This window comes from Copadichromis virginalis, linkage group LG4, assembly GCF_057382275.1.
Source record: "Copadichromis virginalis isolate Kocher_CV1m ecotype Utaka linkage group LG4, C_Virginalis_male_GT1.1, whole genome shotgun sequence".
NCBI classification, from domain to species: Eukaryota; Metazoa; Chordata; class Actinopteri; order Cichliformes; family Cichlidae; genus Copadichromis; species Copadichromis virginalis.
The window spans coordinates 5,345,146-5,417,234 of NC_140621.1; the positions used below are offsets into that span (position 1 = coordinate 5,345,146).

Below are 72,089 nucleotides of genomic sequence, written 5' to 3' on the forward strand. Positions count from 1 at the left end.
AATGCTTTGAAAAAGTCTTTCACCACTTGTCATTGTCAGCTAATCTTTGGTAATCCAGTAGATATTTATTTAACAAATGAAGTAATAATATGTTACAGTTCTTCAGTCAGGAAGAAACGCAGGAAGGTAAATTTACCATGTAGAGTGCAGATGGGCAGTATAAATAGTATGTTTTAATCTGGTCCTATTTATTTTGAACTGATAAATCATGGAGGAAGCTGTTTTGTTGACGCTGTGTGTGTATGAGTTTATGGGGTGATGGCATCTCTGCTTGTCTTTCTGTAAAAGTCATTTGGACCTGTATTATTTTGGATTTTACAGTCTACTGGTGCTTTTTGATAGTCTCTTTTTAGAACTCTTTTTACAGTGCAACAAGGGGAAGTCTGTGGTGCAGGTAGGCTGTACATTACACCTTAGCACCGAGGGTATTTGATAGAGGTGTGCAGGCAGGTAGGAAAGACACTCCCCCAAGGGGTTTGTCGTCTGTCTTCAAACAAGTGTTGCTCGACATTTAACATGTTTGGATTTGCTTTTCCCCATACATGATTGAAATTACCTTTGGTCAGGCTTGGAGAATCAAACACGAAGCCACACCCTGCTGCCATTGGGAAAGGTCTGTATTAATTCTGTATCTTTCACAAGGCGGAAGTTTGTCATAGTGGAGAACCGTGTTCACGCTTTAACTATAAAGGCTATTTGACTGAGGTGCGCATGCAGGTGGCAACAGGACTCCCCTCAGGCTCTGTCTTAAAATAAGTATTAGTGGATATTTGACATATCTGGATTTTGTTTTTTGAAAGACAAACGCTGCTGCTTTTCAGGAAAGCTGTGTATTATAAGCCAACTTTTACTTTACTGGGAAGAAATTGGTGCTAAAGTTTATCTCCGCAATCACATTACCTCATCGTAGTGGCTGAACATGAGCTACTCTCGTAAGTCTTGTTGTGACAAGCACAAACACATTGTTTTCAATGTTTCTCAGGTTTCTGTTCCTCCATAACAGGCATTTTGTGAGTGAGAGAAGAGGCAGCTGCTAGTATGCATATTCTGATTTCGTGAAAAACATTCCTAATCTGTATATGATGAAACAAGAATAGTTTTATGTGTATTGACCTTGTAGTCAGAAATGGAAATAGTATTTGTTGACTGCTATTTTTTAGACAGTACCTCAACATGAGGCTTTGAGATTACGTTACATTGTCCGTCCCCAGTGGAGAGGAATATGTTTGTTTGTCAATGTCTCATCATTGTTTTTAAATGAATTGTGTTGAATTCAATATTATATGATTTTTATATATCAGATTTTACATCCACACAATTAGCAGAATTTGAAAATTCTTATGTTCACGTGTTCTTCACCCTTATTTTGGGTTTCTCTGAGGAGCCAGGCAGAGGAGCTTTCTCTGTCTTTCTCACTGATTGTCCTTCCTGTTTATAAAAGGAGGGGATGCCTTACACTATAGACAAAAGCAGGCACATCTTAAACCAGTTTTTCTGGCTTTAACTGGAACCCATTACAATCGCTTCTGTTCCTGATATTGTTGCAAGTTGACAGAATTTTTAGTGTAGTTTATTTACACTCATGGCTAAGTAATGTAATAAGTACTTATTCTAAGTCAGATGTACCCTTTACTTAGAAAAGACTCATTTGAATTAGAGGTAGAGGATTCTGCCAAGGAGCAATCAAATACTGCACTAAAAGAAAGCTACTGCACTGAAAGCATGTGCTTTGAGTCCAATATAATAATAATAATAATAATAATAATAATAATAATAATAATAATAATAATAATAATAATAATAATAATAATACATTTTATTTACTTTTTATAGGCACTTTTCAAAACATTCAAGGAAAACTTACAACTAAATAGTAAAATAGTAAAATATTACTAAAATAACAAGTATGCATAACTTGACAGTTGAAGGCATCATATTATTAAAATCAAGCAGAATAGGCAAGCTTCAGTTCACTTCAGTTTTATTCATACAGCGCCAAATCACAACAAAAATCGCCTCAAGGTGCTTTACCTTGTAAGGTAGACCCTACAATAATACATACAGAGAAAAACCCAACAATCATATGACCCCCTATGAGCAAGCACTTTGGCGACAGTGGGAAGGAAAAACTCCCTTTTAACAGGAAGAAATCTGCAACAGAACCAGGCTCAGGGCTCTGTTAACTTTCTATAACATTAGTGCTTTTGCGTATGTCTGTCTCCACAGATGTTTTTCAACAGATTTCAGCTGCTTTTTGCTGTTTGCCTGATGATCCTGATGGCGTTCTATTTCATAGATTTTAGTAAATATCGTGGAGAGCCACCCAACATCACTCCCACTACACCAGAACGAAGGTATAACAAACTCTCTGTCTTGATGCATGCTCAATCATCCAGGTAACTAAACTGCAGGTTTCCCCAACCTGCAGTCAGCTGAGACTGAAGAAGTCACTTGGATGAGTGACAAAATGTTTCTCCCACAAAACGCTACGTCCAGATGAACAGAATCAACTTTTGGAAACCAACTCTCTGTGTGTGGATATGAATTCTGCCTGCTTCTAATTTATTCTATGTAACATTTGATATTTTTTAGCAGTATTTCTAAAATAAATTGTTTAGAATGATCAAAGAAATACCATCCTTTTTCATATTCATATTAGTAGTTTCAACAATAATGAAAGCAATGACAGGCAGGCACAGGTAGTCAATATCAATACCATGAAACACACTTTTTATAACCTGCTTTGTCTTGCATGTCCATTCAAATATACCTGCAAACTATATCAAGTGCCTCAAAAAGTATTTGGATGGTTGATGATGGAGAATTATATAGGAGGTCAATCTGTCAAAGAGTTGCACTGTGTCTTTTATGATGTGAAAGAAAACATGATAGGATGCTGAGAGAGAAAGTTTTGTATTTAATGAGGACAGAGAAGCATGTGTATGAAGACAGTGGGACACCTGTGAGGTGTGCGGTTGGAGTGACTGAAGCGTTCAATGTGGGGATAGGAATATATCAGGGATGAGCTCTGAGCTCCTTCCACTGTTTGCAATGGTGATGGATAGTCTGATGGATGAGGCCTGCCAGGAGTTTACATGGATTTGGATGATTGCAGATGACATTATGATTTGGAGTTAGAGAAGAGATCAAGTTGAACTTCCCTAGGTTGGATCTTTAGAAACTGAACAGCAAACTAATCAAACACTGAATGTATTAAAGAATGGAGTGCTAACCATACAGGACTTCTATATAACAGCCATTCTTCAGCATCTTTATCCTACAGCCATGTTTCCAGGTCATCTGTGACCAGACCTCTACCTGGTTCCTGCACCTGTCCTCAAGACTCATATATCCTAAAAGATCACCTCCCTAAGGAGCAAAGTGAGGAGCTAAAGCAGCGACGAGCTAGGGAGTTTCAGCTGAACAAAAACAGGTACCAGCTCCATGGATAGAATGCTGGAAAATTTTATTTTCCAAAGCATCAGCATGTCATGAATTGAACAGCAGTATAAAACTTGTGGGTTTTGACCATTTAATCGTCTACTGTGTGTGTGTGTGTGTGTGTGTGTGTGTGTGTGTGTGTGTGTGTGTCAAATATAAATGACAGAAATTGAACAATTGTATTTCATGTTATAAGTCAAGAAGGTAATCTGTCTTTTCCTCTGCTCACACCTCGTCTCTTCAACAGGACAACTTCAGTACTGTCCAGACTGTTGTTTGCCTTGCCTAACTCTCCTCTGCAGTATCCTATCCAGGGTTACACAGTGCAGCCTTTGACCTCCACTGTCATACCAGGTATACTGGGCTTAATATACAGAGCACTTTGTTACTGTTTACTGTTATTAAATTGAATGAAATGATCGTGGACAAAATAATCCCTGTGTGCACGATCAAACATGGGAAGCTCATGTTTATTGTGCTCCCCCACATATTTATTGCATTTGTGTGGCTGTACTCTGCACACCTCTTCTTCGCCCTGGCAGCTACTGAAATAGCTAGGGAAGGTGTGGTTAGCATGGCTACAACGTCACACCGCCAAATTAATCTCACTTTGATCTGTGGCTTAAGTGATTTCTATATAGAGGATCGTGGGGTTTTCCATGTTCTCCTAGAATGTTCACTGTACCCTGGGCCTGTGTAGGTTTTCTCATGATTTTTTTGGCTCCTTCCCACTGCCCAAAAAAATGCTTATTAGATTACCAGGTGGTTCTTAAGTGAACATGCATGCGAGGTAAAGTGTTTAAACTATAGAGTCTAAAGCACTGTATGAATGTGTGAAACACTTTTTAGAAAACATAAATCTGGATACCCCAAACCATTTGCCTTACCTAATCTACTTGCTTTGCAAAGTTTAGTCTTGTTGTAAACTCTAAATTTGAGTTAATTATGTGTCTTCTCATGAAAGAACTGATTTCATTTCCAGCTTTAGGGCTGCATGCAGAAAAAAGAAAGAGCTACAAGGTTGGTGTGACATCACAGATGAGTTGGGGATTTCTGACACTGATGCCACTATGGAAGCTTATTTCCACCACAAAAAAACAAAAAACGATCATCTATGAGTAAGAATGATGGTCTTAAAGTCAAATTGGTCATCTTAAAATTTTGTGTTATTATCTCAAAATTTCAAGTTAGGCATTTTCATCGTATTAACTTCTGAGAAAAAGTCACAATTCTGAGATAACTCAAAATTGTATCATTTTTGCCAATCAGTTGCCAAAAAGTATCAATTCATTAATACTTTTTTCAGTGGTGGAAACAAGCTTTCATATCTAACTGATGGTAAAGCATAGTAGATGTTTCTTTTCCAAATATTTATTTATAAGTGACTTATGTATGTATGTATGTATATATATATATATATGTATATATTGTACTATTCTTAGTTAGCGTATTGTCTGTCTTGTCTTAATGTTGGTTTAAAATGGAGCACTGTAACAAAAAATAATTTCCCCCAGGGATCAATAAAGTATTCTGATTCTGATTCTGATTCTGATGTTGCCTGGTCTAATCAAGATGGCTGCTGAAAGTGTAAAGTTCACACTTCAAGGGGGATTCTGATGTATTTAACTTTCAAATCCCTAAATGTCATTAAATGCAACGATTGTGATCCTACAGCTGATGCTAGCTTGGATCCTTCTCTTTGTGAAACAAGGACAGAAAAAAATTACATTGATAATTTTGCAAAACTGATTATGGACAAGACACGTGTTTTTTTTTTATATCATTATTATTTTACAGCAGCCATCTTGGTGTTAATCTTGCTAATCTAATATATTAATCTCAGTTTGCCAAGATTGATTTTATGGCATGGACTACATAAAATATTGCATACTATTATTCAAATAACTTGGTAACTTTGTAGCAAATAGATTGGTATACATAATCAGCAAAATCAGAAACAGCTTTCTAAAAAGGCCTGCCCACACCAGGTCTTAAACATGTCATGTGATTTTAGTTCAATCTCAGTGATCATAAAGGATATTTAGCAGTAGTGTCATTTAAAAAAACTAGCATCAGTTTCCATGCTATTTTCCTCATTTTCCTCATATATCAAATTAGTAGATATTCCCATAGGCATTTGTAGTGTTTCTTATATAGCGCCTTCTACTCTTCTAGAGCACTCAAAGTTCTTTATAAAACATGCCTAATCTGCCCATTCACACAAGAACGCTATGCTTTAACGTTCACACTCTGAGAGAGTTGGAGAGCACCTTGGGGTCAGTCTTTTGCCCAAGGATATTTGGCATGCAAACAGGAACAGCCATGGATCAACCGACCAACCTTCCAATTAGCAGATGACCTTCTGTACCTCCATAGCCAAAGGCATTCCATTGTCATCAAATATTTCATAACAAACATGATTTTCATTGAAATGCTTTCTGATTGTGAAACCTGATTGTGAAACCTGTGTTCTGCACTATCTGCACACTGTACCAGTAAGGGTATATAGTTAAGACATAGTTCAATCTGCAATACCTAAGAAAATCAGAGTAACTTAAGCCTGTTTCATATACAGCTTAGTGTAGCTATTATTGTTTAGATGATTGTATAGGTATCAATATTCTGCTTCACATTATTGAGGTCTTTTTGTTGTAGGTGGTCTTAAGTGTGTCTAAAGGCATCCTCACAACTGAAATACAACATCAAGACGTGACAGTTAAAGGTGAGAATTGACTGTCAGGACTAAAGTTTATTTATAAACTGGTGAAAAAATTAAATAGTTTAAATTCTAAGGTGTATGGGGCATTTGATGATGTGTTCTTTTTAGCCCAACTCTCCTGTTTCATGGAAGGGTCAGTAAAAATGTTTCCTTTTCCTAGTGGTCGTCAAGCAAATATGGGTAAAGCTGATCTGGCTAAGCAAACTTTCACACTGCTTTAGACACGTAAAAATTGAGTATCATGTATGATAGTCATACTATGTTATACGATCATTACAACACAAAACGAAGTTGCTTGGCTCTTACACATTAACATATTAACCAAGTTATTGTAAGACTGTTGTGAAATTCTTGATTTTTTTATTAATTCACAGGTTCTGGTGAGAACAAACTGATAATTGAATCCAATAACCTGGTAATCCTCAACAACCTGCTGGCCAAAGTGTCGTATACCAGCACTATCTACCATATAAACACTGGAGACCTTGGTAAGAAATGATAAATGACCTACAATTTCAAATTTTGATATCTGTATGTTCTTTTGTTTATGAGCGTTAATGGCTTTCTCTTTGCTCTGAATGTAAACTTCTAACATCTTTAACATTAAATGCAGGCGGATTCAGGTAACAGTGAAAAGTGTTTTCTTAATTTACTTTTGTTTTCTCCATTTTTTCTATAGCCACATTCCAGTTTGAAAACCATGAAGCGGTGTTCCCCATTGCCATCAAACAGCCTCATATACCAGTCCTGTACGACATAGGGACAGGTAGGAGTGCGCTTTTTACCAAGATTCAGTCATGAAATGCTTATTATTTGTAATTGCAGTTACAGATTCAAATATTGGGGATGGATACAAGAGGAAAAACCACAATAACAACACTGGTCCGGCCGGGTTGAGTCAAACGATGATTTTAATGATCACACGCGTGGGAGATGGACACCGTACGCAGACAGCATCAGATCTCAAAATAGTGGAGCATTGATCAAACTCTTATAGCCTCTAGTGGCCCCCACCTAATCATAAAAGCCTAAACATTCACATGCCTTCTCTCACACAGCGCCTAAGCTACGACCTTGGCTCGCCGTTTATCTGCTCCTGCTGAGATGGGGCAGAAAACTCCTGTATGTTCTGTTCTCTTCTAATCAGACAAATAAGGCGATGACTTTCTGCGAACAGTATTTCTTATAACTCAGCAGTATAATGCATCATATAACAATATCATTCATTCACAATAAATCAGCAGTCTAATGTAATGCAAATCAGTTTAACAAATGCAATAGTTACCACCTTCTTCTAATTCAGGAGAATAATGCAAACTAAAACTACATAATAATTCACAATCTTTAATTAGGGGTCTAACATGGCATAAAATAATATTATAATCTCACACTCCCCCTGATGAGCTCTTTAGAATAAAGAGCTCACCTACACCCTGTAATCCAGTGTTGCCGGGTCATTTCTTCTTACCCCTTAGGTCCTTTGTCCCCCTGTTGGGCGAACCATATGTGAGATGACCTCTGTGTTTGCGCAGTTCAGATGAAAGAAAAACTATTATTCCAACAATAGCAGGTACAGATGACACTCCCCAGTTCTCCCACAGCTTTATTTGGTGCTACCTTATACCCTTCAGACGTACTCAGACTAGAACCTCTGTCCAAGGAGCTTTTAGCCTTTATTTTATTGCTGCAGCCACCAGTGTCGTCCAGTTGGGTGATCCTCTGCTCTTCTTTCTTCAACCTCAGGGGTTAGACAACCCTTCAGTCGTTGCACAGATCAGGGGATTATTCTGCCCCGATTTCAAACAACGATCTGTGTATCCTCGGGTCCTGTGTGTCCTGTGTATCCCCCAGAAAAAGGAACAGGAACGTGTCCCCCTTTTTACCAAGAGCCTCTCGAACCTCGTTGGTCTGGTGTTCCTGGATTTCCACCAACCCCTTCATGGTTATTGCTGTGTTTATGGGATCCATCCTTTTGAGGTGACTAGCTGGAGCCCAAAACGCCATGACACTTGAACCCATTTGGTGTCTCGGCAGTCACTGTGTCTGTCTCTGCTGCGAAGGATCCTCGTATATCTGTGACCTCGTCTGGTGTCTGTTCCTTACTCTGTAAGAGACAGAAAACCAAAACACCTCTCTGCCTAGCTCTAATAATCTAATGTTGTTATCTACTGATCTTCTGGCGATTCAGAATTGGTTTAGAATATTCAGAATGTCCCAGGGACTTATTCTAATCATATCCTATGTGTGTGTAAGCGTGTTTGCATTATGCCCTCTGCACTCAAGGCATTTCCTACACTTTATCAGTCCGGACGAAGCTTATGACCTTCAAAAGACCGAGTGCCAACTCATTATAAGCACATTTGCAAGGTGTGTCTGAAAATTATTAAAACCACTCATTTTAACAAAAGACATCAAAAACAAATTAGCCATTTTTAATTCTAACATTTGACCCCCGTTTTCACAAAAATCATGTGTTTGCTTCCGCCTCCTGTCCCACGGTTTCCTCTCCAGTGTGGTACTCAGCTTCTCGTGAACACAGGCATTTTATCTTCTAAACGCTATTCAGTTCATTTTAATGATTAATGCTTAAACATGGAAATAATGATTTATGCTTCTCCCTGATTCTCTAAAAAAGTCCGGAAACCTCTTGGGTCACTATTAGCTTAAGCTTTACCACACCTAAATTATTAAAACACAAATGAAGTCATAAAAATGTTCATATAACCCTTGTTTGATGTTAAAACTCGACTTCCCCCCTTTTTTGACACATTCCCATGTGTCAAACCAACGGAGCTAGAAAATTAAAAGAAAAGGTTAGTGACTTTATATCTTAGAAAGTATCAGACTTTCTCCTACCCAGTGTCGTTGCTCCAGTCCCGTCATCCTGTGTTAGGGAATGAAATCAATTTAATTGTCATGTTAGATCTGTTCAACTCCTGGCTCCGCCCAGAGCCTGCGTCCGCAGAATTGCCAAGAAACATAACCTGTAATAATATGAACTTCACTTCAATATGAACCTGTTGACTACTTTAGACACAGCAAAGAAACATTCTCTCCTCCTCGAGGACAGGCACTGACTCCCACCTATCTCCTGGAGCCAACTGTCCCTTATTGAGACCCAATATTGCGGCTACAAGGTTTTGCAGATTGTTAAATTGATCTGTGTGTAATGCTCTGAATCAGGTATGTAATATTAAATAAATGTCGTTTAATTAACTGCCACTACTTAAAACTTAGCAAAAGATATAACTGAATAAAAGATCACAAAGAAAAGCATGATATCAGTGTTATGTAAGCGCGTGCGGCCTTCCACGCCCAAAGTCACTCCAGTCCATAGATCAGCCAAACATCGCGCTGACTGTAGTTTTTAACCCTTATTAACTTGAACACAACTCTATAATGAGCAACAAACTGCAATATGTATAAAAATGATCATGGTTACACCTGCAATGAAAGATCATATGATTATCCCGACACCTGTAAATAGAAGATTAACCTGAGGTTATAACAATCACTGGGACACAAATGTTAATGTAATGTCAATAGCTTCAAGAAATGTTTAATGCAATGCTTGTTATATGATTCTGATGTAACAATAATGCTGACGCTGAAATAACAGTAAAACACCCCCTTTTTATCCCGTTTATAAACTTCACACATAAACGTTTATAATTGCCTCTTTTAAATTTTATTTCCCCCTGTTTTCTCCTCACTGACCACAGCAGGGGAATCTTAGTTTTGAATCAGCCATGAATCCAGCTCACCTGATTCATCACTGAGCCCCACCGTCACTGGCGTCTGACGGGGTGACGCTGCATACTCTTCCTTTAATGTCACTATTTTCAATCTGTTAATTAGAGTGCTTAAACATGAAGTAGACTGCGTCCACAACAAGTCAATACAGCTGTAAATGTGGCCAATTATCAATCTATTACCAATCAATAATGAAAAATAGCTTTTATTTTATGCATGCTTTTAGTCAACCACTCACCCAGAGGATCTTCAATCCCAGAAAATTCCTTCTCCTCATTTAATGAGTCCACCCTCCTTCCATGCCCTGGTAACTGGTCCATCCAGAGCCACATGATCTCAAAATATACATACAACAAGCCAAACCACACCTCGGTCACACCAACCCTTTTCCGCCCTGAAGATGTCCAACGCCATCTCAGTCTGGACCAGGGTTTTAATAGTTTTGCAATTTTCATTAGTTTTTATTTTTATTTAGTTTCGACTTCAGACTTTCAATTTTATGTCCGTTGTAATTAGTTTTTACCAATTGTTTGCTAGTTTAGTTTAGTTTCTATTTTTTTTTTTTTTTTTTTTGAAAATCCTTAGTTTCAGTTTAGTTTTGGTTGTGTTTGCAGTAATTAAGTGTAACAAAATCCCAGTTTCATCATATCAGTCATGCTCTTGTGCTTATCCTTGGGTATTGAGACTATTAACTCTTGCAGCACCGGGTGTTCGTAATTTTGGTTCAAGTGAATTGATAAACTTTTTGAAGGCAACTGACTCACACAGTTATGTAGATATCCCCGTCCTGTTGTCTCGGGATGCATCACGCTGCCTTGCATGGGGTTAGCTTCTGTTTTCTGGGGATGAGGGTTGAGTGTGCTCCCTTACCTTCTCAAGGTAAGCTAGGTTAGCCTTCTTGTGTGAGCTTTTCAAGTGCACTTTAAGGTTTGTGGGATTTTTCCCTTTAGAAATGTCCCTCATTTGCCCCTCAATTTGTCTCTTTCCACTACAAGACACTTGCTTTAACCAAAGCACAGTCATACACAAAGTAATCCCAAATTGGACTCTGGCGCTTTCTCCCGACTTTTCCTGACATGATTCTGCGCGTGGACGGAGCAGCGACACAGACGACTCGACTAACGTGCTGCCACCTGCTGGCATAATGAGACAGCAAGAAAAAAATCTGGAAACTAAACTTTATCTTCACCCTTGACTATTGTATGACACGCACACATCAATGAAAACTAAACACATTTTTGCTATAAATTCAGTTAATTTTAGTTAGTTTTGTGAGCACTCATTACAGTTTTAGTTAGTTTTCCTTTTTTGTTTTTCTTTTTATTTCCGTTAATGTTTTTTCACTTCTAGTTTTCGTTATTTCGTTCGTTTTTGTTAACGATAATAACCTTGGTCTGGACTGTCAAAGGTGACTTTAACGCTGACTGTTCCGACAATCCATTTTATAACATTTCCTGGTCAGATTAGCCAATCTCTGCACACTGGAATAAACATAATCAACATGGTCAATATTTTTCCTGCGTGTTATTTCACCATCTTATCGATTCAAATGCTCCATCCTTATGTGGTTTGCGACATTATGTTTATCCACTCTGTCTCTAAATGTTTGAAGAATTTTTCAAGTTTGGGGTCAAATTTTGAGAATTTGACCATAAGTGAAATTTATGGTGTCATCACCCCCTTCGGGGCTTACCTTTCCCAGTTTTGATGATATTCCTCCCTATTCTTTGCAAGTACCCCCTGTTGGTGGCGAGAAACTGTTGGTGTGGTCAAGCGGGTGCTGTAAAAACAAAAGCTCAGGACAGAACAGCTATCAGTCATGTGCTCACACACAAAATTAGCATATATTGAATTTCATATTGATCCTCTGAGTGTAATGGTACATTTTAATTTGAATTTATCAAAGCTAAACACAATAATTTTTCTTCATTTTGCTCTTGTTCTTGTGCAGCACCACCTCCTATCACATGCCCCTGTCGATTATATCTCTACTTTTCTAAATTATTAACTATTTCAATGAAAGGACCTAAAAGACGGGGACCAGTGTTTATCATTACATATCTCCATTTTGAATGTGACAAGCCTAACATTTCCTTGTTATCAGTAGATATTAATAGAGTTTTTTGGCTTTTTTTTTTCCTCTATAAAAGTTAATTGACTCTTAACAGTGGCCCGCTATGGTTAATAATAACATGTTCAGTCATGAGTGAAATCAAACCTTTTCTTCACTTTAGCATTTAACCTTCCCAACAATATAATGTGATATATTAATCGAAACACAGCTACTAAAACACACTTTTCTTAATGCAAACATCAGAAACTCAAAATTAGCAACCAAAGGGTTCAGTCTGCAGTTCACACTCCTGTGAAGCTACAGCCTCCCCCTTTAGTCTCTGTCATCCTTCTGTTCTTGCAAAAACTAAACAAAGCCAGACAAAACCTCCACCCTTCTTTTACAGGCTGGGTGACTTGTTTGTGGACATTTACTAATCCTAAAGTCGGCACCGTTTTTGTCTCAGTATCAAGTCAGTTAAAACTTTTAGTCGTCAGTCCTTCACAGTCCAGTCACATGCATACACACACATTCATACCAGATATTGCTGATAGTGGAGTCTCACGCGCAACCTATTCGAGCCTCCCTCACCAGCAAGATGACGTCATCATTTTAAAAGGAAAACAGTTCCTTGTTTTTTGGACTGGATTGACTCGCTGCAATCCTTTTAGGCTCAGGACTTCTCATGTGATCAATGTCCCATATAAGGGAATTTCTCCCAAGCCCATTATAATCATGGAAAAAAATACTTTGCGACTGTTTTCAGTAAGAATATTTTATAGCGCTTTAAAGTTCAATCTCTCAGGCCTGGATTAAAGAGCTGATTTGTTAAATCAGGAGCTCACAAAATACCAAAATATCACCACCGGTGGATCACACCTCTCAGATGTTCTTATTTCAGTGCACTGTAACAAAAGCACAAACAAACGCAACCAATAAAATACTCATATAATAACAAATACTGGGGCCTATTGCAAACATGTCCAAGCATAAAACCATCTTTCTATTTCTTAGAGAAAGAAAACAATCCAAACCTCACTGATAGAATCAACCTAGTGTCAAGCAAAACCCAAAAATCAACCAAAACTTCACCAGAAAGTTTTTCTCCCTCCCGGGACAATGTTGTGTAGGAATACAGGTACCGTAACTCCTTTTTGCACTGACAAACACATGTTGAATTGACTTAATTCAATAGTGGACACTGGTTGCACACAAATGCTTTGCTTTGGCAGAAACTTAAACAACTGAGTTAAATCAACACAACCTTTTCATATTCAGTAAACCTGTGCATTTTGTGTTCATAAAACACGATTGAAACATGTTCAGATGGAGTAAGTTGAGCTCTTGTAATATTCTAATTCTTCACAATTCTGTCATTTTATTTCAACACTATTCAGTAACTTTTATGCAAATACTACTTGGTCACTTAAATACTACATGTTGTCTTCATATTGCCTACGGTTCAACAAAGTCTAGATCCTGGTTGCCATAAAAATTGAATGGGTCTTCAACAACTACCATCCTCCTATCTTTATCCTGGTTGCACCAGGGCTGAGAAATAACCCTGAAGTGATAGGTTGCCAGGCAGGGTACACCCCGGACAGCTGACCAGTCTATCAGATAGAAACAAACAGCCGTTTACACATTCACGGATAATTTAGAATCATCAAGTAACCTAGCTCTAATAACTGCATGACTTTTCACTGTGGCAGAAAACCAGAATACCCAGAGAGAAACCACTGCAAACTAGCGAGACTGTGGACTTGCACCCAGGAGCTTCTTACTGTCAAGCAACAGCACTAACCAGCATGCCAACAAAGTAGGAAATACAGGAAAGATATGATTTCCTGTATTTGATGCAGAATTCTTTTGTTCTTGCCCTTGACAGGTTAATCCACAATAAATAGCAACAGCATGCATGTGGTGTGTGTGTGTCATTGTCTGCCTCTTATAACTCCAGTGATTTTCCTGTAGTTTGAAATCTTATGCGGTGTTGTGAATTCCATGAGTTCAGCAACTAACCACTCTTATTAGATTGTATCGTGTCATCTCAATGAGAACAAATTGAGTTGTTGGATTTGGTACAGATCTTTAAAGCCTGAGGCAATTGTGTTAAACACACGCGAGATGCTTACGTAAATCCAAGGGCTGGCCCCTTTTTTTTTTCTTTTTTTTTTCAGTGTGTTCCTCCTTCAATTAAATCTCACTCACAACAATGTGGTGCTCCGAAATAAAACTCACACCGTTAATTCATCATTTTCACTCTGTACCACTGCTCCTTATCAGGCTGTGTGAAGCACAGTAAACAATTCAGTGGAGGCCTTAAGCCATAAACAGACGTCAGGCACAGACATTGTTTTCATAACCAAACTGCCTTGGACCTTGTCCCCTAAATCTACACAAATGCCTTCTGGGTGACATGAACTGCATTTAACCAATAAACAATCAATGGCTTCTTGTTGTTGTAACAGATTCTGTATTTGGGGATGTTTGTGTGCAGCATTTGTTAGTAAAGCATTCTTCATTGCATCAGCGTGTGTGTCACTCTTCATTGCACAAGCGTGTGCATGTGTGTGTGTGTGTGGATCACTTCTCAGTGAATTGAATCAGCATTTCGATTTGTGTGCGTGTGTGTGTCATTTCTCACTCAATCAACGAGTGCAGATGTGTTCATATGTGTGTTTCTCTTCATTCTGAGTCAGTGCATGTAGATGTGTGTGTTTGTGTGTTTGTGTTCATCACTTTCCTGTTCTGGTGTTCTGGGTAAACCACGGCCTGAGGTGTGCCCTGGGGTCCTGCCCTCCTCCTTTTCAGTCCGTTTGCATCCGTTGGTGCTGCTGCTCAAAGTTCTATCCATACTGGTTCTGGCCCCAATTGAGGCAGTCCTTTTCTCCAGTGTCCTGCATCTTCTCCTTGTTCCGCTCCTCCTTAACTTGACCCTTTTGCTTCTGTAGCTCCTTCAGGGTTTGCTCCTGCTGTTGGAGCTTCTCGTCAGGTTTGGCGACCTCCTGCTCCAGCAAGCTCCGGCCTGATTTCAAGTCCTGCGTCTGGGACTCCAAGCCTGACTGATGGGTTCGATTAGCAGCCAGCTCCTCCTGAGCCATGCTCAGTTTCTGCTCTGATGCCTTGAGCTCTTACTGAGGGCAGAAACCTCAGAGTCTTTTCCATACACGTCAGATTGAAGTTTATTGATGTTTTCCTTGCTTTGCTCCACAGCCTTCTACAGCTCTGCTGTTCGGCTCTTCTCAGAGGTCAGCTCCTGGCCGAGCCCTGACACCTGTGCCTTCAGCTTATTTTCTTCTGGTGCTTTTGTCCATTCTGAGGTGCCTTCTGACCTCAGTTACTCCTCCTGTCTCTGGCACGCCCTTTTTGCTGCCCGATCATCCGTGTTGGTTCGTCACTGTCCTGCACAGTTTTAATGCAGAGTTGTTAAGGTCAGCATTGTCTTGCTCGGCCTCACTTTTCCTCCGGGCTTAATGGGCGTCTCGTCACAGCTCTGTCAGCTGAAGCTGTCCGGAAATCTCCCCCGTGTAGTGAAACGGGCCTTGGATTTAACGCTCTCCGTCTCCGCTGCATGAGATCGTTTTCCTGCAGCACTGTTGACGTTTTCAGGTTGTTGTTGTGGGTCCAGCTGCTGTAGCATTTGGTCAGGGTCACATCAAAGATGGTAGAGGAGAGAGCAAAGATGGTAGAGGGGGAGAGCAGGAGTCCAGGTCAGCCTCGGCTTTCCGGGCCGACAAAGCAGCCTGTAATCAAGCATAAAGAGAAAAAACAAAACAAAAACAAAACATTTTGTTTCCCAAATTTTGATTTCCCACCTTAAATAACAGCACTCCATGTCTTCAGCCAGGAGTCAGAGCCTGCTTGTGAGATTCAGGGACACATGGTGCCAATAACAATTCAGCCAAAAACTTGCCTGAAAATTTCCAGTGATGGTAACCGATAACTGGAGGAGAAGATGTCCTTTAAGCTTCTTTTACGGGTGGGGACAAAGTGAGGTCAAGCTGTAATTTTGAGCCAAAGCTTGGTCTGTCTGTCGTCCCAATTCTGTTTATGCTTTTGCCGCTGTACTCAGTCAAACTCAAAGTCAAAGTCAACTTTATTTGTCAATTCTACCACATGTACAGGACATACAGAGAATAGAAATTTTGTTACTCTCAAACCCTAGATGAAATAGCAAAAGAACATTTAAATATAAGAGAGTGATTAAAAAATGCAAGTAAAATAATTAAAAAGTAAAAATTTAAATAAATACAATGCGATTATACCAAGAAAGCTATACAATATACAATATTCAAGTAAGGGTAAATGACATTGAGTGTAAACCGAGTAGTGCAAATAGGCAAATAGTGCAAAAGGAGATTTAGTAATGTACGGTAAGAGATAGTGTAACAACAAAGTCTTATGAGGTAATGGCAGTCCAATGCTCCACAAGGTGACTGGTAACTGGTGCAGGCCAGTGAGTGAGTCAGAGAGTGTGTGTGTGTGTGTGTGTGTGTATGTGACAGAGTTCAGTGAGACCATGGAGGAGAAGAGGGGAGAGGGGGCAGAATCGGGAGGGAGTTTAGCTTCCTGACAGCCTGATGGATGAAGCTGTCCTTCAGTCTGCTGATCCTGGCCTGGAGACTCCGCAGTCTCCTCCCTGACGGCAGCAGCTTGAAGAAGCTTTGCATTGGGTGCGTGGGATCAGCCGCTATGCAAAGGGCTTTTTTAGTGAGACGGGTGCTGTAAATGTCCTGGAGGGAGGGGAGAGAGACACCAATGATCCTCTCTGCAGCCCTCACTATGCGTTGGAGGGTTCTATGACAGGACGCATTGCAGGTTCCAAACCACACAGTGATGCAGCTCGACAGGATGCTCTCAATGGTGCCTCTGTAGAAAGTGTGCATGATGGGGGCTGGTGCTCCTGCTCTTCTTAGTTTGCGGAGAAAGAAGAGACGCTGCTGTGATTTCTTGGCCAGTGCTGTGGTGTTGTACGACCAGGAGAGATCCTCTGTGATGTGCACACCCAAGAACTTGGTGCTGTTCACTCTCTCCACAGACGCTCCGTCAATGGTCAGAGGAGCATGTTGGGTGTGCATTCTCCTGAAGTCCACAACAATCTCCTTTGTCTTCTCCACATTCAGAGAGAGATTGTTGTCAGCACACCACGTGGCCAGGCGTCTCACCTCACTTCTGTAGTCGGTCTCATCCCTGTTGCTAATGAGACCCACCACCGTTGTGTCGTCCGCAAACTTGATGAAGAGGTTGGAGCTGTATGATGGAGTGCAGTCATGGGTCAGCAGAGTGAAGAGGAGGGGGCTCAGCACGCATCCCTGCGGGGCCCCCGTGTTTAAAATGATGGTGCTGGATGTATTACTGCCGACCCGTACTGCTTGAGGTCTTCCGGTGGGGAAATCCAACAGCCAGTTGCACAGTGAGGTGTTGAGCCCCAGCTGGACCAGTTTTTGAGTGAGCTGTTGGGGGATTATAGTGTTGAATGCTGAACTGAAATCTATGAACAGCATTCGAACATATGAGTCTTTTTTGTCCAGGTGTGTGAGTGCTGAGTGGAGTGCAGTGGAAATAGCATCATCGGTTGAGCGGTTGGGCCGATACGCAAACCGGAAGGGATCCAGGGAGGGGGGCAGGACAGTCTTGATGTGTTGCATGACTAGTCGTTCGAAGCACTTCATCAGGATGGGAGTAAGTGCAACAGGACGGTAGTCATTAAAGCAGGAGGGAGATGACTTTTTTGGAACCGGAATGATTGTGGTGGCTTTAAAACATGTGGGGACGACAGCCTGGATGAGTGATATGTTGAAGATGTCTGTGAAGACATCAGTGAGTTCCACTGCACAGTCTCTCAGTACACGACCAGGAATGTTGTCAGGACCCGGAGCTTTACGTGCATTGATCCTGCTGAGGGATCTCCTCACGCTGTCTGGGGACAGAGTCATCACCTGATCACCAGGAGGGGGTGGGGTCTTCTGTGCAGTGGTGCTGTTTTGGACTTCAAAGCGAGCAAAGAAAGTGTTCAGCTCGTTCAGCAGGGGGATAGTGCTATCACAGGTCTGTGGTGGGGGCTTGTAGTCTGTGATGGTCTGAATGCCCCGCCACAGGCTCCGTGAGTCTCTGCTGTCTTTGAAGTGATGAGATATTTTCCTGGAGTACTGTCTCTTAGCCTCTCTGATGCCACGGGAAAGGTTGGCCCTAGCTGTCCTCAGGCTCGCCTCGTCTCCATCTCTGAAGGCAACATTCCGAGCTTTCAGCAGCCTGTAGACCTCTCCTGTCATCCATGGTTTTTGATTGGCCCGGACAGTTATGGTTTTCGTGACTGTTACATCCTCAATACACTTGTTGATGTAGGCAGTAACAGTCTCTGCGTACTCCTGGAGGTCAGTGGTGTTGTTATAGGTGGCAGCCTGCTTAAACATGTTCCAGTCTGTGGTGTTGAAGCAGTCCTGTAAAGCCTCTGAAGACCCTTCTGGCCACACTTGTATCCGCTTACGAACCGGTTTGGTGGTTTTAACGAGCGGTCTGTAAGCAGGCATTAGCATGACAGTGATATGGTCTGAGGCGCCGAGGTGGGGGAGGGGAAAAGCTTTGTAAGCTCCTCTCTGGGTGGTGTAAACAAAGTCCAGTGTGTTATTTCCCCTTGTTGGAAAGTCTATGTGTTGTTGTATTTTTGGAAACACGCACTTTAAGTCTGCATGATTGAAATCCCCAGCCAGGATGAGAAAAGCATCAGGATGGGCTGTCTGCTGCTCACTGATGTGCTGGTACAGTTCATTCAGTGCCTCACTCCTGTTGTTGACATTGGAGGAGGGAGGGATATACACAGCGCACAGTAGTATGGCTGTATATTCCCTCGGTAGATAGAATGGCCGGCACTTAATAACCATGAACTCCAGCACTGGTGAGCAGTGTTTGCAGACCGCAACAGCATCGCGGCACCAGGCATCATTGATGCAAACACAAAGTCCTCCCCCGCGGGTCTTACCTCCCGCGACGATGACTCTGTCAGCACGGTAGCATGTTAGCTGGTCGAGCTGAATGGCGCGGTCCGGGACACTGTCGCTGAGCCATGTTTCCGTGAACACAAAAGCACAGCAGTCCTTTACATTCCTTTGAGATGAACGTAGCAGTCGGATGTCGTCCAGTTTATTTTCTAGCGAGCGTACGTTGGCCAGAACGATAGAGGGGATGGCGGGTTTGTGTGGGCTAGCCGCTAGCCTAGCTCGGATGCCACCGCGCTTACCCCTCTTCTGCTTCCTCTCACACCGCTTGAGGCGCATCCATTGTGGGCGAAGTGCAGGAGTGGAGGTCGGTGATTGAGTAGGCCTTCGGAGCAGACCCAGATCTTTCAGCTTCTCGATGTCCACAGAATTTAACTTAAAAAGTTTGTTTCTGCCGATGTCGAGAAGAAGTGTTCGGGCATATCCTTGCTTGCACACAGATAGACGTGACAATGACTTACAAAAACACTGCAACTTACAGGACGAAAAACACGAAAAAGTAGTTTGTTTGGGAGAGAGAGAAGCCGCTGCGTGTGCACGCACCGCCATCGTTTCCAGGTTGAGAGAAATCCACCTGTATTAACACACTAAAACATTCACTTAGTATTTCTTTTCTGAAAACATCCATTCGCTTCATCTGCCTAGATTTTACTATCTCTCTCTCTTGGTGCATACTTCACACAGTCAGGCAGTTGCCTTTTATGGGCATGCAAAGTTCCTGTCACACACACTGCTTCATATGACACACACAGCTACTCCACCCAGCAGCTGCAAAGCCGTCTTCATGTCCTCTCTCCACACTCTCAGCCACAATCCTCCGTCCTCAATATGAATGTATAAAACCAGTCATAATTATCCCTAGAAACACACCCTCAAGAAAATTCGTTGTATTTACTCATCTATTCGTACTCACTGTGACCAATGCAATTCATGTAAAGAAGATCCTCTATAGGTGAAATTTCAATTCAGCACGACCCTGAAATAAGCATGCCTTTTATCTAAGTAAAATGAAATTACTACACCACCACCAGTGCTGAAATTCGTGCTTGATCACACCCTATATTATGATAAAACTAAAAGTAAATCAAATGTAACTGCTTATATTATTGAGCTGAACCAAGAGTCACTTAAAAATCTTATAAATCCTGCTTCACACCACAAAACTGAAACAAATAACAGCTGTATTTATCACTCAATCTTACTCTGCCGACTGAAGTGCCGGTCTAGATCATGCACGATTTGTCTCTTCTATATCAAAACCCAGCCAAACATCAAACATTCAGCGTAGTCATTCAAAACTTTATTTGTAATATTATAATCAGCAAAATCAGCGTTTTAATTACAGGCATGTATCATTGTTTGCAAATCATAATTATAAAACTCAAAAACACGCTAAACAGGAAGCAAAAGTCCTCTGTGCGCTTCACAGCAGCCACCTCATTCGCATGTTCACACACCGTCTAAAAATAGCTCGCAGCGCTGCAGCTGCACGTCACACACAGTCTCACACACAGTCTCACACACAGCTCTGTTATTTTATATTACAAAGACGTCTTATATTTACAATCACTCTCAGGCCTGACAGCTTTAGCGCCTACACAATTTCGACAAATTTAAGTTAACGGTCCAACCGAAAAAGTCCAACTTTTTTGTGATCAATTAACCAGTATCTGTCCAACAGTCTCTGGCCTTGTCTCTAAAGTCCCTTACTCAATTTAAAAGTGTCCAGCACCCAAGGTCCAACCTTTGCTGCCCAAAAAAGCGCACATACTCATGCCAAACGGTAAAGAGACTCTAACTCCTAGCTTATTCCAGGATGCCCTGTACCCCACAGTCAAGCCAAACTGAACTAACCCTGTTCGCCGACAGGTCAAGGTCGCGCGTTCCTCGGCCAGGAGGGAGCGTAACCTCCGGGCTATGCGCTTCTCAGCAGTCCAACTGCCGTTCTTGAAAAATGTATAATACTTTGAAACAACAGTCAACACCCCAAAACAAGACTATGACTGACGCAGGTCCAACCTTAAAACCAACGGGGACTCTAACCCACAAAATGACCAATTCCCTATCAAACTAAATTCACTCAGCAGTCCAACTGCTTTAACTTCAATCAGCAGTCCAACTGCTTTAAATACTCAGTACTGTCACTTTCCAGTAATTTCAGTGAGTAGACTTTAATTTTATCATGTCCAATTTGGCACACTTTGGAAATAGATTCAACAGGTAGTGCCTTACCTTTGTATAAGCCGGCTTATGCCCACTCACGTCAGACCACTGGCTTGTGCCTGTCCGTTCGACAACCTCGGACCGTCCAAACCTCCAACTTCCACCCCAATACCACCGGACGAGCCCCCAAACTGTTACGGATTCAAATATTGGGGATGGATACAAGAGGAAAAACCACAATAACAACACTGGTCCGGCCGGGTTGAGTCAAACGATGATTTTAATGATCACACGCGTGGGAGATGGACACCGTACGCAGACAGCATCAGATCTCAAAATAGTGGAGCATTGATCAAACTCTTATAGCCTCTAGTGGCCCCCACCTAATCATAAAAGCCTAAACATTCACATGCCTTCTCTCACACAGCGCCTAAGCTACGACCTTGGCTCGCCGTTTATCTGCTCCTGCTGAGATGGGGCAGAAAACTCCAGCATGTTCTGTTCTCTTCTAATCAGACAAATAAGGCGATGACTTTCTGCGAACAGTATTTCTTATAACTCAGCAGTATAATGCATCATAAAACAATATCATTCATCCACAATAAATCAGCAGTCTAATGTAATGCAAATCAGTTTAACAAACGCAATAGTTATCACCTTCTTCTAATTCAGGAGAATAATGCAAACTAAAACTACATAATAATTCACAATCTTTAATTAGGGGTCTAACATGGCATAAAATAATATTATAATCCCACAGTACCAGATACAGCCTGCTCTAGGTGTGTAGGCAGGTAAAACTTATGACTGAAATCTTACAGAGAGAAGAGGAAAGATCAGTGTGTATCCTTTTCTTCTGACCTTTTTCTGTTCTGCTGTTTAATTTTTTTATTGACTGAAGAAAAGTGAAAATAATTTGCTTTCTTTTGCCTTTTAGACATTAGTTCTCAAGTCACCATCACCACAAAGACTTTCCTGCGCTACAGAGAACTGAAGGTGTTGTTGGACAGCATCCGAAAATTCTACAACAACATAAAAGTGATTATTGCAGATGACAGCTTAGAACCAGAGCCAATTCACAGAGAAAACATCTTACATTACATCATGCCTCCAGCACAGGTATGTGTGGTAGATCCAAGAATTGGAACCACAGTTGTGTTTACTAAATATGCAATGTTGGTACAAACTGTCAGTTTGAATTTTCTACAAAACCAGATAAATCTCAGATATAATTCAGATTCTTGTATGTATGAATTTAAAATAAGTCTGACCTATGGTGGAACGGTTCACAGCCGAGAGTGAAGCGGTGGGAATGAGCACCTCCAAATCTGAGACCATGATCCTCAGCAGGAAAAGGGCGGAGTGCCACTCCGCTTACGCTGTACTGGTCTGTTGTGGTGAAGGGTGAGCTGAGTGTAGAAGCGAAGCTTTCAATTTACCAGTCAATCTAAATCCCTACCCTCACCTATGGTCGCGAGCAGTGGGTAGTGAGTAAAAGAATGAGAAATAGGCTTCCTCCGAAGGGTGGCTTGCCTCTCCCTAAGATAGAGTAAGGAGTTCAGCCATCCGGGAGGGGCTCAGAGTAGAGTAGGGCTCCTTCACATGGAGGAGGTGGCTGGGGAGAGGGAGGCTTGGGCTGCTTCTTTCGTGACACAGCCCCGGATAAGCAGAAGAAGGTGGATGGATGAAATTTGTTTTTTGCTAATAAAACAAAAAACAGTGTTGCTTTACAATGACTTTTATTGTATTGATCACTTGAGAGCACCATTACACCACAGTGTAAAAGATTAAAATGTGAAAGATGTTTCCTTCCTCAGGGCTGGTTTGCAGGCAGAAATCTGGCTGTTTCCCAGGTAACCACCAAGTACTTCCTGTGGGTGGATGATGATTTTGTGTTTACAGAGAAGACAAAGATAGAGAAGCTTGTGGAGGTCATGGAGGCGAACCCTGAACTGGATGTGGTGAGAATGAAATAGCTCACATAAAGCATTTGCAGTTTATTTAAAATAATTTGAATAGAACATTAAAATGTAAATATAATACACCCATAAAATACACATGTTAGACTGATGTAATCCTTTTTTCCTTTATTACATCTGATCTAGTTAGGCCTTTTGGACCATGTAGCATGCCAACGTTTGGGGTCTTAACTTCACAATAACTTGCATGGAGCAGATCCTTTATAATCAATGAAGACAAAGGTTATTCTAGATTTTTGGGTTTACTGTAACATCTATTATTAACAAAGATCAGATGAGCAGTTATGACCACGCACAATAAAGTAAAGTTGGTGGAACCAGCTTCTGGACAGATGCATAGGTTACCTGAAAGACTAGTCTCATTTCTAGATTTGATTTTCAAAAACAAGCATGACAAGTAGTGTCTACCTGAACATCGACTGAACAATATTGGAGCTTGCAGTGAAACACTAGCCATTTTGTAACAAGATGTTGTGTTTCTTTATTCGTATTAGGTTGGTGGGGCTGTAGAAGAGAACCAGTTTTATTTTACTCTTATATATGAGGAAGGAAAGGAAAATGAAGGTGGTTGCCTATACAGAAAGTCTCAGGGGAAATTCCACTCACTTCCTGGCTACCCACAATGCTTTTTGACTAATGGAGTAGTCAACTTCTTCCTGGCTCGTACAGATGCTGTACAGAAAGTTGGTTTTGACCCTAAGCTACAGCGAGTAGCACATTCAGGTAGGTCCAGATCTCAAAGAAGTTTATATTACAAATGACAGCAAGAGCATTTTGTGTTAAATATTAAATTCCAATTTCTAACTCTAGAGTTTTTTATGGATGGTCTGGGCTCTTTGCTGGTTGCATCATGTAGTCACGTATCCATTGGTCATCAACCCAAAACAGCCAACAGCCAAAGTTCTATATACGACGAATATAGACACCCGGGAGAAAATGATGAAGAATTCAAACTGCAGCTTCACTTTTACAAAAACAACCTTAAGTGCATTACATATGGATAGAAGATTCATTCAAAGAACATCAGTGTCACTTGTAATGTCATATTGTTTTGTCATGGTCCCAGGGTTATCTGAGTTTAGGATTCTCAGTGAATATAGCCGAGTTTGGCTCTCTGTTTGGATTTTATTCATCAAGATTTTTTTTCTTTATTATTCCTATAGAGATTAATATCTTGTGATGTTGGTGACACTGAATTCTGTTTTTACTTATTTTCTTTTGCTGTTTTGTCATCCTGTGTTTTCACTCATGTTTTCATTGTAAATCTAATACACTGAACTTTAAAACGTTATATATCTTCACAGAAGTACAAAACACGCTAAAATCTAATAGATGTTGTGAGTCATTTATCTATGCCACCTATGTTTATATTTAATAAAACCAAAGAAATAAATATACATACTGTACAAGAATGAACAGTGTCGTAACAGTAATAGTTCCTTAAAATTTATACTTATGATAGTTTACACAGATGTAATCAGATGCCATAATTTCCCTTCTAACCACATGTTTGAATCCTGGTGTAAATGGGCTAAAGAGTTCACTTTTATAGAAGCAATGTTTACTGAGAGGGGGGTGGTTGTCAGTGAGCTTTAGATGCTGGTTTGTTGAATGAGTTCAGTTGGTTTTTTGTTCAGTCTTTTACAGACAACCCACTAGTCTGAGATGCATAGGTCAAAGATTTATCCAAACAGGTGTGTATCTTGACCTCACACAGACATCTGAGTGCCCTATAAAAAGCTTTTGGACCCATCTATTATTTGTTAAGCAGAAAGAAAAACCCTAACTCACATGTCATGTATTGTTATGAGTTATGTAATATGTTTTTTTTAATAACAATTTAAAGATATGTGGTACAAAAGGCTCAAACAGGTTAAGTTCATTTCAGTGCACGTTTCAGAAACATATTGGAACTGCTTCCCTCTGTTGGCTCTTGTGCTTTGTGTTTATTTTTACTTCATTTAGCTTGTTTCCATTGATTTGTTGCACCTGTTTGGGTTTTTTACGCATGTGTTCCCCACTACCCAAATAAACGTGTGTGTATTTACTGCCTCGGTTTTCTCTTTGCCTTTCTGTCTCAGCACCTGTTATTCTTACTCAACACCTGTTTCTATTCATGGACTTTGTCTTCTGCAGCCTTTGTGGACATCCTCAAAGCTGAAGTACAGGTTTTTCTTTGGGTCCACATTATCCCCACCCCGTGACAGTTATCACTTAACTCTGCAGCTTTGCTCTGATTACCAGAGTTTCATATTGTGATTGTCACCTGTTCCCAACTGTGGTTGACTCACCATGTTGATGATTTTGGCTACAACAGGAAGCTGCTTCCAGTTCTAAAGCATGGCCTGCTCACCAAACACCAAATACAGATACTCCCCTGGATTTATACAGGGGAGTATCTGTATAAATCCAGATACTCCCCTCAGGAGTTGGGAGAGAACAAAATCACAGCTAAAAGAGCCAATACATTCAGATGGCCAGAAAAACAGCTCTGTTTAAAGATATGGTGATTTAAGTCTACTTTGCACTGGCTTCATAAAATGAAGTTGTAGTGCTCATTCTGAAGAAGGTACTAAGAAAACCATTATTTGAGCTCAAAATATTACCTCTTTCAATTATGAATCATGATTAGTTGACATTTATAAAAACTATATATAAGTAACTGCATTGGGGGGAAAACTGTGACATTACGGTGACACTGAATGGAGTTATCATTTAAATCTGTAATTCTGCTCAGTTTAACAGTCACATATCGAGTTTCAGTTCATTCGCTATTCTGTCCCCAACTGTGGTTCACCCGTCATGTTCACAACAGGATTTTGGCTACAGCATGAAGCTGTTTTGTGTTCTAAAACATGGCCTGTTCAGCACCAAACACACTAAATCTTGTAAGAGGTAAAGAACATAACTTCTTTCTGTATGGTTAAATATTTGCTTGTTGTAAATAGGGACAAATGTGTAACTACATGCAGTACTGTATGAATAAAGAACTAACTTTAAATGAGGAACTCTTAAGTTTCATCAGATTCTTCCTCTTTTTCTGTGTTAACCCCACACAGATTCAAGACCTGAACCAAGAGGAGCTGCAGTATGGAAGGGAAAGGTACAGTCTATGATTGTATATGACCTAAATTTCTACAAATACCTGTTATACGCTAAGTTAAAAGCAAAGATGCACTCTGGGTAGTGACGTCATACAGTTGCATCGTTGCAAATAGTCAACCAGCACTTAGTTTAGTTGAAGATGAAAACAATCTGTCACACGAGGACGAGAGAGTGACGGAAAACTACTGGTGTCTATGCGGCTAATGCTTGACAATGGCAACAGCGACTGAGAGCGTTTGTTGTAAAGCACCAAAACTTTGAAGCCGTATGGCTTAATCCAGATGTTCTTTGGGCAGCACTTGTTAGCCTCCATGACCGGTGTCCGGTCTTTAAGTGATAAGATTATGAATCCTGCTTCCGGGCCCAGTCTGCATTTAATAAGACTGTTGTGTTTTTAACATGTTTTAATGCTTGGTATCTTGTTCCATTTAATCTCAACAAGCCCCTAAAAACAGTCAGTGATCACTGTCGGCTTCTCTCGGCTTTTATTACTGCTAATCACTTTAAAGCTCAGTTTTTAAACCCTTACGATGTACCTACAGCCCAGCCCATGCCGCAGTGTGACTAACCTTGTATCGTGGATGGATTATCTCGGTGGTTCTCCTGACTAGGGTTGCCAACCGTCCCTTAAAATACGGAATCGTCCCGTATTTCGAAACAAAAGAACACGTCCCGTATTGAGCTAATAAGGGACGCACTTTGTCCCGTAATACAGTGAGAATCAAAAGTAGTCTATAAATGTTAATGGAATTAACGCTTTGTTTGAAAACATAATTCCCAGCCCCTCTCCTGCTTTGTGACCAATGAGCTGACAGCACACTTATGACAATTCGAGTATGACAATTCAGATTACCGCTCATCTCATTGGTCGAGGAAAGGTTGCTTACAGAGAAAATACCGGAAGACAACAGATGACCACAACAAGAAGCATGGCCAACAGGGAAACAAACGCCGACACTGCGGTGCAAGTCTCGGACGACAGTACATCTAAAGCTGGGCAGACACTGTGCGATTTTTTCAGTCACGTTATTCAGCTCCTGCTCAAACTGCACGATTGACTCGCAGGGGTTAGAAGTTGGTAGGTCACGATGCAGGTCTCACACTATACCACCCGATGCTCTGATGCGACCTGAGTGCTCACACTGTGCCTCCATAAAATGAAGTTTATAACAGAAAATCTGTCGCTCGCGCTCTCTCTCTGTCTTTCACTCACACAGACACACCACCACCATCAACTTTGCTAAATTGCTAATGAAAAACATTGATCAGGCAGCTGTGATTGAGCAGCAGTGTAAATCCAACTATTTTCACGGTTGTTGTGGTCGTGATAATTTTGTGATGCCACATCGAAAAGGCTCGGATGAGCTTTCCAAAGTTCTACAAGTTGTGCCTCCATCGCTTGTGTCCAGATCACACGCTGCACAGCCGTGCTGCTCCGTCTTTTTCACCGACGTTTACGTGTTTGCGCGTGAGCAGTGTGAGCGCCTGTGGTGAGACCCTCACGAGCGATTGATGATCGGGAGCTGGTCGTGAGGTGTTAATCACTTCTCTTTACCCCACGTATACTACACGACGCACGATGAAGGCCAAAATCGGTCCGATCACTCAAAAATCGGCTCAAAATGGGCCAAAAACCGCACAGTGTAAGCCCAGCGTTAGAGCAGCAATGTTTGTTCCCCTCAGAGAAAGGGAAGAATGGGAAAAGGAAAACACCTGGCTGGAAAAAGTTAATATGGGCATGTGCAGTGAATATCAGCGCTATGTGGCCAGAAGTGTGATAATATAATTTATTTTGTGTAATAAACAACTGCAAGGATAGATGATTACAACAAATAGATGACTAATACATAAAAGTAATACATAGATGAATAATGATGATGAGTTATGATGCATAATCATGGGAACAAGCGGGTTTACAAACAGGAGCAGCTGATTAGAAAAGCTGAAATAATACCTCAACTGAAGCCAATTGTACTAAATGCACTAAATGTGCACTGTTACAAGAATATTTTTCGTTCTATTGTTTTCTATTATTTTAAGTTAAGCAGGACAGAGTTCTTTTAAAGAAAGATTTACTTATATTCTCAAAAGTTAAGCATGACAGGCTTCTGTTTAAGAAAGAGACCTGTTTTACTGTGTTAATGTTGTCATTTTGAGCTAAAAATAAATGGCTAAATGATCATTTGTTTCACATGTGTTCATATCACAAAGAATAGAATATGCATCTACTTAAATCAACTTCAAGTCAAATGGTTAAAAAAATAATTTCACACACAAAAAAAGAGCTAGAAAATTCACCAAACTGGGAAGGGTGAAGACAACTGGGTCGCCCGGCCCTGGCCACGAGGTGTCCCTTATTTATTTTTCAGGGAGTTGGCAACCCTACTCCTGACTGATGTTTGGTCTGTTTACAGCATCCTGCCATGCGATTACATTTGCCCCTAACCATTGGGAACCCTCATATTAACTTTTATAGAATTGAAAAAAGTCCTCCGTTCATTAGCGTTCGTCCTCCAGCTTTACTGTTTATGTTATGCTAACATGGCTTTGTCGCGCTAGCGGTCACATAGCACATCATTATATACCAGCTAGTCCAACTTCAGTAACCCTACAAACGTCACTGCTGTTTACTTTCCTGTCTTCATTTATGTTGGAAGTGATAGCAGAGCTGTACGTTTGAATTTGTTTCATAAATCCCTTTAGCTGGAAGCTAGCGAGCTAACTCCCTGCTAACTTCTAACTCAGTTAACCCTGTCATGCATGAATTATGACAACCTTAATTTTCTTCTTAAGCATTTTTAGTCATCTTTAGGCATGAAAAGATGAATAAAAATGCTTAATAGACGTTGTCATGGGACATGGCGAGGGATCTACTGTATTCAGTCTTTCAACCACTTATGCAAGTTCACTGGCTTGACAGAAATGGTCAGGCCTTGTGTTTAAAAATAATAACACAACATAAAAATTAAAACGTTCTTCGTTTAAAACAGTACTGAAGTTAACATGTGTAATCAGCATAAGGTAGCAAAACAAAACAATAACAAAAAAGTTGCTTTAAGTATGTTAAATATTTTGGGGGATTCATAGCACATCAGGGTCAAGAATTCACAATATTAAAAAATATGAATAAATATGCTATACTGTAGTAATGCTTTCTGATCTGTCAACAGGCATTTTGATGGCAACCGCAAGTTAATTAGTGGTTAATTAGCAAGTGTTTTCTTCATTTTTACACCTTCTACATTGAATCCAATATTTTGTAAATAATAATAATAATAATAATAAATAAATAATAATAATAAATTAGATAATTTAAGGAAACATATCTGATCAAAACTAACAACATATTCAAAGCATTTTCCTTAAAATGACAGTTCTGTTAGCAAGCAGAAACTGAGACAGGCAGAAGAATAAACAGACACAAAGACAACATATCAAATTCATTGACATAGAAAAGACATTTTGTTGGCAAGCCAGTTAAGATAAGTACCTCCTAAATATTGTACAGGTCTTAAAACAGCTCTGGCCCTTGTGGAGAATGCTTCCAAGTGTTAGAGCCTGTGGTAGAAGATATTTTTTGCCATCTTTTATGCTCCTGAGCTCTTCAGCAGTCACATGGATATGTTGTACTTAGTCAAGATTAAATTTAGTTGAGTGATGATATGAGTTGCTACCTTATAAGGTATTCATTCATCCAACATTCATTCAAGTTGGATGTCCAAAAAACTCCCTGAAAAGCCTTCAGCTAATCCAAAATGCTGCAGCAAGAGTCCTGACAGGGACTAGAAAGAGAGAGCAGATTTCTCATGTTTTGGCTTCCTGTTAAATCCAGAATTCAAAATCCTGCTCCTCACATACAAGGTCTTAAATAATCAGGCCCCATCTTATCTTAATGACCTTGTAGTACCATATCACCCTATTAGAGCACTTCGCTCTCGCTCTGCAGGCTTACTTGTTGTTCCTAGAGTATTTAAAAGTAGAATGGGAGGCAGAGCCTTCAGTTTTCAGGCCCCTCTTCTGTGGAACCAGCTTCCAGTTTGGATTCAGGAGACAGACACTATCTCTACTTTTAAGATTAGGCTTCAAACTTTAGCTTAAAGCTTTTTTTCTAAAGCATATAGTTAGGGCTGGACCAGGTGACTCTGAATCCTCCCTTAGTTATGCTGCAATAGGTGTAGACTGCTGGGGGTTTCCCATGATGCACTGAGTTTTTCCTTTCCAGTCACCTTTCTCACTCACTCTGTGTTCATAGACCTCTCTGCATTGAATCATACTTGTTATTAATCTCTGGCTCTCTTACACAGCATGTCTTTATCCTGTCTTCCTTATCTCACCCCAAACAGTGTTATGAAACAACTCAGGTGGACCCAGATAGCAGACCACACGGGCACATTAGATGACAGTGCAGATGGTTTATTTACAGTGAAGGAGAAACATTAACATAGTTCAGGGATCGTGTGGGAACTGGAGGAGAACTCAAACGGTCTACGGGAAGGAAAAAGAGTGGCAAATGTGGATTACGTGAGGTAGGAGAGTTGGAGAGCTTACTGGTCACAAATCTTGGTAATAAGCTTGACTGAGCAATGTGAGGAACTGGTGACAGCGCAGGCATTCCAGGAAAAGACAAACTCTGAGGAACAAGCTGGTGACTGTCTGCCAGACCTCTTCCTGTCTGAGTTTCTGAGTGTTTTTGGTGAAAGAAACTGTATTCACTGACACCTTGACTTTCTTTGGAATTTCTTTGTGACTTACATTTTTAAGTCTTATGATGGTCTGTCTCTCTTCCATTGTTAATTGCTTTTTTCTCACCATTTTTGTAGCAACACACTACTTTCTGCAATACAATACTGTCCAACTGATGCTCACAACGGCATGGTACCACAGTGTATTCCAACACTGCTTTTATGCAGACAGAGGGGTTGTTTGTAAGTAATCCAGAGAAGTCAGAACATGCTGGCATTTATTTTTATCCTTAAGGCTAATATCTCATAATTAGCATGTTACACTTGGAGCATATTCGTCTTCTCTCTCTCAAATATTAACCCAACAACAACAACAAAAGTAACCCAACAAAGACCTGTACGAATCGTTGGGATTTATTTTTATCTGTAAGTATAATATCTCATAAATAGCATTGCATATTTGTGTTTTGTCTTTTACTGCACACAGTGTAGAATAGTCTTCACTCACTCTGATATCAACACACTGAGATCCCTACACAAGAATGTGGATGGGAGTGTTAGTACCTACAAGACAACGAGGCCATAAATCAGGTGCTGCTGGTGTGCACTCTCCCTTATTCTGACCAGAGGGCAAAAGATGGTTGCCATAGTAATGGGGCGTTGCTGGCAGAAGGCTTATCTCCAAATAAGGAGATGCTCAGAAAGCTGCAGAGAAAGAAATGTGAGCTGAAGCGCTGGATCTTAGCCAAATAAGGAGATCTGTGGCTTTCCTCCAACTCTTGACCAACTCTTGACCTTAGTATCCTGTTTATCACACGTAACTAAAAGCATTTACTGTCTGCGTGTGGTGCTCTTTTAGATCATCCTGGGATCAAAGAGACTGCCGTTTTTAACTCCAACCTTTGACTGCTTGAATAAAACAAAGATAAAGTCATATGTTAAGTTTGCATTGCCTTCTCTCATAAAAGAACTCAGCAGAATTAGTAGCACCAGCTTTCAATGCTTTCAACCTCCATTGCTGCAGTTTTAAATTTTTAACCCATTTTGTGTTTCCTGAAAAAGGCAATTTTTACATAGGCATCAGTCAACAGATCTTAGCATAATCTGATAAAATTCATATCGATCTCTGCTGCACTTGATGTAACCGACCACCACAGCCACTGTGTACCAGTCAATCACTGTTCTTTACTTTGAATCTATCACAGTACAGCAAACTTGTTTATCCTGCACTAAACTGCAGAATATTTTCATGCAGTGTTTAAATAGCAGTTAATCCACTTGAGTTTGATTTGCAGCACATTTCATAATATAATAAAAAAGATAATGTCACATTTTCCGGCACAATATCTGGTTTAAAAACACTCCTTATCTTTAAATCTAACATCTCTTCTTTCTCTCCTGTCCTCTTTCTTATCTTTCTCCATCTCTGACAGAAGTTAGTTCTTTTTCTTGTCTCTCCCTGTGAAATACAGAAGCTCCAAAAGTTGATTCTGTTCATCTGGACGTAGCGTTTTGTGGGAGAAACGTTTCATCACTCATCCAAGTGACTTCTTCAGTCTCAGCTGACCCAGGGGAATCTACACCGAGCCTGTATGGTTTACCAAAAATACATAAACAGGGTGCACCTCTAAGTCCGATTGTCTGCATGATCAACTCGGTCACCTATAACATCTCCAAGTTTCTGGCTTCGATCCTCAACCCGCTGGTGGGCAGCTCTGAACACCACATCCAGGACACCCTGGATTTTGTTGTAATGTCCTGATGACACCTATTTTGTGATCCAGTGGATTATGGCTATGTTCACACTGCAGACGAAAGCGCATCAAATCCGACACCTTCGCACAAGAGAGAGCACAAGAGGCTAACACTGATGAGGTTGGGTAGTTTTCTGTACCCTGTTCATATTTTTGAGAACTCATACTAGTTTATAAGTTTTTATATGTATCTGTCTGATAGGTGTGGACAGTCCTACATTACCTGGCGGGTGAGTGGCTGTGGGTGGGTGGAGAAGAGATGCAATATGTGGATATCCCACGCTGCCTAATTGAAAGCTTCTGTGGTGTCCTTGAGAAGAACGGTGCTGCATCCTTTGGTATAAGAAATTGCCAGCTCAAAAGGAAGTTCTTATGTTACAAGAAGCCTTAAACACATTACATTCAATGAAGTACTGTAGTGTAACAAATACATGTACTTGATACTTTGTCCACTTTCATACACTGTGCTCAAAACATGAATTACAGTCATGATATTTTAATTATCAAGTCATGATATTTACTCGAAGTAATCATTTTATCATCTTTTAGAATTCACATTCAGTAAATTCTGTGTACATAATAATTCTACCAGTCTCCTTAACGTATGGTCAGCCAGCTTTTTAATAAGAAGCAAAGATGAAATCCTGAGGCCACCCAAGTGGAAGCCCCACACCATCTAGCTACACCTTAAAAAAAACAACAACAACAAAAAGAAAAAACTATGACTATGCCCAAACAACAAACAAAGGCAGCTCTGACCGTGGACATCCAACAGAAACAAGTCCGAATACTGCTGGCAATACAGACCAAGCTCTTGCCACAGTTGTACAAGGACTGAATGGACAAACAACAATGAAAATAATAATAATGACAATGTGCAGTAAAAAACACACACTCATTCTTTTTCTTTATTAAGCAAAGTTACAGTGCTGTGTTATGTTGTGTTGTGTGTAGTGCCGACATGGGTCAGTTTCCATATTCGTTGTGCTATTGTACTAGTTATGACTGTGCAATGACAATAGGGTTATCTCTATCTCTCTACTACGGTGTATGAATAATAAACAAGAAAGAAGATGCTGAGCATGTGGTCCATTATCAAACTGTAAAGAAACATCCACCAAACGTCTTTGTTGAAAGGTAATACCTAAAATATGACTGATTCAAACAGCCGTCATAAATGAATCAGGGATCTGTAGAGTGTGTTAAGTTGTAGTATAACAGCAGACATTGAAATCTACCACATAAAAGCAAGGGTGGGAGGGTGTTTAGATGACCTCTGCAAGTGTGAGGCTGTTCCTCCAGCACAGAGAGCTTCAAAAACCCTCAACAAAAATCAGATTCTCCAGTTACAGACAAACAAAAAACTCCAGCATGGAGAAGGAAACGTGGTCCGGACCTTGCTAGATGCTGCTGGTCTGAATCACACATTAGCAGAGCATTTGTTGTTCCCACTGACCCATGTGGACAGTGACTGTGAAGAGCTGCTCTGGCAAACTGTAAAAAGTAAAGAAAGAAAATGTAAAAAACCAAACAGGATTTCTAAAAAAGACCATCTTAGAATCAGTAATGACAGAATGTACCCTGCCTCTGTCCCAGTGTTAGGTGGGACACACATAACACTGGGAAGATGGCTTATAGTAGGGATTCTGTAGAAAGATTGCTGGCTCTAATATTAATGCCACAAAATCCAAGAACACAATAACAGTTAATACCTCAGATTTCTAGAGCCATTTAAAAAAAGTCAGTCTATGCATCTACTGTCTTCTGCCTATTTAATCCAGGGTCACAGTGGGAGGGTGGGGGGGGCTACAGCCTGTCCCAGTCGTCATAGGTACAGTCAGTCTGGACAGGTCACGTCTTTCGCAGGGCTAACAGAGAGACAGACATTAGTTAGAGTTGCAAATCTGTTTAAAATTACAGCAAGTTTTCAACAACTGTATGGCTGACCACGTGTTTCTGTGTGTATAGTCCACTTCTCAGGAAGCTGCACTTAATTTTTGTATTCCCTTTCAGACTGACCTCACAAAAGGCTGATGTGGCTGGTCCAGTGGTCCAAATTAAGTATAGTACCTTTGATCAGCCATTATTCCAGTACAACCCCTGCACCGCCTTCATTTTAGCAGTCCTGGAGTGTGTACTCTTACGTATTTTTCCTACACCTGAATAAAAAATATGTTTACAAATAACAGATTCAGCTAATTGTAAAAATAGTGCTGTTGACACAGGGACACAACAAAGAGAGGAGGGCAAAGTCTAATTTAAGCATACACAGGTTTTGTTGTTCTGCTCTAAGGACAGAAAATGTTTAGTGTTAACCTAATTCACTGATCATTTACATTATTCCCAAGAGTCTGTCAGCCTTTGCATGATGTACGAGCTGTAAGCAGACTCTCAGGTGTGGGAGGTGTGCCAGTAGGAAAGCAGGTCTAATAAACCTGCATCCTGAGGTTTCTCATGCAGGATTAAAGGAGCCAGACTTTGTTTAGACATCTAGAATTTTATTTTACACTGACCCTGGGTCAGTGTGTGTATGATACAGTTTAAATGAAGCACTGGAGCTAGAAGAACTATAGCCAATCAGCAAATTTATTGGGAATATGTGGTTGGCAATAATTATTTTAGTTAACTAGTAACTTAATTACCAATTAGCAGTGACACAAGCTAAAAATTTACTTCCCTAACATAATTTAAATAATAACTGTCCATCCATCCATCCAGCCTAAGCAGAGAAGCCCAGACCTCCCTCTCCCCAGCCACCTCCTCCAGCTTGTCTGGGGGAACACAAAGGCGTTCCCAGCCCAGCTGAGAGATATAATGTCTCCAGCATGTCTTGGGTTGACCCCAGGGGTGGGCCATGCCCGGAACACCTCACCCAGGAGGCGCCAAGGAGGCAACCTGATTACCGCTAATAAAGTATATTTAATGGACTGGTAACGTACAATATCTCTTTCTTATTGTTAAACCATTGACCACAACGCAAGCATGTGAGGTCTGTAGTTCTTTAGGTGCTGTTCTGGGTTCTTTTATGACCTCATGGATGAGTCATCAAAGCACTCTAGGATTCATTTAAATACTAATTTGAATAACAATTTAAATAGCAAAAATATAATTAAAAAAAAATGGTCAGGTTCATCGACGTTACAAGTTTCCTCCCTCCCACCATGGTTAGCTGGAGTTCCATAGCTTTAAAAATGGGTTTTAATCATTTCCAGCATGATGATGCCAAATACTTTGTTTCCCAGATGTTTTGTTTTTGCGTGACATGAGGTGTTACTTTAAAACTGAAGTGGCCTTTTCCATAAAACTCGGGTAATCATAGTTAATCCATGATTTGGGGTTGAGGTTGCATTTTCACAGCTTTTTTTACACATTCAAAACTACCTGGAATACATGGAAATCACATGATGCTTGTAAAGAAAGCAGCAAAGCGAGTTATTAATTAATGAGACAACTAAAGGTTGTAAGCTTTGAGTTAAATAGCAAAACAAACAAACAAAAATAATAAAAACATCCCACATGATGATTTCTTCTTTGATTGAGAGCCAAAACAGAAGCAGAAAGATCGCTAAACTACAGCTGAATGTTGCTGCTTTGCATCTGAAATGACAGAGATTTAAATTAATTTGTGGATGGAAAGCCAGAGCAATTCAAATGCTTCTAACATAGGTGGAGTCACCTTTTGCATAAATTTAGTAGAAGAAGAAGAATTTTGCGTATAACAATGGCGGACGTAGTGGGAGTGAAAGCGGGAGAGGAATACACTTTCAAATGTACATATATGAAAATCTGGTGGTACAAAATCTCCAAAAGTTGATTCTGTTCATCTGGACGTAGCGTTTTGTGGGAGAAACGTTTCGTCACTCGTCCAGGTGACTTCTTCAGTCTCAGCTGACTGCAGGTTTCCAGTCTTATAAACAGGACATTTGCATAATGACTGAAACCAGCCCACTGAAGGAACAATGGGCTGGGAGGTCAGATCCTTAATTTTAATTATGCAAATTCTCATGACCCTTGATCAGCAACCACTGATCAATGGCCATGAGTAGCATTCACAGAAAGTTCGGGAATGGCTGCAATCACAGCATTTTGTACTGGTGGTAAAAAAGTTAAATTTTTGTAGTGGTTGTGGTTTTAGACTTTGTGCATTTGCTTATGGTTATTTTTAATAAAAATAATCTTTGTAAAAATTGCCAGTAAAATAGCTTGTATGGTGGGTCCTGCAGTTTTTCATGTAGTGGAAATTTCATCTGAATTTCAGGCGTGTGACCACGCCTCCTTCACGCCCCTCCGGCCTCAGGCTATAAAAGCCCCCCTTCTCAAATACCTGCTGTTCTCATTTTCATCCCCCCATTTTTCCCTCTCTTCTCCTCTTTTCCTTTCCTTCATTCATTTCTCATTAGTGTGGAGATCAGGGAAATTATTTTGCTGCTATTGTTAATAATCATCATCATTATTGTTGTATTAATAATATAATCTACAGCATTGATATTGCATTCAGATGTTTAAACAGTGTGTGTCTTTCAGAAAGACTAAGTTGCAGGCTGACAGGAAATTGCAGGTTTGCAGAGCGTGCCTTTTGCAGAAGTGAAATCGAAAGCAGAGTCTAAGTGCAGGTTATTCTGAGGATTACATGTAAGGATGAGCCTCTGTTCTGGTGAAAGGTCAGAAGTGCAACGGGTGAGATGAGAGAGCATTTAAGGACGAGACACACATACAGTTAGTGGGTTCATTTATAGGTGAGAGGTTAATCATGTTTGCTTGTAACTGTGGGTTTTCGAGAAGCAGCAGTCAAAAGGTTGACAGGAAACATCTGCCATGAAGATAGAGACAATGTTCCTTTTTAAACTGTGTTAAAAGTCATTGTGGTTTTGATGTGACCTATGTATGAAGTGTATCTGATGACGCATGAGGGGGCGTCATTAAATTCAAACCCTGATGGTATAAAATATCTGCCTATGCTTTGATTAGTCGGAGATCAGCGCTGTCTGCGAACGGAGCTGGTCCCCCCACGCGTGTATTTCATTAAAATCAATTGTTTGACCAAGCTCTTGTTGGACCATGGTTGTTTGTACTCTCCTTCCTCAATATTTGAACCTTAACATTAGTACATGGGGATCTGCCGTCGGCAGTCCCAAACTGCAGCATCAGTTCACACTTCCTCATCCCTCATCGCCCAACGTTACTGAGGATGTGGTCCCAGCTAGTGAATTGCCGCTTAACACAACTAATTTCGATTTTTTTCAAGTTAACCTTTGTGATATGTTTTAGGGAACAAAGACAAAATGGCTCAATTTATTAAAATGAAAGGAGAAATTGATCACCTCCTCTCTGGGGTGAAGAATTCGGCCACTGTGGCATGGACGTACAAGAATAAATCAATAAATCAAAGCACACATCATATTCATCATATAAGCAGGGGTGCACATAAGTGGTCCGCAGGTGTATATTCGCTGTCAAAATAAAAGACGCGCACCATATAAGAAGTTGCAACGCGTGTTTGTGTACATATAAAAGGCTGTTTTTGTCCGCTAGAGTGGGATTTTCACGGCACATTCTGCACCACATCTCTGTGCGTTCATCATTTGTTTGAAGCCAGCTCACCTGCTGCAACCACTTTTCTGAGACTACGTGCTTCTTTTGCGGTTCGGACTCCTTCTGACATTTCTTTGGAGGTGGAGGAACACCAAAGTAATTGCTTAAAGGAGCTTACTTCTTTGACGTCTTTAAGAGGTCTAAACAACTGTCCTCCTCCGGAAAGTCTTATGTACGCAAACGTGCGTTGCAACTTCTTATATGGTGCGGGTCTTTTATTTTGACAGCGAATGCGCACCTGCGGACCACTTATGTGCACCCCTGCTTATAAGTACGGTTTTATTAACCCTTATGCTGTACAGAACCTGTGATGTCCAGACGGTATTCCTCTTGTGTCCTGCTGTGAAAACCTTTGGATTTAGGGATTAACGTAGTTGCCATGGTTTTCTCTCTTCTCCTTTTTTTTGTGTGTGATCAGGACAATTCTGGAGAAGGTGACCCTGCAGGGGAAATTCACCTCCTTGCAGGTCGGGAAAAAAATGGGGTAATTTAAAGAAAAAATACAAAGTATGTTGCTATCAAGAAGATAATTTGTAAGAACACACGTTAATAAATGTGCATTTACTAAGAGTTGTTGTGTTGTTATCATTTGTCAACTGTCATTTCTGATTTCCTCTGCCTTTAGGATTGCAAGTATCCAGGGTCAGGAGAGGGAGTCAGCCACAGAGGCCTCCCATTAGGCCCCCTGTCCAAATTTCCTCTATCCCTGAGGACACTCCAGGACCAAGCACAGCAGTGTGTGAACAAAATAAGAGGGAAGAGGACACTGATGAGGAAGGGCGGGAGCCACCCACAACATGGAGAAGAGGAGAAAGTGTCATAGCTGCCAAGGCGAGCCGTGTGGAGTTGGAAGAAGGACCCAAGATGCAGGCAGTGGATGAAATGCTGGTGAGGTTTATTAACAAAGGTGTAGTGGCAAACAAGCAGTGGGGCATGACAAATAACTGAAGACACCTAAACTGGGAGAACTAAAAATAACAGACCTGGGAGCATACGACAAAGGGGATGAGAAGCAGAGAGACGCAGACGAGGAACAGGACACCGTGGAACGCAGGGGAACGCAGGGGAACGCAGGGGAACGCAGACTGACACGAAGTAACACAGACAAACCAGCAACAGGCAGGAGAACACACAGGGCTTAAATACACACACCAGTAATCAGGGGAATGGACCACAGGAGGGAGACACAGCTGGGAGCAATTAGGCTAACGAGACAGGGGAGAGGTAAAACTGAACACACTGACATAAGACATGAACTTTCAGAATAAAACAGGAAACTAACAGACACAGAAAACCAGACAGGACACTGAACTTGACAGGCAGACTCATGAGCAGGCACAATAACACCATGGACAGACAGAGGGAACACAGAGAGTGGGAGCAGGCAGGCAAAGAACAGAAACCTAACAAATGGCAAAGTCACAACAGAATACACACTCGGAATGAACAAAAGCATAAGGAAACACAAAACACTGAGTCCTCAGACTCAGGACCATGACAGAAAGGATGAGGACGATAAGCTGCTTGACCTCATCAGAGAGATTATGATGCATCAAACAGAGGCTGAGGAGAGGAGAGAGGAGGGAAAAGATGGACAGACTTTTTCCATTCTTGAATGATTAGTCCCAAAATGAGACTGTATTGGAATGTTTTTATTACACTGTTATATTTGTTTTGTAAGTTTAAAAGTTTTATGTTATCAATAAATTGATTAAAACAAACATTAAACTCATTTTATTATAGGTATTTTCAACATGCATAAACAGAAACATAAACACTAACTTTAATTTTAAATGGATATTTATTCAATGACAAAGTAAATAACAATAAAACAAGAATATTTGCAATACACCAACAATATTTGAAGACAGGGGGGAAAATATTTACTGCTATTTACAATTGTTCACACAGTTTAACCTGAGCTACCTGCTCCTTTACCGTTTCTTTAGCTACTTTAATAGATTCAAGGAAGTCTCTGGCAGTGTTGCTGGATCTGCCAAAGCAAGATCAGACATGGATGGGGTGCTGCAACTGAGACCTGCGGTTTGTCTTTTCTGGTCAGTAGAGAATCACACAGCTTGGATGTTTCTTCCCACTGTCCACTGCATCATCCATCCACAGGGTTTGCAGGGCTGGCTCAAGAGATGGCTGCCATACCACTAAGATATTTTCAGAAATATGAAAGCAGGACATGGGAGATGCTATATTGCTACTAGTATAATACTAGTAACTCTTTAGCAGACAACAGTTTGACAAAGTGCTATATTAAAAAAAACACACGACTCCTAGATAAATTTTCACTTGCCTGTTAACAGTAGTCATGGTCTGGTGGTGGTACCTCCTCCTGGGCAGACACCTCTGCCCTGGAGTGGCGCCAAATAGTGGCGCCAAAGAGCACCACTAACTGCCTCTGAACCAGCCTCCCCCTCCTCAGCCTCTGCTCCATCTTCCTCAGGCTCATCCTCTCGGGCTGCAATGTCACCAGCACCGAGGCAGATGTTGTGGAGGACGGCACATGCTGTTACAACCTGTAGCGGTTAGAACAAAAAACTCAACTATAACTCAAATGTATAGCTTCATCTTGCACCAGTTTATTCAGTCAGTTTCAATCAACTGATACATTAAGGGTTTGTTCTGTTCAGCTGTCTGCATTTGGGTCCAAACTCTCTGCAGTCCACACATCTGCCAACACAGACATAACAATAATGTACATTAAGACTTTTTCTTCCACTGCTAACAAAACTGCTTGAGGTTGCATATCAAGCAGTTGAAGATGCACATCTTTACCAAATATAGTCTTTTTTCTGTCAGTGAGGGATGTTTGCATTTAAATAGAAGAGCATAGTGAAACTTATCATTCAAAACTTATTTGGATGCAGAAAGAAAGTGGTACTAAGTAGACCACAGGGTGGAGTTTTAAGTCATCAGCTAATACTTCTAAACTTTGTTATACAGTAGCCTCCATAAATTGAATGGTTCCAATGCAGAGAGACAAATAAAGTCCTAATTGTGCTAAATAATAGACCAGTACGATACCAGATTTTCATGCATTATTACTGGTTGAGGTTTTTCCATAAAATATCTTTCAAAAGATATTAATATTACAAACATGTTCATGTTCAGCAATTCTAATAAGAGGTAGTTAGGTTAACAGCTACCGGTGCCAGGTGTATGTGATGACATACCTGTCAAAGCAGACATGTCCCTAAATTTAAGTCCAGTTTGGTGGACTATCAAAAAATGTGTTTCTGTGCACAAGGAGGAAATCATATCAGACTACGTACATAGTTTTTAATGTTAATAAGCTGTCTTAAAGAGTGTTTGGGGATTAATTTGCATTTTGATCTGGTTTCAAGTGGCCACTGTAGGTACTGCAGTTTCTGGCACTCTCACATTAGTGTATTTTAGTGGTGATTGAGCAAATCGCACTGCATTCCAAGGTTAGAAAATCTGTCATTCAGGCAGCACATTATCATCTTGCAGGACCCATATGTGTGAGAAAAACTTTCCTTCATGTGCTCCATCTCTTTTCCTGGACATGTTTAAAATGTGATGTCTCTAAATCAGTAAAGACTGCCCATGTTTGTTACATTCAATGCAAATCTAAATGTTTGATTATCACAGTGCAACAGTGTTAGGAAGCGAAGTTCAGCTTCAAGTTAAGATCCAAAACCATTCTGAACGTCACCTGCTTTAGTAACGACTAACGTAACAACAGGAGAGGCAACAACAAGAAAAATCCCAAATACAATATTGACTAAGTAATTAGTAATTAGTAATTAATTACGTTTTAAAAGTAACTTACCCAACACTGAAGATGACATGCTCAATCCGTTTGTTCAGATATTCACCAATGAAAGAAACGTCAGCTCCATCTGGACTCTGCGTTGACAGTGGGGTAAGACCCATTGGGATCAGAGGTTAAAACTTATAGCTGAGCCAGATTTCAGATGAGAGAGAGAGATGTGGCATATAGGCAGACCGATATGCATATCTGATTTGATTTCTCCTTTCTGAAGTGCCAGCTTGTGGACTCTGAGATTGATTTTGTCTCTGCACACTTATACTTTTATATGTTGATCTGGTATGATGAAAAGTTACTCGAATGTGTGTGTGTGCATGTTTATGTGTGTTTGTGCATGTACTTGTTGTTACTTGTTATTGTATAGTAAATAAAGAGGAATTTTGATCAACCAGTGTTTGATCTGTAAACCAGAGGGACCTCATGTAAACAGTTAAATTACATATAGTAAGTGTAATTATTTTACTATTTTTTTGTGTGAGCCTAACACATGTAGTGTAATGTGCATAAAATCCAATAATATACATATATATAATCTAATCAGTAGTTTAAAGACAATTACAAAAAGTAAAATGAAGGTTGATATGATTTTTTTATGCATCTGTGCTGCAACTGTAATCTTCCAACATGATCACCAGGGGGTGGTATGAGGTTGCAAAAAATGGTGGATCAATAAGAAACCATTTTTGAGATTTTTTTTTTTTACACATTTTTTAATGTTTATTCTTTACTTGCTTATAGACTCAGAATGCATGTCAAAAACCCACCAAAATAATTTAAACTGCCCCACTGACATTTTAAAACATGTACAAAAGCAGACATCTTACAGCTTTAACTCCTGGTACAAACCATGAACCAGGAGTTCATGCCTTCTTGTGAAAAATGGAGGAGCCCAGTATCTCATTTGTGTACATAGACAGCATGCTAACGCAAAGCTAACCAGGAACCCTGAATAATCTCATATTGACTTTTTAAAAAACTATGTGTAGTGTGCCGTTTTCGCGTAGATTTCATGTCTAAATACATAGGAAAATTGTATCTTCAAATATATTTTTTCCTCCCTCAGCTAATGAAAGGAAAAACTTGTGCTGTGATGTGCGATTTTGATTTTGGTATTGATCTGATATCAAGTAAATACAGGTCCAGTATTGCGAATAGCAATATCGATAACCTTTTAACCCAAAAAGGAAGATTATGTAGGCAGTGTGTCATGACTTATCAGAGGACTTATCATTAATTTGCACATTCCAAACACATTTTAATGATCACTAAATCAGTGTGATTTTTACTTTCTACAATAATTAGTTAACACAACATACTTTTCATGCTTTTCATGTTTTCATTCGTTTTTTGGAGACTGGGAGTGTAAATGTGCCTCTCTCTACAGCACTTTGGCAGAATTTATGCTGTTTAAATCACACCAGACATGCTAGCAGGCAGGGCATACATGGAACGCCATAACCAAGTGGCCGGCATTGTATAGAGAAACATCTGTGCCAAGTGTGGCCTGGAAGTCCCGAAATCAAAATGGGGCACACCCTCTGGCATGGTCGAGAATGACCAGAAGAGCACAGTCCTAGGAACAGCAAAGATACTGCGCAATAAATATGTGTGTGTGTGTGTTTTAATCGAATACATTCATAAATGCCAAGAAGACACAAGCAAAGGGAGACCACACCAGACCCCAGCTTGAAGGATAGACTGCCCGCAGGGGCGAGAGGGGATTTTTATTTATATATATACTCCACCTAGGCTGCACTGTCGAGTGCAGATCCACTGAGCGCAGCGCAAGCTAGCAAGACAGAAGCTAAGCTCGTTGCAACATGGCAATTGCCTCAACGCTGCCCGAAATTGAACCTCCCCCACCCTCATTCAGATCTGGCGTTTGGAACTATCTTGGTTTTCATGTGAAGCATGACCCTGATGGTAAGCGCATCATGGACAAAAGTAAAACAGTATGTCGGATGTGCCACGCAATGCTCAATTGGTGGGAACTAGTGCGTTAGCGCAGTTAGCTTGTTAACGTGTTGACGCCGTCCAGCCCCACACACGGGGCGATCCGCGGTTACTCGCTACGTTATGGCGTCAGTGTCATTTTAACAAGGTTTACGCTGACAGCACTAGTGGGAACACAACGAATATGACTGCACATTTACGCCGACATCATCCTAGTGCAAAGACAAGTGGAAGCAGACAAAAACAACAAGCACGCATGCTACAAACTTTACCCGAGTCATTTAGACAGCCGTTAGCACAGGATTCTCCTTATGGGGACCTGATATGTTTAATATGCTGCTGAGAATATAGCCCAGAAGAAGCGTATAGTATAGCTTTTATTTTGGAAAGAGCCATTTCTCTGTAATAAACTCTCTTTTCCAAAGATGAGTGATTCCTCGATCAGATACATTTATTTATTTTTATTATTTTATATATATATATATATATATATATATATATATATATATATATATATATATATATATATATATATATCATTAAGTTACTCGTATCCCTTCATTTTCTTTCTTTTTGTAGCTGTTCTCTATATCTTTGTTAACACTCTGTATCCCTTTGTTGTCATTTTTGTAGTTTCATCACTTTCTTTTTTTGCTTGGTTTTCAGTCTGTTGATTTCCAATAAGAAATGTAAACAGGTCTGTATACTGTTGCCCCTTGATTGTTACTGGGGGAGCCAGAAAGAGGCAATGAGTGGTGCTGTTCCTGGTTGGATCGTAAAATCTGGCAGTTGTGAGTATTATGTTTGTTTCTTTTTTGATTTGGATGCTGACTAAAGCCAGAGTTAAGAGTTAAAACTCCGCCATGTCTTAAAAACCATGTAGCTTAAAAACCATGTAGCTTAAAGTAGAATTCACTGTGTGTCTCATTACTGCAATGTAGAATTATATGAGGCGGGCTTGAAGTTTGATTGGCTTAGATGACTGAGGTCAACAAAGCATTTGATTAAAACTGTGTCAAAGTTCTGCCAAGTGAGTGGATTGGTCAGAGTCTGGCCCACGCCATGTTGGGAGCCCAGAGAATCCACAGCCCTCCTTTTCTGTGGTGGTGACGCTGCAACTTAGCCAACTCCACTGCTTTCTGCTTCACAACTGAAAAAAAAGGTACACGTGTTTGACTGTGGGTGTACATAGTTGTCCACCAGATGGCACTTTGTACTGAAATCCTTTTAAGTTGGAAGACCCAGCCTCAACGCTACACCCTTCACAGTCTCAACAACTGCACAACAATAAAACACACCCACAACACAAGATATATACTTAAGCAGTCCAAGTAGTTTATTAAAGTTTATTGATAGAAAGTAATTCACAATGTGAAGGAATGATAAAAGAAATGCCAGCATTATAAAGCAGGCAAAAGGTTCTGAAGCAGCACACTTGATCCTCTAATATTAAGGGAAGTCAATATATTAAACATCACACAGAAATAAAGCAGATAACCTTTCAACTAAAAATACTTTAAAATTAATTTTGTTACTATTGATTATTAAAATAAAATTATGCAGTTAGTATACAGCTTTTTTTTAACACAATCTTGTCATTTCAGTAAGTAATTGGACAAATTAAATAACTGAAATTAAAATGTTCATTTCTAATTTTTGATTGAAAACTCTTTGCTGGGACTGACAGCAAGAAGTCTTGAACTCATGGACGCCACCATATGCTGGTGTCCGAAGTTTAGTCTTCAACAAGTGAAATGCAAGCTCTATTGTTTAAGATCAGTTGAGTGACTTGTTCATTCAAGAACATCCCACTTCTTTGCTTTAATAAACTCCTGGGTTGCTTTGGCTTTATGTTTTGAATCATCGTCCATCTGTTTTATGAAAACAGATGGACTGCATTTAGCTACATTTGAGCGGACAGTGTGTGTTTGAACACCTCAGAATTCCTTCAGCTGCTTCTCTCCTGTGTCACATCATCAGTGTCCCAGTGCCACTGGCAGCCATCACACTGCCTCCACCGTGTCTTATAGATGATGTGGTATGCTTTGGATCATGATCTGTTCCACGCCTTCCCCATACTTTTTTCTTGCCATCATTCTGATAGAGGTTGATTTTGGTTTCATCTGTCCAAAGAATGTTTTTCCAGAACTGCTGACATTTTTAGATGTAATAATGAAAACTAAAAATTTACTGGACTAATGAAGATTAGAGTGAAAACTGGCAAATACACTACGAAAACGATTTGTAACTTAACAGAACTGCAAATGCAAAGAATTTAAAACTAAACACAAATTAATCCTAATCTGAAAATAAATAAACAGAAAATATGTTATTTCTGGCCTTCACATTGATATCACATAACACTAACCCTAAGCAACACTAATCTGATGTCAAAACATTTTAAAAATAGAAAATCCAGAAAAAGTTGTAAACCATATCTACATATATCCACAGTAGCTTACATGTTCAAGCTTGCCTTTATTGTAAGGGCAGAGGTTGAAGCTGTGCAACTTAATGTGTGTGTGTGTGTGTGTGTGTGTGTGTGTGTGTGTGTGTGTGTGTGTGTGTGTGTGTGTGTGTGTGTGTGTGTGTGTGCACGCGCGCAAGCAACAATGTGTAATACTTGGGTTGCCACAAACTAATTTGCCAAATAAGCATGCTTGAAATCAGTTCAAGTGTTTCAAGGAGTCGAGGTGTTTCTTGGTTAATTTTAACTTACTGTTTAAAAGAATTTAATTAATTCAAATTAAATCAGAATGTGTGTTGGAAAGAGAAGAGAGGGTAAACCAAAAAAAAGTGTTGCAGGAAGAAGCTTTGAGAAACAGAGAAGGGAGAGCGAGAGTGGAAAACTATTAAAAGAAGTAGAGGACAGGAACCTTTGGTATGCCAGAGACAGGCACAGACAGGCTGAATGAGAGACACAGAGAGACAAGAAGGAAACATGAGAGAGAATGAAGTGATGAGGATTTGAAAGAAAACTGTGGCAGCAGCCTGAATAGAGGCTTGAGATATATTTAAATGAGAGCTAATATGTTAATATGAAGCTTGATGTGCTGTGCTGATTGTTTTTCCCTTTAGCCATTTTTTTTTTGTTTCCTGATTGCTTTAAAATGTGTTTTAATGCTTAGTTAGCTTTATTGGCTAAAAAAATCTCATGCTTAAATGTGTTATGTTAATTAGCTTAACTTAACAACTCTTCTCTAATGTTACGTCCCAGTCTAGGGGAACAGGAGTGCAACATAAGGGTTACAAAAAAAGGTGTCCCCGCCCTGGTCCCCAAAGCCCTACCCAACAGCCAAAACCTGAAAGCATTAAATCTGGGGTAAACAAAGGCCAAAAATAATAAACAAAACAAGCTATTCCAAAGGAAAGGTGGTACCTAAACCCTATGTTCAACAAAAAACAAACAAAAGACAAGCATTACCCCAAACTTTAATAAACAAGTGAAAAAGTACAGAAACATCAAAATAGGCAGTTCACCTCTTCTGCTTCAGTGCTTATGTTACACTGCTGAAATGATGGGCCAATTCATCTTGGGTGCAACATTTATTTTTCACAACTGTAAAAACAGAAAAATGTCAAATTAATCAGTTCTCTTCGACGCGCGGGCCATACGCTGCCTCTTCACTACTGACACTACTTCTTCTAGTGTAGCTAACATTACTTTTTCCAAACGTATACAGTTTCATACTCACATGCACCAATTTTATAAACTGCTTAACCCTTTAAGACCTACCATAGAACCAAGTCTGCCAGAGCTTATATTATATTTTTACATGTTGTAGAGCCATTTTTGGAAGCATTTCGAGTTGATATACATCAATACAACCATTATAGCCCAAATATTAATGATATGTATGGATTAAGTACATAGTAATTACATAAATTGCATAAAAGTGCAATAAACTACAAAAAAATTTTTAAATCGTTTTTGTTTTTTAAACATATATTTCTAGTTAGAGAAATTTAAGAGGCTTATCCCTCAAAACTATAAATACAAAAAAGTTGCACAAAATAGTTTCCCACCAGAGGAAATTTATTTTAAGTGTTTTCATAGTTTTATTTTTGAAATACACCAATTTTTATATACTGCAGGAAAAACGAAAATAAATATTATACTGCAAATTTGGAAAAAAACAGCATGTGCTTCAAAATAAACTATTTCCAGCAGTGCAATATGAGTCCTAAGCATCCCAGAAACGACACAGAAAGTCATAAAGTCAAACATAACTTTTAAAAACATCAGTATAGGCTCATAAGGTCCTGATGGTAAAAAACTACATTTCCGCAAAACGACATCACGGACATGCGATAGTTCGCGCTGTTCCTGCAAGCGCTTTTTATGCAGTGTTTGCAAAGCTATATGTGGAAGGAAACCATGACCTAGGACAAGCTGAGGGCATAAGATGTAAGTGCAACTCCTTCGGTTTCATATGCAAAAAAAAATTATTGCGCTAGCTTACGTGGTTGCAGTGCTACCGGGATTTAAAAATAGTTACGCCAAACGGAACGCAGCCACTCCGACCGGCTTTAAAGGGTTAAATCACAAAAATACATTTTACTGTATGCACAAACACCATAATGAACTGTGATTACCGTTTTCTCTTGTTTTTACTACTGTTTTAATCTATTTATGAATCTGTCTTATTAACTTTATTTATTCAACTCGATCCCTTTCAAATAAATGTTTTTCTTAACATATTTCTACAGCATTCGCTCTCAAGGAACTAAACATACAGCAATTCACATTTTTTCTCATTGTGCAAAACATATTAAGTGTGGCTTTAACCCAAAAAATATACCTGTGTGGAGCTCACAGACTTTCGGTACCGTCTGACAACTGCATCGGCACAGGCTAACAACTGGACCAACTTGGAAATGAGCTGTCTAGCTTAACATTCGCTACAAACAAGACATTTGTCATCAATCGCCACTGCTGTCTGTCACTTTTATAATATCTGGTTTATATTATCAACCCACCAGCTTACCTGTAAACATAGAAAAATGTCAGATTAATCAGGTCTTTTGGCACACGGGCTGTCTCTTTACTACCGTCACTACTTCTTCTAGTGTAGCGTCAGCTGCCGATGCGCACGAGACTGAGCGCCCTCTGCTTGCAGAACTTACATAACAGTAAAACTGACATTACAGTGGCCTTACCAAAAGAAAGTGTCTTTGAGCATAAAATAAAATGGGGGGCTACTATTTTCATCTCTCTATCTTTAACATAGTGACATTCTGCATACCTTGGTTTTCACAAGTGGTTTATTTGAGTTGCTGTTGCCTTTGTATCAGCAATTGTTCTCTGACCTCTCGCACCACCAAGGTGCTCACTGGATTTATTTAAAAAACCATTCACAACTCTTGAAATAGGTGTCCAGGAAATTATGAGTAGATCGACAGTTTCTAAAATACCCAACAACCATGATTTGTAAAAATGCATTTAAATGTACCTTTCTTCATTATTCTGATGCTCCATTTGAACTTCAGCAGGTCATCTTGACAACATCTTCATGCCTGAAGATGGCAGGCATGAAGGCATGCTGCCATTTAGCAGCTAAACAGTTGTACCTAAGAAAGTGGCTGCTCAGTGTGTGTGCGGGTTTTTTTTTTAAGAAAGAAGAGCGCTCAGAACGCTCAGTTGTTTTTTCTTTTAACTGTTGTGTATTCAAGGCTACAAGATTGTGTATTAGCGAATTAATGCATTAGTGTGCATTCATGCTAATAAAGAGATATGTGTGACAGTGCCTATTTGTCAGTTTAATTGGGTTCATTTACCATCCATTTTTCTGCTCTTGCAATATTTGCGTGTACGTTGACAGCTAGAACTGTGTAGTACATGAAAGTAAAAGACATGATCAGAGAGTGTTTCATTCTGCCTTCTCCTGTTTTTCCATCTGGAAGCAGAACACCGCCTTCTTTTTCTTTAACCCTGCCCTCTGCCTGATCAGCAACACCCCCTTGGTTGCTCTATCCTCGGCCACCCGTCTCTCACTCGCTTCTTCTTCCCCCAGCACCTTAAAACTGTAGCATGTGTCCACATTTGACACCTGATTTTAACTGGGTAAACTAGTGAGCTGGATCTTACTATTTCCACAACAATAAAACGAGTCCATCAGTCAGACTAGTCCCAAATAAGTAGTACCAAGTAAGCAGAATATAGAAGTTGTGGGGATCCAGGGTCTGGGTGTGTGAACGGGAGTTCTGGTTTTGAGAATGCAGTTATATAGTGCAACCACCAGGGGACACTAGGACAGTTCAATCTGTCCAGAGATGGTGACATCCTAAATAAATCAACAACAAATAGATTCAGCCATTACCATAGCTTTGTAACCATAGTGTTACAGTATGAACATGCAGATAACTGTATTACATCTGTGTTATTCTACTTTATTGTAGAAAGAATGGGTGGTCTGCATCAACGAGGAAGCCATTTAAAAAAGAAATGTATTATTTCTGTGAATTTCATTCTACGTTAAATATTTCCATTACAACCAAAAAGGCAGGATTTGTCTAATCTTGTCTAACCTTGCTTTTGTGCATTACTAGTGGTTTGCACTTGTTTGTAAACCATCTGTGTCTCTAGATTGTAGACACTGACAATGATATGCCTACCCTTCTTAAAGTGTTCTTGTCTTGAGTTAGATTTTTTTCAACCAAAGAAAGAATTATTTTATCATCCACTGTCATTTTCTGCTTTCATATTCCAGGCATGTTGGTGTTGCTAAGCTGTCCAATCGCATTTGGCTATTTGGCTATGTTCTCTGAAGGTTTTATTTTGTTTTTTGTTTTCTTTATTTAGTATCCAGTGAAGAGTTGTTAAACGCAAGATCAATACCTGGAAAAAAGAACTCCTGATTTTTTATCTAATTATTTGTCATGAAATGTAAAAGTTTTAACTTTTGTTAAAAACTGTCATTGCTTAAAATCTTATGGACCTAACTGTCACATACATTGGAAAACAATTCTATGTAGGAATTCTTTCTGGAGTTCAGTATCTAATGCTTGGATTAGTTATCTTTCGGACAGTGCCACGAGGATAGAGGGTTCCCCATTTTTGTTTTTATGCTAAGCTAACTAGACGTGGCTTCACATTTGCTGCAAAAAGACTTAAGAGTGGGCACGTTCTTAAAACACACATCTTTAAAAACATAAAGGCTATCGTCTAATCTTTTCTTATCTCCTATTATCTCCATTGTAACAAAGCAATGCATTTAACAACATAAATTTCTACTAAGAAGGGATAACCAGAAAAATAATTTCCTTCCTGGCCTTGCAGGTGAAACTGAAAAGCTATGAAGAAGCATTCAGATCTTATAGTAAAACCACTGATTTACAACTAAGAATCTTTTTAATCATCTATGCTATTTTCAAACCACCATGCTGCCACAATAGTACATAGACTGGTTCTCATATAGCATTTTTGTACTCTATGCTTGTTCTCTGTAAGTGCTTTGTATCTAACATTCACACACAGATGGATGCATCGGAGTGCAACTTGGGGTAAATATCTTGCAGCTCAACAAGCATGCAGACTGGAGCAGCCAGGGATTGAACCAGCAAACTTCTGATTAGTACAGGGAGTGCAGAATTATTAGGAAAGTTGTATTTTTGAGGAATAATTTTATTATTGAACAACAACCATGTTCTCAATGAACCCAAAAAACTCATTAATATCAAAGCTGAATGTTTTTGGAAGTAGTTTTTAGTTTGTTTTTAGTTTTAGCTATTTTAGGGGGATATCTGTGTGTGCAGGTGACTATTACTGTGCAGAATTATTAGGCAACTTAACAAAAAACAAATATATACCCATTTCAATTATTTATTTTTACCAGTGAAACCAATATAACATCTCCACATTCACAAATATACATTTCTGACATTCAAAAACCAAACAAAAACAAATCAGCGACCAATATAGCCACCTTTCTTTGCAAGGACACTCAAAAGCCTGCCATCCATGGATTCTGTCAGTGTTTTGATCTGTTCACCATCAACATTGCGTGCAGCAGCAACCACAGCCTCCCAGACACTGTTCAGAGAGGTGTACTGTTTTCCCTCCTTGTAAATCTCACATTTGATGATGGACCACAGGTTCTCAATGGGGTTCAGATCAGGTGAACAAGGAGGCCATGTCATTGGTTTTTCTTCTTTTATACCCTTTCTTGCCAGCCACGCTGTGGAGTACTTGGACGCGTGTGATGGAGCATTGTCCTGCATGAAAATCATGTTTTTCTTGAAGGATGCAGACTTCTTCCTGTACCACTGCTTGAAGAAGGTGTCTTCCAGAAACTGGCAGTAGGACTGGGAGTTGAGCTTGACTCCATCCTCAACCCGAAAAGGCCCCACAAGCTCATCTTTGATGATACCAGCCCAAACCAGTACTCCACCTCCACCTTGCTCCAGTCTGAGTCGGACTGGAGCTCTCTGCCCTTTACCAATCCAGCCACGGGCCCATCCATCTGGCCCATCAAGACTCACTCTCATTTCATCAGTCCATAAAACCTTAGAAAAACCAGTCTTGAGATATTTCTTGGCCCAGTCTTGACGTTTCAGCTTGTGTGTCTTGTTCAGTGGTGGTCGTCTTTCAGCCTTTCTTACCTTGGCCATGTCTCTGAGTATTGCACACCTTGTGCTTTTGGGCACTCCAGTGATGTTGCAGCTCTGAAATATGGCCAAACTGGTGGCAAGTGGCATCTTGGCAGCTGCACGCTTGACTTTTCTCAGTTCATGGGCAGTTATTTTGCACCTTGGTTTTTCCACACGCTTCTTGCGACCCTGTTGACTATTTTGAATGAAACGCTTGATTGTTCGATGATCACGCTTCAGAAGCTTTGCAATTTTGAGACTGCTGCATCCCTCTGCAAGATATCTCACTATTTTTGACTTTTCTGAGCCTGTCAAGTCCTTCTTTTGACCCATTTTGCCAAAGGAAAGGAAGTTGCCTAATAATTATGCACACCTGATATAGGGTGTTGATGTCATTAGACCACACCCCTTCTCATTACAGAGATGCACATCACCTAATATGCTTAATTGGTAGTAGGCTTTCGAGCCTATACAGCTTGGAGTAAGACAACATGCATGAAGATGATGATGTGGACAAAATACTCATTTGCCTAATAATTCTGCACTCCCTGTAGAGAACCTGCACTACCTGAACTACAGCAACCCCTACAACTAGCTAAGTAATGGCTGGCATGCATGGGGATGGTTGTACTGTACACCTTCTGAAAAACAAAACTATCCCCATGATGATGAGTAAACACATTTTACCTGGCCTACTCAGTTTTTTCAATATAATTCAGTGGGTGAAAAAAGCATGCAATCTTTTTGCAGCTTAGTATATATTTTCTAGCAACAGGCGACTGTGTGTTAAGGCTGAGGTGAGTGTTTTGTGACCTAGATGAAACCCTGGAAGATCATGAAGTGCTGGTCAATGCAGAATAATAGGATTAAGAACCATATTTTGTGATGGGGTCTCAGTTTTTATTTGTTGAATCTTACTAATACAACCTACCTTACGCTGTGTTATGACTCACCCCAGTAGTTGGGTAGGCTATAACAATGGAAGTCCTTGGTTCGACATTAGTAAGTTTACTGAGTGATATGATTGAACAGTCATTACTGCTATGCTAATTCTTAGCTTAGCAGGAAGTTTTGATTTAATATTTACTATAAAGACATGAACTGGTGTTTACATAACACTTTTCTGCTCTAATCAAGCACTTAAAGTATTTTAACTCCAAGCTTCATTCACCCAATCGCACACATTCATCCATCCATCCATCCATTCGCTTCTGCTTATCCTTTTCAGGGTTGCGGGGGGCACTGGAGCCTATCCCAGCTGTCATAGGGCCAGAGGCGGGGTACACTCCAGACAGGTCGCCAGTCTGTCGCAGGGCTAGTGCTTTTTTTCTCTACATAAGAATCTTCTCTAACATTCACACACACAGATGAGATCAGGAGCAACGCAGTGTTCACTATCTTGCCCAAGGTTACTTCAACATGTTGCCTGGAGAAGCCAGGAAACAAGTTTAATGAAGACCAGGACACTGAAACGTTGACTATCATTCATATAACATTACGAACACCCACCCAGACCTCCAAAGTCTGCTGCATCATAATACCTGACTGACTTTGTCATCACAGGACAGTAATGAACTGCTGAATTGGTGATCATCAATTATTCAATAAACAATATGTAAAAAAGAAATAGATTTAAAAAACAGAAAACCAACCCTTCAGGAAACTATTGTAGAGGATTTGATCACTGTACATTAAATCTGTCTGTATGAGAACGTCATTAGTATTATTAGTAGTAAAACAATGAGTTTTACTTTAGAACAAAAGGTGACTGTGGATTTTTGGTTTTAGATTTTGTTGCCACACGCTTAATGTCAGCTAGAAGGAAATTCTTAGATAAGGAAGTACGGTGAAGATTACAGGGGCAGACTAAGACTACCAGAGGGGAAGGAAAAGAAAAAGAACCCAGCCACACGTTAGTCAGTGATGAGTAACAAACGCATTCAGTGTGTGTGTTAGCATTTGTGTGTGCATGCGCTGGTCTTCTGCAGACCTCATCAGCCAGCTCAGAACACAGCTGCTATAATGTCTCTGCACCACGACCAATAAAATACATTAGTATCAACCAATCAGTAGCACTCAGTTTGGGTGAACCCGCCCACCTCTTTGCTCCACCCTCTCAGGGATTTTCTGTCAAAGTCAAATTTAAGATGACTACATTGCAAATAAATGCATAATCCAACACAAATAAGCTTAACAGTGATGTGATGGGGCTGTTGCTGGAGTCAAGAGGCAGTCTTTGAGGCAAGTAGCCAGATAAAAAAAAAGCATCTGTGTCTGATGAAAACAAATATTACTCTGCTTGGCTTAAGCTCTGGTCCACCTGCAACCCTGAAGTAGGAAAGTGGAAGAAGATAGATGGCTAAATACAGAGTTTCTAAATTTATTTAACCAGGAAATAGGAATCTGTGTCTATCAATATAGTGAGTTTTGTCATTTTAGCTTGTTTAAATTTGAAAATATTAAATAATATAACCTATAAATGGTATCAAACAGTAAACAATAAGATAATAAGTTGAAATTGACATTTTTAAATAAATTTTTTTTTTTAAAAAAAGCAGGTGTGCCATGTATATACACTGTTCAAAAACCTAACGGAACACTTTAAGAAACACTAGATCTCAATGAAAAAAGATCATGCTGGGTATCTATACTGATATGGATGGTAAAATGCGTTATGAATGAAAAAAAAATGCTATTTCATTTGATGGAAAATATAGTGATTACAACAAAGAGTTGAATTCAAAGACAACCCTGAAATCAAAGAGAAAAATGCCTGGCCCATTTTATTGAAATTCCATTTCAGCAACCAAAAATGTTGCTCAATAGTTTGTATGGCCCCAACGTACTGTAATGCATTCCTGACAATGTCAGGGCACATTCCTAATGTGACGACAGATGGTGTCCTTGAGGATCTGCTCTTGGACGGTACCCACATATGGCCTTCAATTGGTTCAATGATTTCATCCCAATATCCATTAGCAGTCAGGGTGTCGTTGCCTAGCCTCCATAAATATGCCGCATCATTGACCAATGACAAACATGACAATTCTGATATTCTATGGCAAATGCCATTCAGGCTCCACAGTCAGCACAAGACCCACTAGAGGACATTGGACCACCCTTGTGAAGTCTGTTCTGATCATTGAGTCAGAAAATTTTCACACCGTTCTGACATTGCTCATCCTGTTCCACCATGAGTAACTGCCCGTCTCCTGGAATCTCCTCCATGCTCTGGAGGCTGTGCTGGGAGACACAGCAAACCAACTGACAATAGCAAATATTAATGTGCCATCCCAGAGAATTTGCAACCTTAGTAGGGTCCAGGTATCACCTGATGCTACAAGTAGTGACACTGACCCTAGCCACATGAAAAACGAGTGAAAGAAAAAAACAGTCAGAAAAGATGAGGATGGAAAAATGTCAGGCCATTCCTGTTTTGGGGGATGTATCATTGCACCTCTTGCTAATTTGTATATGCATTTTCTCTTCTATTTCTGCTTCTTTGTTTTCTTCTTCTTTCACCTTTTCCCTTTAGGTTACACCTTTAGGTATCATTTATCCCTACCATTCTCTTCTGTCACACCAGCACACTGCGTGTCCTCCTTCACTACATCGGCTTTTCCTGCTGTCTGGCAGGTTTATCTAATAACTTTCCTTCTCTCTCACTGCCTCCAAACAGGCCTTTTCTCTTCTTTTGTCTTTACACTGCAGTAGCATAGTTTGCACTGTGCTGGTCAACAGCACCAGATTTTAGGCTCTTCCTGATGCAACCCCCGTCATTTATCTACACTAATCTAATCTATACTGCCTGACACAGAACAGGAGTGGTTTGTACAACCAATTTAATCAGTATTAATAATGTTGAGAAGGCTAACTGAACGCATGCAGTCATATACCCAGTTCAAAACTACATCTGACCTCTCTTTCTAACTTATTATTTAATGTTGAGGCCAGTCAAACTTTGTAACACATCGTCTGTGAAGGTTCTCAGTCATCCAGGTCATCGTAGTCTGAGGAGCTTGGAAAGAAAAGCGTCTGGACTTGTATAAGTTGCTTGAAGATGTTTCACCTCTCATCTAAGAAGCTTCTTCAGTTCTAAGGTCAAATGGTGGAGAGTCCCAGATTTAAACCTAATGGGAGTTTCCCCCAAAGAGGGACAAAGGACCCCCTGATTAGATTAGATTAGATTAGATTAGATAGAACTTTATTAATCCCTCGGGTGGGTTCCTCTGGGAAATTCGATTTCCAAAAAGCACAGCACCGACAGAAGTTTCAGAGTTATGATCCTCTACCTAATCACATGAGCTGAGGTGTGAAAATGGGTGTGGGTCACAATCAGCCAGAGTTTCGGGTGAGCTCATTGTGAAATGTAATCCACATCAGATTTGTGAGTTCTGCTCAGTAGCGCTTTTTGATACGGGCGACACAGGCGGTTGCCCGGGGCGGCATCGTGCTGGGAGGCGGCATCACGGGCATCGGTAAAAACAAAATTTAAAAAATTGCTCGTAGCTACTCATGCTGCCCTGACATCATGTTAGGCACAGATCGGTTTTCTATCACCCTACGTTTGCGAGGTGCGTCTGCTGCTTGCGGCACAGGGAGGAGAGGGCGGGGCAGCAGGGGAGTCTCTGGCTGGCTGGAGCAGCATCTCATAACCAACTTGCAAAATAAAACAAGATAAAAACAAACCAACAAACACAAAAACACCAGACATTATGATACAGACTTATAATTTGCACCAATGTTTTTTCGAAATTCTATAAAGTGAGCGCGAGAGCCCTCAGTGCGCCTGCTCGCTGCTGAAGTCAAAGTAAACTTTATTGTCATCTCCGCTATATACAGTACAGTATATCAAGAGACGAGACAACGAGGCTCCAGTTACAGCAGTGCAAGTAAACAAACAATAAATATAAGAAGAGTAAGAAAAGAAATATAGACTTTAGGGGTAAAGGGATCAATAACAATTTAAAATTTATAATTTACAGTTTGATGATTTAAAGTGTCACACACAACCCGTCGAAAGGGGAGGGGGTGGCTGCTTCCAAATAGAGCACATTTCATTCATAATATTGTCAATCCAAGCCCATTATGTATTCATGATTTGAATCCTGGGTTGTGCGAAATCCCAGAAATAAACCCTAGACAAAGCAAATCTGTGAACTAAGGTGTAGGTCTATTAGGTTATGTTGTGGTGATCCTCGGATTGGGGGATGGGTGTTTGTACTGGAGTGCAAAATTAAAACCAATGGAAGATGGACAAGAAAAGTTCAAAGCAATCAGGTCCTCAGTTTAGAAAAAAGAGAAAAGAAGAGGAGGAGAAATGAGCCAAAGATACATTGTGTTACAGATTTTAAAATTAATTAGTCAGTGTCAATTGTTGATTCGTCCCGTTCTCATTGTATGGTGAATTATGATGGCTGTTTGGTAACTGTTTGTATACTATGCATACTCTCTCTCTCTCTTCATATGTGTGTGTGTGTTTATGTTTCTCTGGTGAAATTCTGTATGGTCCCGACAACAGTTTTATGTTAATGTACAATCCTTCATATGTTTTATGTGTGTGGGGCGCCAGAAGTGTTCGCCCAGGGCACCAAACAGTATCGGACCGTCACTGGTTCTGCTGATGAATAAAGTTGGATGTGTAATTTCCTTCCCCGCCACTAGGAGGCGAGTACGCCTTGAGATGACTTTCTGTTAGTCAACATTTCCTGTTGTGAAAGCCGTTACTCACGAGGCAACTGCCAAGTTAGCTGAAAGATCCCGGTAAGAAAAGCTAAAATAAAAGTTAAATTCACAATTTATCTTCACATACTAGTAGTTAATAGATGGCTATTTATTAGGATCTGAAATCTGTGAGATACAGCCGTGGGAAGCTGCGTCAGCCGGGCGAGCTATCTCACCACGAGCTCCGGTAAGGGATGCTACATGAATGTTAGCACCATAAAGACATGTAGTTGACTGCTGTTAATATATTTTCTGCTTTAAAAAACAAAACCAGTCGGAGTTGTGATATTTATGTTTAAAGAACTGTAACATCACTGATGTGCAGATGTTTAATTTTAAGTGCTAAAGAATATATTAAAATGTGCCCAGCTAACCGCTAGTATTAAGCTACTGCTTAGCGATTTCTGTGTATCTCTGTGTGTTCTAACATTACTGTGATTCATTTGAGTTTGTTAGCTTTCCAAAACTTTGTGCTTAAATGCACCCTTTTAGTTTTGTTGACTTAGAAGTCAATTCATTTCATTTCAAGTCAACTCAAAGATGCAAAAAGTTCATAAAATGTGATTATAAAATGTGAGGGATCTCATTACTCTTTTGAAGTATTAATGTTTTAAGAAGTTGATATATTTTTCTGAGAAATAATTCAAGTTGAAATATCTTAAAAAGAAGAACAGTTAGAAGGAAGCTGTTAAAAGGATAAATATGGGAGAGTGAATCTTACAAGTTTATTTATTTTTAAAAGGGTAAATATAAGATAAATATATCTGGGATGATCAGGAAGAGGAGTACAGAAGTCTGGTGAGGAACTTTGTCGCATGGAGTCACACAAACCACCTGCAACTCAACACCTCAAAGACTAAGGAACTGGTTGTGGACTTCGGGAGGTCCAGAGAAGGTCCACTGCCGGTTCAGATAGAGGGGGAGGAGGTGGAGGTGGTCAACAAGTACAAGTACCTCGGGCTGTGGGTGGACAATAAACTGGACTGGTCGTTGCTGTGCTTTTTGGAAGTCGAATTTCCCAGAGGAACCCACCCGAGGGATTAATAAAGTTCTATCTTATCTTATCTTATCTTATAAGGTATATTTTCTGTTGCGCTAAAACCTTGTGTGATGTAACTCAAGTTATTTCATGATGGTTGAGACATTGTATAACTAAAATAATTTGTTATACTTGAGCAATACCTGACTGAAAGATGAGTAATGGAAGAAGCATAGATAAAATAGCAATGTATGCACTCCGAACTGTGTGCATAGATTGGTTTTTGACCAGGACTGGATCATTCGAGATCTGAACCCTGTGGGTTCAGTGGCCAGCCAATCCCAAGAGAGTGACTGTAGACGGACCAGAGTACGGTGTGGCTAGCCGTGGGATCCATCTTCAGCGAACCTCAGGACTATAACTGCATTCCTTGACACAGATAAGACTAACACTTTAAAAATCTACCCGGGTAGTGTTAAAACCAGTGGACAGAAACACACACACACACACAAGAAACTCTAATTTGTCTTTCCAAAGAGAAGTGGACTGAGCAACAGGAGCAGAAGCTCTTTAATTGAAACTCTTTGGAGAATTTCCTTAAAGAGCATATTTGGTTTTGATTTTATCTTGGGCCCTTTAATGTACGTTTGTGCATTGTAGGAAGCCGGCTTTAGACAGGCAGGGTTTGTAAACTTTACATCTTTCAATACAGTTTCTATTCAAATCACATCTTATCTATCATTGTGTGGTTCCTTCTCTGCTGATCCTTTCAAGGCTCCATAGTCTTACCTAGAACTTTCTGATACTGGTCCAAAGTTGTCGAGACAATAATTTAATGCGTATCTCATATTATTTATTTGTAATACCTGCTACAGAAACCATTGTGAAACCATTGTCAACCACCATTTGACCCTTAGAACTGAAGAAGCTTCTCGGATGAGAGGTGAAACGTCTTCAAGCAACTTAAACAAGTCCAGACGCTTTTCTTTCCAAGCCCCTTTGTAACACATCCTTTTGAATCCTTTTGTTATAGCTAAAGGCTGGCAACAGAATTGATCACTACTGATGATTAGTCATTGTCATAAAAATAGAAATAAAGAGAGGTGCTCATTTTAATAGATGGAGTAACAATTGAGTTAAAAAGAAAAGAGAAATCTGTCTTCTTTCAGTCCTTGGTCTTGTGGCTTGGAGGGAATTCCTCAGTGCCTCTTTCCACAACACTTCAGGAATCACCAGTAATATATCAAGAAGGAGCCACTTGGCTCTCTGCGTCTCTTCCTGGACTGGTAGTAGTCCAGTTGCATGCCTGACCTTTGACTTTCACAGTTCACCTGGGACAGCCATCGCTACTGAAATCTAGTAAATGCCTTTAGTTGACTGTAGTGACAACATTTTCAAAACACCATGCAACAATTGGAGAATGGAGAGAGGTTAAACTTTATGGGTAGAGTTTTGCAGGTTACTTGACACAAGTGAGACAAGAGAAATCTGGGTTTTAAACTCTATCCCTCTGGGTCCAAGATTAAACATGTGACTCAGAATAGTGCAACAATCATTGAGATGGTAAACAGACTGGTTCTCCTGTAGCCCTTTTTCTACTCTTCCTGAGCACTCAAAGCACTTTACACATGCCTCGTTCACCCATCCAAGCACTTTTCTATCTAAGTGTATTCAAACTCTGACAGATGCAACCCTTGTGTTAGTATGTTGCCAACTGAAGCAGCCAGGGATCGAACCAGCAACCTTCTGTATAGTAGACGACTTGTTCTACTGTCCTTCACAACAAAATATGGCCCTTCAGAAGTATAACTTTGGATATTCAAAAATGACAAGCTGTGAAAGTGAGCTCATTAATGCCATACTCCAGTCACTTAGCCCAACCCAAGGACATTTGTGTTATTTAGTGAAACACTACCTCTCTAAAAGATGATTGTGTAATATTGTTGCCACCTGAAACACTCTTCTCATTATCAAGTTAATAAGAAGAGCGAATCATAACCGTGTTCACCCACAAGGCACAGCTATGATTAAATTTCCATCTTTCTGAGATGGCAAAAGCAATTCCCCATATGAACAAATTAAAGCAAAGCAGCCATAAACAACCTATTTTGTAACCTAAAGCCCCAGAAATCCCATTTAAAACACCACCATAAAACTTCAAAAACATGCAGGTCCAATCTAAGCAGTTTCTCCTTTTTTGCCCCCGTGTATATACAGCTTTTTTATCCATAACCCCCTGCTAATGTGGCTAAACGCTAACAGAAACCAGCAGTGGGTTTAGTGGTGTGTTAGTTAACGGGCTTTCAGAGCAGCTAATATGGAAAGAAGGACTGTATAAAAATTGCTGAGAGGGAGAAAAAGAGGGACATGAAAAGAGGAGAAGAAAGGAGAGGAAGAGGTGACCCGTGGCCCCCCGATGTAATGCTGGAAACCATCAGTGGGGGGGCCATTTAAAAGTTGCTCCATAAAGACATTTAACAGTTTGGGGGTGCCAGCGTGGCGAACAGGTAGCTGCTGATCTTTTAACTTAATGTGTGTTTTTTTTTCCAGATACTACAGCACTGAAGTCAAAGGTGGACAACATTTGGTCTTTCCTCAGTTATCTAACTGTTGTGAGAGTCTGGCATCTGAACAGCTGATCTACAGCTGATACAGAAAGATGGTCTATTTGGCAGAGATACTGACTTTTTTTTTTTTTTATTGTCTCCAATGTTCTTAATGTCAGAAATGAAGTAATACACTTATTCTTACATTTCACATATATATTTATATTAGGGGTGCAATGATACTCGTATCGATATTAAACCATTCGATACAGTGCTTTCGGTTCGGTACGCATATGTATCGAACAATACAAATTTTTAAAATGTATTTTATCAACTTTTCTTCTGACGATGCTGTCTGTGTTGAGCGCTCAGTGGATCTGCGTTCGACTACTCTGCCTAGGCTGCACTGTCGATTGCAGATCCACTGAGCGCAGCGCAAGCTAGCAAGACAGAAGCTAAGCTCGTTGCAACATGGCAACTGCCCGAAATTGAACCTCCCCCGCCCTCATTCAGATCTGGCGTTTGGAACTGTCTTGGTTTTCATGTGACGTATGACCCTGATGGTAAGCGTGTCATGGACAAAAGTAAAACAGTATGTTGGCTGTGCCACGCAATGCTCAATTGGTGGGAACTAGTACGTTAGCGCAGTTAGCTTGTTAACGTGTTGGCGCCGTCTAGCCCCACGCACGGCGCGATCGCTGTAACTCGTTAACGGAGATTTGCTGCATTATGGTGTTGATGTCATTTCAACGAGATTAACGCTGACAGCACTAGTGGGAACACAACGAATATGACTGCACATTTACGCCGACATCATCCTAGTGCAAAGACAAGTGGAAGCAGACAAAAACAACAAGCACGCATGCTACAAACTTTACCCGAATTATTTAGACAGCCATTAGCACATGATTCTCCTTATGGGGACCTGATATGTTTAATATGCTGCTGAGAATATAGCCCAGAAGAAGCGTATAGTATAGCTTTTATTTTGGAAAGAGCCATTTCTCTGTAATAAACTCTCTTTTCCAAAGATGAGTGATTTCTCGATCAGATAGATTTATTTTTTTTCATTATTTGTTGTTTCAGCAACATTAAATTTAAAAACTGTACTTTTGAGTTAAAATATATATTTATAATTTTAATAAATGACAAATTAAAAAGGCATGAACATTTTTTGTATTGAAAAAATATTGAACCGTGGCACCAAGGTATCGAACCGAACCGTGAATTTTGTGTATCGTTGCACCCCTAATTTATAGATCTATATATCATGCAGCAACATTAAGCCATGTACACTTGAAGCTAATTTGAAACTATGGGCTAAATAACTCCTGGCAAATAAAGTGGACGGGACCTGCAATAGTCATTGATAGTCTCTTCAGTTGCTCACCTGAAGAGACTATCAATTAATATTTTTGATTGACATATGACCTGCAATGATATATATTAGAGGATCGCACACCTGAAAGCAGCCAGTTGGCAGCTTCAAAGCAAATTGGTACCAGTGCGTACGTGACATAGTGTTTATTTGGACTTGTGTTTCTGACTTCTGACCAAAATGAGAATATTATATTTTTCATTGTTTCTACCCTATCTGAGCTATTGTGTTGAAGTATGGGGGAATACATACGTGACTAATATGAAACCATTATATTTATTACAGAAGAGAGCGCTTCGAATTATGCATAATGTTAAATATAGAGAACACACTAATAATTTGTTTATAAAATCGAAATTGTTAAAACTAGAAGACATAGTGAAATTACAGACTTTAACTATTATGTTTAGGGCGAAAAATAAAACACTACCTCTTAAGTTACAAAGTTTATTTGTATTGTGTTCAGAAAACGGGGACGGCAGAAGGAAGTTTTATTTTAAGCACCGGTTTGCTCGAACCACGCAAAGGCAAATGTGTCCAACAGTCATAGGCATAAGAAACTGGAATTCTCTCAGTGATCATCTTAAGTGTTGTATAAATGTTTCTCAATTTAAAATCTGCTATAAGAATAAAATGATAAACCAATATGAAGAAGTTGAAAAGAATAGAATTTAATTGCAGAAAAATGATCCTTTTAGTTCGATATTTAGTGGTATTGCTCATTGTTGAGTATATTGTTCTGTTTGCTTTGTTTTGTTTTGTTATGTGCAGAAAATTGTCATAGTGTAATTTTGGTTGCCTACTTGTATTATCACAGATAGGGGGCAGGTATCAATAAGAATTTATTCTTCTTCCTGCTCCTTTTCATGCATGGAAACAGTGTTACTTTAATTGAAAGGAAGGTTGTGTATGGGAATGCATTACTACTGTACCATGTGTGAAACAAAAAAATAAAAAAATAAAATAAATAAAATAAATTATTCTAATTCTATCAACTATCACCAAACCTTTGTGTAAAGTATCTAGTTTAGCTAGAATGATCTAGATTGCTCCACTTTATATACTTTTTTGACAAATTTCAAATAGGAGCACAGGCAGTTTACCTGAGTTTTAAAAATCCAGTGAAGCTGAGTCCTAAATTAAAGTACACTAATACCAAAGCAGTCAGAAAACAATAGTTTCAAATGGTAAAGGAAAACCATAGAATCTACACAAGAGAAGTCACCATGAAACAATGACTTCAAACATTTGCTTTTTTGTTAGGAGACTTTTTTGTGTGTATGTGCTCTTATGTAAAAGTTCTCCAGGCTCACTGAAGGTCTTTCAAATTCGTTCTGTAAATATTTCATGTTGGTGTCCGCAACATTATTTACTCTGGTCCAAATCAGTTGATGAGTTTTTAAACTAAACCTTTTGGTGATTTGGTTTCTTTTCACACAGAGAAAAAGTAAAGGCAATTTAACAAATTTGAAAGTGAATGTCAAGAGTTTGGAACCACACCACCACCTTTGAAGGGTCTTGTTTTGGTCCACAGCCAAGTGTGATTACTGTGTTCATACCTGCACAAATGAACACCACTAAGGGGAGAAACAAACAAGTACCAAATTAACCAGTTTTGTGTTGACACATAACACACAACAAAGAAACACTGTATCTTAAAATGCGAGACATAATACTGTACTTTTTCATCAACAAGCCGTTTCCCAAAAAGCTCTTAGCTGAAACCTTTGCATATCTCAACATGGTGTCCAGTGTGTCCTTAAATGTTTGAGGAAACTGGCGAAGAGGAAGGCAAACAAATAAGTGGCAGGTCTAAAAAACACACACCTCAGTCAAAGTCTGGACACAGCTTCTCATTTAATGGTTTTTCTTTATTTTTACTACTCTCTAGATTGTAGATACATACTGAAGACATCAAATATATGAAGGAAAATATATGGAATTATGTAGCAAAAAGAATTGATAAATTTGTCATATATTTTACATTCTTTAAAGTAGCCAACCTTTGCTTTGTTGACAGTGCTGCAAACTCTTGGCCTTCTCTCAATGAGCTCCATGATGTAGTCAACTGAAATGGCCTGTATTTATATAGCGCTTTACTAGTCCCTAAGGACCCCAAAGCGCTTTACATATCCAGTCATCCACCCATTCATGCACACATTCACACACTGGTGATGGCAAGCTACATTGTAGCCACAGCCACCCTGGGGCGCACTGACAGAGGCAAGGCTGCCGGACACTGGCGCCACCGGGCCCTCTGACCACCACTAGTAGGCAACGGGTGAAATGGTTTCGCTTTACAGGTGTGCCTCGTCAGGGTTCATTTGTGGAATTTCCTGCCCTCTTAATGGAGTTGGGACCATCAGTTGTGTTGTGTAAGTTAGTACACAGCTGAGTACAAAGCCTTATTTGACAACTGTTAGAATTTTTATTATGGCAAGACCCAAATAACTAGGTAAAGAGAAATGACAGTCCATCACTACTTTAAGAACTGAAGGTCAGTCAGTCTGGAAAATTGCTAAAACTTTGAATGTGTCCCCAAGTACAGTCGCAAAAACCATCAAGCGCTATGACGAAACAGGCTCACATGAAGACCGCCCCGGGAAAAGAAGACCAAGAATCACCTCTGCTGCTGAGGATAAATTCATCCAAGTCACCAAACACACCTCCAGCCTGTGTTAGGGCTACGGAGAGTGACGGAGAGATGAACCAGAAGACCTGGCATCTACAGTCACCTGACCCAAACCCAGTGGGGATGGTTTGGGATAAGATAGAAGCACTTGTTGGCAAAAGGGCCAACAAGGGCCAACAAGTGCTCAGCATCTCAGGGAACTCCTTCAAGACTGTTGGAAAACCATTTCAGGTGACGACCTCATGAAGCTCACCAAGAGAATGCCAAGAGTGAGCAAAGCAGTAATCAAAGCAAAGGGGGGCTATTTTGATAAGAATCTAAAATATAAAACGTGTTTCTTTTTGGTTTACTGGTTTACTGTCATGAAAATATAGAAAAATAATTAAATGAGAAGGTGTGTCCAAACTTTTGACTGGTAGTGTATGTGGAAGACCATTTACTTAGAAGGAAAAAGAAAGAGGTACAGCTGGCCCTTCAGTTGATCCATCTACTGTTTGTTTTCCTAATTTATCAGTTGGCAATCTTTTGTTATGATGAGTCCCGATGAGAGGAAACAAATATACACAAAGTAAGAAACAAAGGAAAGAAAGTTAACTGAAGTACTCACAGTTGCACTGTGATGAGTTCATTTAGTTCTGGCTTTCTCTTACTCCCTGACTTAACAAAAACACACAGAAACACCCCAATAAAGGCTTCTAGTTTCTAATGATGCAGTAAACACACCAGGTTTCCACCACGTTCTGAGCTTCTCCTTGATCTTTTTATATGCAAGAACCTGTTGCCGCCAGCAACACCAGCCCCAGTGAGAGTGCACACATGTACAGGTAGTAAAATCAGCTCCAGTGCTTTTTGTTTGATGTTTGTTAGTCCTGACCTGAACACAGCTGGAACAGTAGCACTGATAGAAAAATACTAAAGATTTTATCCTGTTAACATTTATTTAATATAGATTTGCATTTTTTAATTTCCCAGTTTACCATCAACAAGTTGTATAGAGAGCACAGTACAGCTATCAGTCTTTTATCTGTTTATGGTTATCCTTAACATCTTTACTTTGAAAAAGACTTTTAAAAAGCCAGCAATTACAAGTTAATTATATGTTTAATTACTGTCTTTTTTTTTTCAAGTTAATGCATTTAGCATTTTTTTAAAATCATATTTAATTTAAGTATTGCAAAACTACAAAGTAGCAGCGACACTGCAATGATCAATGGCAATTCTGCATTCACCAACGAGCTGAACGAGTTCTACGCCCATTTCGAGGTTAGCCAGGCAGCTAGTGCTGACTGCAGCCTGAAAACAGAGGACGGTCACATCATCCGCGAGGAAAGGGGGACCAGCATCGGGTAGCACGACATCCAAGCTGAGAGTGAACACCAGGAAAGTGGCGGAACCAGGCAGCATCATCAGCCATCTGCTGCGTTGCTGTGATGAGCAGCTAGCAGGTGTGTTCATGTCCATCTTCATTGAGTCGCTGGCTACGTCTGTGGTCAACTACCGACAAGTTGCACTGACTTTGTTGGTTATGAAGGTGTTCGAGAGGCTGCTGAAGAACATCATCTCCTCCTCCATCCCAAGCACCACAGACCCGCTTCAGTTTGTCTACCGACCATCTCCCACGTCCTGCACACCACTCTCAGCCATGTGGACAAGAAAAAGGGTAAATATGTGAGATTGATGTTTGTAGATTACACTTCAGCGTTCAACACAATAGTGCCCTGCAGACTGTTCACAAAGCGCTAGGATCTAGGACTCAACAGCCAACTCTGTGCATGGGTGTTGAACTTCCTCACTGGCAAGTGTGTCTCTGACAACATCACCACCTCTGACAGCATCACCACCAACACGGGAGCACCACAGGGGTGGTGTACTCTCGCCACTGCTCTACTCCCTCTATACCTCAGACTGTGTGTCCACCCATGGCTCTAATACCATCATAAGGTTTGTTGATGACACAGTGGTGTTCGGCCTCATCTCCAACAATGATGAGATGGCCTACATGAATGATGTGAAGAACCTGGCATCATGGTGTCAGGACAACCACCTCCAGCTGAAGGTGTGAAAGACCAAAAAGCTGGTGGTTGACTTCAGGAGTAAGCACTGAGTCTACAAGCCCCTTATCATCAACGGAGCTCCAGAGGAGAAGGTGCTGTCCTTCAAGTATCTACAGTGTCTACATCTCGTTAGACCTAACATGGTCTTGTCACATTCATTTCCAGACCAAAAAGGCTAGGCAGCAACTGTACCATTGCCGACAACTGAGGAAGTTCAGGGTCTCTCTAGTGATCCTCAGGACTTTCTAATTAAGCACTGTGGAGCGCATCCTCACACAGAACATCAAATCCTGATATGGGAAAAGGTGTGTTCAGGATCAAAAAGCTCTTTAGAGAGTCATCTGTGCGGCAGAACGCTGCTGCAGGTCTGTTCTCCCTTCCCTACAGGACATTTACACCAGGAGATGTTGATCTAGAGCAGCTCAAATATTAAAGGACTTGTCCCATCCCAGTAATAAACTGTTCCAACTTCTGCAATAGGCTGAAGGTTCAGCACCATTAAGGCAAAAACAGAGAGACTCAAGAGGAGCCTCTATCCTCTTTAGGATAGCACCGTTTACACTACTCTGGTCAGTCTGTTGAATTACTCTGTTTATATTACTCTGGTCACGTGTTTACTAGGGGTGCAACGATATTCGTATCAATATTGAACCGTTCGATACAGTGCTTTCGGTTTGGTATGCATATGTATCGAACAATACAAAATTTGTAATTTATTTCATCAACTTTCCTTCTGACGATGCTGTCTGTGTTGAGCGCTCAGTGAATCTGCATTCGACTACTCCGCCTAGGCTACACTGTCGAGCGCAGATCCACTGAGCGCTCAACACAGACAGCATCGTCAGAAGGAAGAGTGCAGGGTAAGCTAGCGAGACAGAAGTTAAGCTCTCCTTGCAACATGGCAAATTGAACCTCCCCCACCCTCATTCAGATCTGGCGTTTGGAATTATTTTGGTTTTCATGTGATGTATGACCCTGAAGGTAAGCGAGTCATGGACTAAAGTAAAACAGTATGTTGGATGTGCCACGCAATGCTCAATTACATGGGTGGGAGCTAGTGTGTTAGCGCAGTTAGCTCGTTAACGTGTTGGCCGTCTAGCCCCATGCACGGGGCGATCAGGGGTAGCTCGTTAATGGAGATTTGCCGTGTTGTGGCGTTAACGTCATTTCAACGAGATTAACCTGAAAGCACTAGTGGGAACACAACAAATATGACTGCACATTTACAACATCCTAGTGCAAAAACAACAAGCATGCATGCTACAAACTTTAGCCGAGTCATTTAGACAGCCGTTAGCACATGATCCTCCTTATGGGGACCTGATATGTTTAATATGCTGCTGAGAATATAGCCCAGAAGAAGCGTATAGTATAGCTTTTATTTTGGAAAGAGCCATTTCTCTGTAATAAACTCTCTTTTCCAAAGATGCATGATTCCTCAATCAGATACAGGGCTTGCAATATCGCTAGCCCGACGTCCAGGGGCTAGCGATTTTTCCGGTCGGGCTACCAAAATCTATCTCTGCCCTGCCCGTCGGGCTATTGTAGGAAGGAAAAATATATGTCAATGCTTTTGCATTCTTTCGGAAATGTAGCTGGGTAATTATGTCATTGGGATCGGTGAGCCACTGTCAATATGTGACATATTGAAATCGCGTTTGAATTTGCGCTTGTTTTTTTGCTTTCACTTTGCAATCGCTCGGACAGTACTGATTGGTGAGTGATGATAATTTGTGCACCAATTCCTCTGACATCGTCTTATTAATCGTTAGCTTACTACACAAACATGACAAGTGAAATCTCCCGCAGCAAGCTTAAACATGTGAGAGGTTGATCACGCAGAGAATCGCTGAGCGTTATGTGTGTGTAAAAGCATCAGGATATATATTTTAGTTCTGCTGAGCCAAATAAGACAGGTCAGGGTGAAGAAGTGACAGCCAAAGAAAAGCTTACCACAAAACGGAAAAGTTATGACAAATCAGACTATAAGGCAAAAAGAAAGTGGAGCTTTATGGTTTCATGGACAAAATAATTTCTGTGGCTGCAATATGATGAGCTATATAACCAGGGCTGCACATAAGTGGTCCGCAGGTGCGCATTCACTGTCAAAATAAAAAACACGCACAAGGGTTAGGGTTAAATTTAAAAACTGTACTTTTGAGTTAAAATATATATTTATAATTTTAATAAATGACAAATTAAAAAGGCATGAACATTTTTTTGTATCGAAAAAATATCGAACCGTGACACCAAAGTATCGAACCGAACCGTGAATTTTGTGTATCGTTGCACCCCTAGTGTTTACTCTACTGCACTGCTCTGTCAATACATTACTGTGCTAAAATGGCACAAGACACTTTAACATTCCATTCGCACAATGTACATTTTCAGATTTTTAATTTAAAGATTTCCAGATTTTTTAAATTTAACTTTCTTACTGCATATATTGTCTCATTTTGCACAGTAAAAGGAGGAGTTCAGGACACACTTTACTGTGTGTTGCACTCATATGACTATGCATGTGACAAATAAACATTCTTGAATGTACTCATTTAAAATTGGGCTGCTCTTACCACAGCTGAAGCTTTGAGATTTTACAGTGATTTTACGCCTACTAAAAGAAAACACTCTTAAAAACTCTTAAATCTCTTAGTTTTTATTTTCACTTGACTCCATTACCCACAATATACATTATCTGCATTCTACTTTCATTTTTCTAGTGTTTTCTACTGTTGTCATTTTTAAATGCGTTGTGGTTGGCTATATACACAGCCCTCATTATTACTTATTTTAGTAATTTGTGATAGGTCGCTTTATTACCCAGTCTTATGGTTCAGTATTAGGTCTGCTGCCAAATTATTAAATCATTAGTTGCAGATATTATGCTCATGTGGTAATTATTCATATGATTAGTATATGTAGTCACATTAGACTGAAACAAATAACAAAAACAAAATTACAGATCTGTTAAAAATCCAGACCTATCTGTATCTACCATGAATTAGAAAATGACAAGAATGAAAATAACACAGCCTACAGCTGCTTTCAGCTATGTTTTACAGGAGTTTTAATAGAAGAGCACCAGTGTTGTTAATAGCAGCATAGTAAACCGGTACCTAAAGACACACGTTATCTCTTCTCTCCTCACTGTACCACTGAATGAAAGGAGGCTTTTAAAAAGCTCTTCACACCTGCGTGGCCAAACTGTGGAGAAAAGGGAGTTATAGTTGCTGACAGACAGCTAGATTTATTTCTCAGTAGAAGCCTGAAGGATTATTGCCTTTTAGGATAAAAGGGTATTTTAACATAACGCCTGCTGTCAGAAAAAAGAAAGAAAGAAAAGACAAGTGGTCATTCAATCCGCACACGTAGGCAAATAAGACTTTTCAAGTTCTCTCAGTCGGAGGACCATTAGTTCCCAACATACGCACATAAATATACACACACACGCAGTCTCTAATTTGACGTGTATTTATAGTAGTCTGAGTGGCCTGGACACCACAATGGATGGAGGAAAATGTAGAGGCGTGATTACACACTACTATTCCCAGCCCTCCCCCTCCCTTCCTTTAAGTAGCACACCAAGTCTTTACTGTTCATGCTGAAAGGTCAAGAATAAAGAATCCTACTTGATCTCAACATAATTAAATTCAAATATGCAGAATAACAATAACAAGTAATACTAGTTCTGCAAGGGTAAAGTGGTGGAACAGCATAATGATTACATGAAAATGAGGACTACCATTTTTTTTAACCATTGTACATTTGCACCACTTCTAGTTTTAGATGATTTAGGAGCTCTCCAAGAAACTTGAGCACAATTTATCATTCCAGCATGGAGTACAAAGCAAGGACCATAATAAAAATACCAAGCACAAAAAAGATTCAATTTACTGGCATAAACTTCTGGACAAAAGTATTAGACCACACCTTTTTTTATGTAGCTGTTTTCAGTCCCTTTGCCTTAATGGGATTCCATTGCTGATCTGCTCCTGACTCAGTACTTTGATTCATATGGTTCAGTCTCAAAGGACTATGAACTATGAAAGTTCCCCCTATTACTGATAAGGTTTCCGAAAGAGACTCAGGCGCAGGCCAGGGTTTTCCTTTAAGCGAAGGACAGTGCGTTTATTTACAGTGAACACATACACCAAGTGGCTATATACAACGTGCAGGGGAAACGGGTCCGG

The 72,089-nt window shown here is 40.0% G+C and overlaps 1 protein-coding gene across 3 annotated transcripts; it reads left to right on the forward strand.

Annotated features, from left to right (window-relative positions):
* Window positions 1-452: 452 nt before the first annotated feature.
* Window positions 453-25,156, forward strand: LOC146710648 (beta-1,4 N-acetylgalactosaminyltransferase 2-like). 3 transcript variants are annotated; one of them, XM_085453248.1, is made up of 12 exons: window positions 453-613; window positions 2,227-2,354; window positions 3,284-3,433; window positions 3,689-3,795; window positions 4,424-4,461; window positions 6,097-6,163; window positions 6,535-6,648; window positions 6,840-6,926; window positions 22,065-22,246; window positions 22,945-23,088; window positions 23,601-23,829; window positions 23,917-25,156. In XM_085453248.1, the coding sequence occupies exons 2-12, from the start codon at window positions 2,227-2,229 to the stop codon at window positions 24,108-24,110; spliced, it is 1,440 nt and encodes a 479-aa protein (XP_085309374.1). In that variant the 5' UTR covers window positions 453-613; the 3' UTR covers window positions 24,111-25,156. The 3 variants fall into 3 exon arrangements, with proteins under 3 accessions (XP_085309374.1, XP_085309376.1, XP_085309375.1); XM_085453250.1 differs by having other exon boundaries at window positions 3,296-3,433; XM_085453249.1 differs by lacking the exon at window positions 453-613 and adding an exon at window positions 645-932.
* The last annotated feature ends 46,933 nt before the right edge of the window (window positions 25,157-72,089 follow it).

What these genes read in the sequence shown, in the direction of transcription:
- LOC146710648 (XM_085453248.1), top strand. Translation starts at nt 2,227, where the DNA reads ATGTTTTTCAACAGATTTCAGCTGCTTTTTGCTGTTTGCCTGATGATC. An exon ending in CCCACTACACCAGAACGAAG is followed by an intron (nt 2,355 to 3,283) that starts GTATAACAAACT and finishes TTTATCCTACAG; the next exon opens with CCATGTTTCCAGGTCATCTG. An exon ending in TTTCAGCTGAACAAAAACAG is followed by an intron (nt 3,434 to 3,688) that starts GTACCAGCTCCA and finishes TCTCTTCAACAG; the next exon opens with GACAACTTCAGTACTGTCCA.